Source organism: Marmota monax, unplaced genomic scaffold (genome assembly GCF_021218885.2).
Source record: "Marmota monax isolate L192 unplaced genomic scaffold, Marmota_monax_Labrador192_F-V1.1 WCK01_AAM20220418_F8-fsc00031, whole genome shotgun sequence".
In the NCBI taxonomy this organism is placed as follows: domain Eukaryota; kingdom Metazoa; phylum Chordata; class Mammalia; order Rodentia; family Sciuridae; genus Marmota; species Marmota monax.
In genome coordinates this window covers 3,770,480-3,842,568 of record NW_026695197.1, presented here as the reverse complement: position 1 = coordinate 3,842,568, position 72,089 = coordinate 3,770,480, and the positions used below count along the sequence as shown (strand labels likewise).

Genomic DNA, 72,089 nt, shown 5'->3' with positions numbered 1-72,089 from the left:
GAAATTTTGCCCCCTCGCAACACCCTCTAAAAGTGTTCATAGCCCCCTATTTTCTTCTCCCCTAAGAAGAGTCCATTGAAGCTTCAACTATCTGGCCCTTCTTTGAGTTCCATGGTTTTGAAGGCTCCCATACCCATGTACACATAGTAAATTTTTATGCTTTTTCTCCTGTTGATCTGTCTATTGCCAGCTTATTTCTGCAGACTTTTGGGGGAGGGAGTAGAATTCTCTTAGCCCCTACATCACTAAGACCTGAACCCCAATCCTGATAATACCATTCTTTAGTCAGTTGCAGCACCCAGGGACACAATGATCTGCCCCTTTAGATGGGTATATGGAAAAGAAAGCTCTAGCAGGCCCTGAATATGTGCAACACTCAGATGGAAGAAGCTCAGACCTGGAGGCAGAGAGCCAGAGAGGCAAGCTGAGACCACTCAGCCATGGTCTCTTACCCCAGTTGCCATATTGCGTCAATTTTGTCTTTACATTCTTTCTATAATATATGAACAATGGAATAGATTTTCCCGGTCAGTTTATCTCTTTTAACCTAGTGCTGGAATGTTTTGGTTTCTTTACTTTCTAAAATGTTTCAAATATGATACTGAAATTTAATGTAAAGACATACATATTTATGAATTCATATTTAGTCTTTTAGTCCTCCAGTGTGACTATGAAATTACTAAGTTCTATGTTCTTTCTGTGATAACTTCAACTGATAATGCAGCAATGATGCATAAACCTATGTTTTTTTTATTAGTTGTTCAAAACATTACAAAGCTCTTGACATATCATATTTCATACATTTGATTCAAGTGGGTTATGAACTCCCATTTTTACCCCGTATACAGATTGCAGAATCACATCAGTTACACATCCATGTTTTTACATACTGCCATACTAGTGTCTGTTGTATTCTACTGCCCTTCCTATCCTCTACTATCCCCCCTCCCCTCCCCTCCCCTAAACCTATGTCATCTTGAGTTGAGAATTACTGTCTTTTATTTAAAATTCTCAACTGGTCATAGTATATATCTGTCCATTTACTCTTTTTTTATTTAATTACTTATTGTCCTTTAATCTTATCCTTTTTTGTTTTTCATTTAAGAATTTAATGATGTTTTTTAATGTCATGTTCTGAGTTAAATCTCAATGATTCAATATTTACACAAACAAAAAAGAACGCTTTTATTATTGTATATTTTAGCATAATGGCATTTACATTTCACATGTACAAATAACAATAAATCTTACAGATTTATTTCATGTGTGCAATTAGGGGGAGTTTTTTTTTTCCCTCTGGTAATTTTTGATAGATTCTTTTGAATTTTCCAATGATAGACTCATAAAACCACAAAAAGGAAACTATTTATTTCTTCATTTCCTTTACTTGCAATCATTTTCCCCTTCTCAACTATTATCAGAATTTTCTACTGATAGCAGGGATTTCTTTCTTATCATTAGACTATCTCTACTGCTAAATTAAGCAATTTTTCATTTCTACAAATCTTAATATATGCTATTTTAAGATTAACTAGAAGAAACAATATATGATTAAGAAAATTAAATGCTTAATAAAGCAGCAGTCTTTTATTCCTTTGAATGAATCAGAAAAATATCACTAAAGAATAACTACATGGGCCAAGCATGGTGGTGCACACCTGTAATCCCAGTGGCTTGGGAGGCTGAGGCAGGAAGGTTGCAAGTTCAAAGCCAGCCTCAGCAACTAAGTGAGGCCCTAAGCAACTCAATAAGACCCTGTCTCCAAATAAAATATTTTAAAAAGGACTGGAGGTGTGGCTCAGTGGTTCAATCCTTGGTACAAAAAAAAAAAATAGAAAGAAAGAACTATTTGGGTTGCATCTCAGGAGTCAACAATTTGGGGAACTCATTAATTGCTTTCTCTTTGCCAGAAATTTTCAATAATAATGGAGCCTAAGAGGGAAGTGGAGTCAGGACACATGGGGATGAGTGGAGCAGCACTGATTGTGTCAAACAGAAAAGCATATGGCAGAAGGTCACCCTCCCATTTCTCACCCCAGTGCCTTGAGTTTTTCAAATAGAAAATCAATGAGGCTAGCTAGCGCTCCTTGGTCAGCAGATTAAGGGGTGGAATCTGACTTGTAGCATACTGCTTGAAAAACACCATCTTATCTTTTTAACTTTTTAAAAATTCATTATTTTACAAATCATTCCCATATTTCCAATATCAGTTATCAGATGATCCAGGATGATTTTCCAAGGGCCATGTTTCCGTCTCCCTCTATGGCGACAGGGCTGCGCATTTGAGTTAAATTAGACAATCACAGCCAGAAGAAATTGGCACATACCCTAAGCCAAAACAAACAAAATCTTTCTCTACAGTGCTTCAAAATGGAGCTGTGCAGAAAGAACCATGTTCGGTCTGTGGCAGAGCTGTCGGGACATTCAGTCTGGTCCCACCAGCAGCCACATCCCCCCTTCAGAGAGGGAACTGATTTGGTAGAAGAAAGGTGAAATGGCACAGCAGAGGACAAAGGGGAAGTCTTGGTGGCAGGCATGGTTCTGATTCCTGCCATTCCTGGGGCCAGCTTGAACCCCAGCCTTTCCAAAGTTCATATTTGCAAGCCAATAAAGTCTCCATTTGCTTAAGCAAACTTGCAAATTCTTCCTTGTAATCCAGAGTCCAGAATTTTATAACCAAGAGTCAAGTTTTACCTCAACAGTTTCCGTATTCACCTTCTCATTTAGACGTCTGGCTTCCATTAGGAAATCTATGACTAATCAACAGTGATTGCTCTGTCCTTAAAGTCAGCTACTGTTTCTTTCTTGTTTATCATAAACCCCACCAAGTACTGTGGTTAAATGTATAGATTCTGGAATTGGAAGGCCTGTCAAATTCTAGCTCAAACTTATTAGCTGTGAGAGAAAATATACCCAGAGAAAGTATCCACTTTAAATGGATAAAGATAAAAGGTCTCTCTCTCTCTCTCTCTCTCTCTCTCTCTCTCTCTCTCTCTCTCTCTCTCTCATTGCTTCATGACTATCACTAGTCAGGGGATTACAGAGCATTCCCACAAGAAACCATTCCTATTCAGGGCCATCATTTCTTTCTAAACTTTGGGTTAAAAAGAGTAGATTCATTGGTTTTCTATTTGAAAAACTCAAGGCACTGGCATGGGAAATGGGAGGGTGACCTTCTGTCTTCTGCTTTTCTGTTGGATACAATCAATGCTGACCATTAGCATGCTCCACTTGTCCCCACATGTCCTGACCCCACTTCTCTCTTAGGCTCCATTATTATTGAAATTTTCTGGTAAAGAGAAAGCAGATTTTTTTCTTTAAACTTATTTCTTTAATTTAATATACCCACACACACATATATGTGTATTTTTATATTTTAGAAAAATATATAATGCACAAAAATATATAGAATGTACACAAATGTAATATTTTACGATAATACATGTGTTTTATAAAAATACATACACACATATGTATGCATTTGTATTTTATATTTTTCTTAATTTATATATATTATAAACAAAATTAGATAATAGATAGATAGATAAAAAATTTTTTTCTCTCTCTCCCTTTTTTTTTCCAGTACTAGGGGTTGAACCCAGGGGCACTTCACCACTGAGCTACATCCCCCATCCTTCTTCTTTTTCTTTTTTGTTTTGAGCAGGGTCTCACTAAATTGCTAAGGCTAGTCTCAAACTTGCAGTACTTCTGCCTTAGTCTTCCCAGCAGCTAGGAGGAAGAGTCATCATTTCTGAGCATTGCCTTCCTTCCCTGTTCCTTCTTAAATTGTCGTAATAAAATTATACACAAAGCTAAAACACAAAGAAAAAATATCACAGAGGTGGCATCAACCAAAAGAAGGCACAAATTGGAAGTCTTGGTTCCAGTGAAATGATGTTCAGAGGTAGGGATTTGGGGAAGTGATTGGATCATTAGACTCTGATCTCATTCACGGATTGATTAATTGATAAGTTAATAATTGAATGAACTATTCAATTATGGGAGGTGGTAGAAACTGTAGGAGGTTAAGAATAGATTGAGGAAATAGCTCAATGGGGGTGTGCATTGGAAGGGTGTATGTTGTCTCTGCCTCTCCTCCTTCTCTTTCTCTGCTTCCCAGCCACCATGAGATGAGCAACTCTGCTCCACCATGCCTTTCCACCAAGATGTGAACTATTCAATTATGGGAGGTGGTAGAAACTGTAGGAGGTTAAGAATAGATTGAGGAAATAGCTCAATGGGGGTGTGCATTGGAAGGGTGTATGTTGTCTCTGCCTCTCCTCCTTCTCTTTCTCTGCTTCCCAGCCACCATGAGATGAGCAACTCTGCTCCACCATGCCTTTCCACCAAGATGTTCTGCCTCACCACAGGCCCAGAAACAATGGCACTAGCAAACAATGAATTGATACCTCTGAAACTGTGAGCTAAAATACATCTTTACTCATTTAAGCTGTTTTTCTCAGCTATTTTGTCACAGTGACAAAAAGCTGGCTAATACAGAGGGAGATTGAAAGTAAAAAATGGATAATATCTTGGAACTATTACAGATAAATGTATTCCAAGGAGATAAATGTATCCCATCTCCTTATGATATTAAGTATTTTTAAAATATTTACCCTAATACTGGCTTAGGAGCTTTCAGAAGAGATAAGGATGATTAATTCAAGATATTCTGCCAAAACTGTGGAAATCGAGAACTCCCCAATGGGTCGAGTGGGGCTGGCCAAGGTTTCTCAGTGAGGAAGTGTTATGGGTTGCAGACAGCACAGGGGCTGCCTGTCAGTGGAGGCATCATTGAGATGCACTGTCAGGCTGGTTCCTGGCAGTGCCAGGTATTTAGTACAGGTGAGTTTCCAGGGCTCCATCTAAAACAAAATGTTTTGCAACACTAACTGCTCTGGGGCTTATCAAATCACTGTCATTAAGTTTTATGATAATTGAGTCACTTCCAAGAAGGGGAAATGTTAGACCTAAGGAAAGGTCACTTTTAGAGGACCTGGGATGATTTTTATTTTCTTTGTTATAGAATCATCAGAAAATCTAAAAAGAAAAAAAATTATTATAACTCTTTGAGTAAAACCCAAATGATTATTTTCAAATATGAAAAAAGTAATTTAAAAACCCAGCTAACTAACTCAACCTATTACTAACTTATACACACTTGAGGTTGATATACAAAAGATGCATAAATAAGATTCCTTTAAAATAAATTTCCCTTGTAGATAAGATGTCCTAATCATAGTACTTGGAAAATATGTGAAAAACCTAGTCATTTAAAAATTAGAAAGGGGTTGGGGTTGTAGCTCAGTGGTAAAGCACCTGCCTATCCTATGTGAGGCACTGGGTTCTATTCTCAGCACCACGAATAAATAAATAAAATAAAGGTCCATCATCAAATAAATAAATATTTTTTAAAAAATTATCCAGGAGGCTGGGGATGCAGTTCAGTGGCAGAGTGATTGCCTAGCATGTATGAGACCCGAGCTCCATCTCCAAGGAAAATACTTTCCATCTCCCTGGTTTTCTGCCTATGCAGGCATGCCTTTCCTAAGCCTCCTGGTGCTCCATGTGACTCACGTGTGGTTGCACAAGGATCAGGAAGGCCTTCAATATATCCTTTTGGAAACAGCACTAGCCATCAGCTCTGGGACAGGAGGCTTACTGGATTTTAGAACCTGGAAGCTGGCCTCAGGTCTTAGGGAGATCAAAGGCAATTAGACGCAAAGGTGAGGAAAGACCTTAGGATAGAGGAATAGTGATGGGATTGGCTGGTCACATAAGTCCTCTGTAAAGCAAACTGCTCAGGTTGAGGAACTCCTCTGTAGGCCAGTCAAGTTACCACTCAGATGTTTACCTCATTCTTTTCTGTTTGTTTTTGGAATACAGGTGTGATTTGATTTGACTCTATTGGATAATTTACCACCTTCAAGATCTCTATGGGGGTTCTATACAAGCTGTACTTAAAGGGTAGACTAGCTGGGCACAGTGGCACACACCTGTAATCCCAGCTACTCTGGAGGCTGAGAAAGGAGGGTCTCAAATCTGAGGCCAACCTCAGCAATTTACGGAGACCCTGTCTCAAAATGAAAAAGGCTGGGGATGGAGCTCAGTGGTTGAGTGTCCCTGGGTTCAATCTCCAATAAATACCACAAAAGAAAAAAAGTAGACAAGTTGTGCCATTTCCTACCCCTGAGATGCACCCAAGGCATCAAATGCATGGACCCAGAGCTAGACTTGAGTACAGTGCCCTCTCCCCCTGAAAAAGCCAGGTGCCCTTCTGCTCAGTGAGTGATCTGAGATCCCTGAAGTTAAAGAACTATCTATCTTGAGTGGTCTGTTTTCACCTCACAGGCTAGTTTGAAATAAAATCTCATGGGTGTTTAAATGACCAGTGATTAATTACATCTTTCCAAAACGAGTTTTCCCTGCCATCTGAGAGCTCTGAAGAAAAAACTTCCTGTACTCAGTAACTCAAATGGCAGCAAGTCCCTATTCCTCCTGTGTAATACATCTCCACACCGCAGTCCACGTTACCAACGCTGGTGGATTTGGCACTCAGACTTCAGCAGTGAGATGTGATTTCATATTAAAATTCTTAATGCCAAAGGATAACCATTCTTCCTAAGCTGTCCTATTGTTATTTATTTTTATTGTTATTTTTGTTTTATTGTTATTTATTTTTATTGGTTCTTTTTAGTTACACACACCAGCAGACTCCATTATGATATAATTATACAAACATGGAGTATATCTTATTCTAATTATTCTATTCTACATCTTAGTAAAATGATTATATTCACATATAAAAAGTTGGACTTTTTTATTTGTTCATCCTAGAAATCAAAAATATAAAAATTTTTAAAACTTATCTTAATTTGAGAGCCTCTTATTATGAAGCAATTATAATCTTCCCAAAACCTGGTAGTGTTAATCCCCCAAGAACTTCACTATGGAAGACCAGCAGGGCTTGTGGCACGAATGATCAGGATTCTACATAGAAAATGAAGAGATCAAACTTCCAAGGGCTGAATTCCCCTTAACCAGGATTCTTCTTGTAAACCATCCAAACCGAATAAGGAAAGGTACGTAGGCAATTGCTTTTCTAATCAGATCTTATTCTTAAAACTACTTTTAACTATTCCTCCCCCAGCTCACTGAGAATAATCTCTTTTCATCTAATATTCCTCTCCTGTTTTCCTACCCTTCCTTTCTGCCATTCCCTTTGTGTTTTCTCTTCTGTCAGGTAGCAGTTCTTACATAATGCTTATGATGAATCTGCCAGTCACTTTGCATCTGTCATGCAATTTAAACACTATTATGAGGTAAGTGTATTTACTACTCATTATAGAGATGAGGAGATTAAGGCATAGAGAGATGAAGTAATGGGTCCAAACACACAACTGGTGAGTGTGTGGCTGGCACTTGAACTCAGGCCCCATAGCTCCAGAGTCTTTACTCTCAATTGCCAACACGTGGGCAACAATTTTGCTTCTGTTGCTCAAATGACTTACTACAGCTTCCTTTGATTAGAGTGGCCACACTTGCAGGTTTCCCTGGGAGAAGCAAAACCTGCTGTCCATAGTCATTTTTTTTTTAGTTGTTGATGAACATTTATTTTATTCATTTATTTATATGCAGTGCTGAGAATTGAACCCAGTGCCTCACACATGCTAGGCAAGCGCTCTACTACTGAGCCACAACCCCAGCCCCTGTCCATAGTCATTTTTGATAGCTCTCTTTTCACTCTCAAAATTGTCCCTGTTAGGTAAAATTATATCACATTTTGAAAGCTACCTGCTATTTATAGCTACCATTTGTTGAGTGCCTACTGTTCACCAAAAAATTATACTTATTATCTTATCATACTTAAGAATTCCATGAGGTCATGATTGTTGTCCCCAGTTTTATAGTGAAGAAAACTGAGATGTTAGGAAACTTGTCCAAAATTGTATAATAGTAATTACTGAACAAAGATTCAAGGCCAGCCAGGTCTGTCTGATGAAAAAGCTCAAGGTCTCAGCTGCTGCCCTATGTTTGACCCTTACAAATGACAAGCAGATAGAAAATCATGTGAAATGTCACTAAATGTCCAAATGTACCATTACTGCCTGCATAGAGTTCAGCTATAGCAGCTCTTCTCATAGGGTGGTCCAGACCCTTCGACCTTTGAGATCCATTCACAGGGTCATTAGATTACAAATATTTTCATAGTAATACTAAGATGTTACTTGTCTCTTTCACTGTGTTGACATTTGAATTTATATTTTTTATAGCCCAAGAGGAGATACCACTTCACACCAACCAAGATGGTTATAATTTTTTTAAAAATGGAAAATAATGAGATTTGGCAAGGAGATGGAGAAATGGGAAGCCTCATACATTGCTAGTGGGAGTGCAAAATGGTGTGATTGCTGCTAAAAACAGCTGAAACATAGAGAAGCTAAATACAAAATTATTATATGATCCAGCAGTTCTGCATCTAGGTATATTAGGAACAATAATATATACAAAAATTTGACAATATATTTATTTATCAATTCCCTATAAACACAAACACTCCCCCAAAATATGAAATAGATACTTTAACCAGCCCTATAACTATTAAGGAAATTGAATTCACAATTTTAAAACTCCCCAAAGAGAAATTCCAGACCCAAAGGGTTTGACTGTGTATTCTATTAAACATTTAAACAATTACACCAATTCTACATAGTCTTTTCAAGAAAATAAAAGAGGAGGGACATTTCCCAATTCATTTTATGAAAATAATAGTACCCGTATTCCAAAGAAAGATGTTGATGTTACCAAAATAAAAATAAACAAAAAACTATAGACCAACATCCCTGAGGAATACACACGTGTGCTCGCACACACACACAAAAACAAGTAGTGTGTAGCAACATATAAAAAGGATCATATACCATGTCCAGGTATGGTTTATTCCAGGGACAAAGGCTTCCTCAATATTCAGAATCAATCAATAGAATCCACAATATTAACAGACTAAAAAGGAAAAAATCATATAACCAGACAGATCAATACAGATGAAGCATTTGACAAAATTTTATATCCACCATGAAAAAAAAAACTTCCAGAAAAATAAAAATAGGGGGTTGCTTCTTCAACTTGTTGAAGAGAACATAGGAAAAAAACCTACAGAGAACATTATATCTAATGATGAAAGACTGAATGCTTTCTTCTTAAGATGGAACTAGCAAAAGTGTTCACTTTCATCCTCTATCCAATACAGTACAAGAAGGTCTAGCCAACCCAATAAGTCAAGAAAAAGAAATAAAAGGCATACTGATTAGAAAAGAAAAAAATCGAGCCCCCTATTTGCCGATGGCATGATGGTATAGCAAGGCTGCAGCACTCATGAATTAGTGATTTCTATATACTAGTGACGAACACAGGGATATTAAAGTTAAAAATACAACACCGTTCTCCCCAAAATGAGATACATAGGTGTGACTCTAATAAAGTATTTACAAACTTGCATGCTGGAACTTACACAATGTTGATGATAGATGAAACAAAAAATCCTAAGAACAGAGAGACATACTATGTTCATAGATCAGAAGATTCAATATAAAAATAATGTTAATTCTCCTCAAGTTGATGAACAGATTTAACTAATTTCTTTTGGAAATCCCAACAATAATTTTTTGTAGATACAGATAAGATTATTCTAAAATTTATCTGTAAAGGTAAAAAAGAACTAGTATAACTAAAACCAGTCTGAAAAAGAAAGAAAAAGTGAGAGGAATCAGTTTACCAGATTTCAAAACCTACTATATAACTATAATATATAGAATTACTCCTCACACTTCAGATAGAGCCCTAATATCCAGAGTATACAAAGAACTCAAAAAATTAGACAATAAGAGAACAAACAACCCAATCAACAAATGGGCCAAGGACCTGAACAGACACTTCTCAGAGGAGGACATACAATCAATCAACAAGTACATGAAAAAATGCTCACCATCTCTAGCTGTCAGAGAAATGCAAATCAAAACCACCCTAAGATACCATTTCACTCCAGTTAGATTGGCAGCCATTATGAAGTCAAACAACAACAAGTGCTGGCGAGGATGTGGGGAAAAGGGTACACTTGTACATTGCTGGTGGGACTGCAGATTGGTGCTGCCAATTTGGAAAGCAGTATGGAGATTTCTTGGAAAGCTGGGAATGGAGCCACCATTTGACCCAGCTATTCCCCTTCTCGGTCTATTCCCTAAAGACCTAAAAAGAGCATGCTACAGGGACACTGCTACATCGATGTTCATAGCAGCACAATTCACAATAGCAAGACTGTGGAACCAACCTAGATGCCCTTCAATAGATGAATGGATAAAAAAAATGTGGCATTTATACACAATGGAGTATTACTCTGCATTAAAAAATGACAAAACCATAGAATTTACAGGGAAATGGATGGCATTAGAGCAGATTATGCTAAGTGAAGCTAGCCAATCCCTAAAAAACAAATGCCAAATGTCTTCTTTGATATAAGGAGAGTAACTAAGAACAGAGTAGGGTCGAAGAGCATGAGAAAAAGATTAACATTAAACAGGATGAGAGGTGGGAGGGAAAGGGAGAGAGAAGGGAAATTGCATGGAAATGGAAGGAGACCCTCAGAGTTATACAAAAGTACATACAAGAGGAAGTGAGGGGAAAGGGAAAAATAATACAAGGGGGACAAATGAATGTCAGTAGAGGGGGCAGAGAGAGAAGAGGGGAGGGGAGGGGGGATAGTAGAGGATAGGAAAGGCAGCAGAACACAACAGACACTAGTATGGCAATATGTAAATCAATGGATGTGTAACTGATGTGATTCTGCAATCTGTATATGGGGTAAAAATGGGAGCTCATAACCCACTTGAATCAAAGTGTGAAATATGATATATCAAGAACTATGTAATGTTTTGAACAGCCAACAATAAAAAATTAAAAAAAAAAATAGAATTTAAAAAAAAAGCAATAAATGGGATTAGCTGGAGTTGATTATCAATCATGAAGAGGAAGCCATTTAATATTTAATTATTTTAAAAGTAGATCATTCTTCTACCTGGAATGACTAAAAATCATAATAATAACAATTCCCTTTATTCATTCTATTCTGAATAAAAGTCTGTTGAAATGTTAGACAAAAAAAAAGACTATATGGTATTGACAGAGGAAGGCTGTATAATAATCAAGACCATATAGTAATCAAGTCTACCTATATGATATTGGCAGGGGAACAGACACCCAAATCAATAAAACAGAAGGAAACTCAGAAATAGGTCCAAGAAAATATGTTCAATAAAAGTACAAAACAATATCTATGGAGGAAAGAACCTTTTCAACAAATAGTGCTGGTACAATTGTTCATTCATGAACCGAAAACATAAACCTCCACCTGAACCCCACAAAAACAAACTCAAAATAGATCACTGATTTAAATGTAAAACTGAAAAATTATAAATGGTTTTTAAAAATAGAAAATCTTCAGAATCTAGGACAGGACAAATAATTCTTAAACTTGCCAACACAAATGTAAGACATTAATAGGAAAAATTGATAAACCTGTTAAGAAAATGCAAAGCTACAAAATAGAAAAATATGTTTCTAAACCACCTACGTGACAGAAGGATAATATCTAGAATATATAAAGGACTTTCAAAGCCTGACAGTAGAAGAATGAAAAGTCTAATTGAAGCATAAGCAAAAGACATGAAGAGATATTTCACCTCAGGGGACATTCAGATGGCAAAAAAGCATATGAAAAAATGTTAGATAACAGGCTAGAGCTGTGGCTTAGTGGGAGAGTGCTTGGCCAGCATGCATGTGGCCCTGCATGCAACACACACACACACACACACACACACACACACGGATGTTAGTCCTCATTAACAATTAGTATTGCAAATTGAAGTCACAATGAGAAATCACTATACACATGAGAAGGGCTTAAAAAAATAGTGACAGTAAGTCAAAGAAGACATTCAGGAAAGTCTACATACCCTATGATTTCAACAATATGATAATATAGAAAAGGCAAAACTATGAAGACACTAAAAAAAAAAAAAAAAGACAGTGTTTGCCAGGGAGTAGTGGGGAGGGAAGGATAAACAGGCAGAGTACACTATAATAGCAGATAAATGTCATTTTGCATTTCTCAAAACCCATAGAACGTACAACACCAAAAGTATATCTAATGTGGACTTTAGTTGATATTGATGTGTCAACGAAGGTTTGATTGTAACACATGTACCACTCTGGTGTAGGTTGTTGACAGTAGAGAGGCTATGTGTAGGTAGGACAGGGGTATGTGAGAAGTCTCTGCACATTCTGTTCAAATTTGTTGTGAATCTAAAACTTCCTAACAAAATTAAATATAGTTTTTTAAAATGACAACACTAAAAGTTGGCGAGGATGCAGAGAAACTCATACATTGCTGGTGAGAATACTGTGTAACCACTTTGCAAATCAATTTGTCAATTTCTTTAAAAATGAAAGGTACAACTACCCTAGGACCCAGCCATTTTTCTCCTGGCACATATTCCAGAGAAGTGAAGACATATTCACAGAAAAATCTGTACATACATTGATAGAAGTTTTGTTTGTAATAACCAAAAATTGGAAACAACCCAGATGTCTTTCAACAAATGAACAATGAAGCAAACTGTGGCCTGTGAGGGTATGGGTGGTAGACACCCATACCATGGATGACTGTTCTCCAATAAAAAGGAACAGACTACAGATACACACAATATCCTTGGACATGTTTACAAAGAATTATGCTGAGGGAGGGAAGCTATTCCCAAAAGTTTCTACACTATATGAATCTATGAATAGAACATTCTTTACATGACAAAATAATGGAATTAGAGAACATATTAGTGTTTTTTTCAGAAGATAAAAAGGAGGTGAGAACAAAGAGGAAGTAAAAATGGCTACATAAAGACAACTTTATATAGGTATAGGAACTTTATATAGGATATAGATATATATTTGTAACTTCACTATATCAATGTCACTGTCCTGATTGTGCTACTGTACTTCCTATACATCCTAGTTTTTTGTTTGTTTTTGGCACTAGGAATTGAACTTACGGGCACTCGGCCACTGAGCCACATCACCAGCCCTATTTAGTATTTTATTTAGAGACAGGGTCTCACTGAGTTGCTTAGCACCTTGCCATTGCTGAGGCTGGCTTTGAACTCGAGATCCTCCTGCCTCAACTGAGCTATTGGGATTATAGGCATGCACCACCACACCTCGCTCCTATACATAACTAGTTTTGCAGGATGTTACCAGTGGGGGAAACTGAGTAAAGCACACAAGAGATCTCTCTGTATTGTTTCTTACAACTGCATGTGAATCTACAATTATCTCAGAATAAAATTTGAATAAAAACAAAAACTAAGTGAAGTGAGCCTTTCGGTACAAGGAATATTGCATTTGCTACCAATGATAAAATTTAAGATGTCAAGCAAAAATTAGAATTTTGGAAATTTTGTTTCTGCCACCATAGCAGAACAACTTCCCAAGACTTAATGAAAGTTTTAAATGGATCACTAGTGCCATTAATTAATTTCTTTTAGTTTGTTTTTTGAGGTACTGGGAGTTGAGTCCAGAAGTACTCTACCACTGATCGGCATCCCTAGCTTTTTGTTATTTTTGAACCGGGTCTCACCAAGTTGCAGCGGCTAGCCTTGAACTTCCTATCCTTCTGCCTCAGTCTCCTGAATAGCTGAGATTACAGGTGTGCTAATTTGTTGTTATTGTTGTTTTTCCGGTACTGGGCATTGAACCCAGGTGTGCTTTACCACTGAGTTACATTCCCAGCCCTTTTTATTCTTTGAGACAGAGTCTCACTAATTTGCTCAATTGTTGAGTCTGGTCTTGAACTTGAAATCCGCCTGCCCCAGCCTCCCAATCTGATGATCCCCTATTATCCACTAGGCATGCACAACCACGCCTGGCTGTGCTAATGGTTTTTTTTTATTATTATTATTAATTAATTAATTAATTAGTTCTGATTTGTTACACATGACAACAGAATGCATTTCAGTTCATAGTACACAAATGGAGCACAATTTTTCATTTCTCTGGTTGTACATAAAGTAGAGTCACACCATCCATGTCTTCATACATGTACCTAGGGTAATGATGTCCATCTCATTCCACCTTCTTTCCTATCCCTATACCCCCTTCCTTCTTCTCCCTCCCGTTTGCCCTAGCCAAAGTTTGTCCTAATGTTTTGATACTGTAAAATGAAATATATCAGTAATTGTAAGAGCTGCATAACTCCATGAACCAATATTTTCTAAATGATCAATCTAGAATACTAAAAAAATGATGCAAAATTGAAAACTCATTGAAAAATGCAAGATAAGCCAGTAGATTTTACTGGGTGGCATACAAAAGTATATCCATTTGACCATAGATTACAACTGCAACTAACTTTTGAGAAATTATCATTTTTAAGAAATTACAATTTCTAAACCAGGCACAGTGGCATACACCTATAATCCCAGCACTTTGGAGGCTGAGACAGGAGGACTGAGAGTTCAGAGCCAGCCTCAGCAATTTAGGCGCTAAGCAACTCAGTGAGACCCTGTCTGTAAATAAAATACAAAATAGGGCTGGGGATGTGGCTCAGTGGTGGGTGCCCCTGAGTTTAGTTCCCAGTACAAAAAAAAAATTACCATTGTCAGCTATCAACAAAGTATTAAAAACAATATCTGTTTTTACCTGAAATGCTATCCAGATATACTTTCTTCTTCCAACTACTTATCTTTGCAAATTTAGATTTCTTCCTATCCTTCAACCAACATAATACATCACAACAGATTAGGTACAGAAGCATGAGAAATCAGTTAAACTAGACATTAGATATTTGCAAATAAAGAATGTAAACCAACACCCATATTTTTGCTAAACTGTCTTTTATTTTTTAAAATATTTATTTAGTTGTGATGGACATGATATTATTATTATTATTTAATTCTGTGTGGTGCTAGGGAACAAACCCAGCCCCTCACAAGTGCGAGGCAAGCGCTCTACCACTGAGCTAGAATCCCAGCCCTAAACTTTCTTTTATTTTGTCAAATATAGTCATTGTTCAGGAAAAAAAAAAATTATGTTAACATGTAATGGGCTTATTCTTTTTAATGACTAATAAATACATGGTTTTAGATTTTCCCACTTTGAATTTCTAGTAAGGCAAATATTGGTCAATGGAAAGCTGGCAAGCAAAAGGTCTTTGGGGTCCTCAGTGAAAATGGTCCTTTCACCCAAAACTTTGAGAACTGCCGCATGAAGAATTGAAAGTTTCTTGTTCACTATACCGGTCTGTTCAAACAGGTGCTCAGCCAAGTGCAGGTACCCAAAGGATTATGTAAGAAAACAAGAAATTAACCAGTATTGGAGACAGGCACATATATCAGGGGACAAGACAGCATTGAAACTGCTGAGATTCCATATGGAGGATCATTCTCATGGAAATTCCTGCCGGTTTCTGGAGAATCCGTTGTGAGACCACTGCACTCTACCCCCAGATAGAAGGATCAGTAACTTGGAAGCTGTCTCTAATTGTTGCTTTTCCTTTTATTGATAATATTATACTTTCAGAGGAGTCGGAATGGCTTCCTATGAGAGAGAGAGAGAGAGAGAGAGAGAGAGAGAGAGAGAGAGAGACTGACTTTGCCAATTCAACTTTTACCTAAATAATGATTTGGAGTACACTCAGCTATTTGCAGAGAAGAACCATTTGTAGAAGAATATAAAGGTTATAATGTCTCTTAGGTGAAATCCATGATGAAGAATCCTTTTTAATTTCATCTGCTGGCTGTATTGTTGAATTGATCTTCAAAAAGTATGGTGTTGCTAAAAGGGGAAAAAAAAGAATCGATGACTTAATTTCTAAATTTAAAATCTGTCAGTTAAATGAATCACAATGAAATGGTCTGATTTTTAAATGAAGTCCCCATCAGCAGTCTCCTGGCATCCCTCCCAGCTAAGCAAGCAGCTCCCACTTGAGTCTCCAGGGAGATGCCCGCCTCTCTGGCTCTTATTATTCAGATGCTAAGACATTAGGGTAAGTGCACAAGTGGCCTCAGAAGGGTCATTGTGATTCAACCTAGTTAAAACAGTTTATAGTTCTGGAGACTCCATCACCAGTGAATGAACTGGAGAAATGGGGAGACTAAGGGAAAGGCAACTTGGTTCCTTGTCCTTGGGAATGTGTTTAAACGATCCAGAGACGAAGCAGTTGTGTTTTAATGTTATGGTGGTTGCATGTGTGTGTTTCCAGTCACTATACCTACCATGTCCCTGATGCCCTGATAGTTTCACCCCTCTTACTGACTTAGCCTCCTTTTTTCCTCTTTTTTTTCCTGTGTTAAATCATTTTTTATTTAATTCCTTCCAATTTTTACTAGCTAAGTCAGAGCCCTTATAACTTTACATTGGCCACTATCTAGGGGAATACTTTGCAGTCTTATCTACCTAACCAATGGGTGCTCCTGTCTAGCCCCTCTCCTACCTCCCCTACACAGCCTGACTCACCCCTACTGGTCCAGGGGACCAGTCTACAAGCATAGCTTTGGTCAGCCCGGCCTACCCGTCCTGTGTCCCTTTCATTTCAGGTCATTAAAAAAAAAAAAAAAATCTGGAAATAGCTGTTGGAAATAAAACAACCTGAATACATTTTAAGTACTTTCCTAATAAGTTTATGAAGTAACTGATCTATTGCTCTATGCTTAGCTTTAAACATCTTCCTGACACTGAAGAAATAAGACCATAGCAAATGAGAATAAAATGATTTGCTTTCTGTTCAACATCTTCATCCACCTTTGGACTGACTTTGCAAAATAAAAATTAGCATCTTTTTTTTTCTTTCTCTCTTTCTTTCTTTTTCTTTTTTTTTTTTTTACTTGTAGATGGACACAATATCTTTATTTATTTATCTTTATGTGGTGCTGAGGATCAAACCCAGTGTCTCACATGTGCAAGGCAGGTGCTCTACCTCTGAGCTACAGCCCCAGCCCCAACCCCAACCCTCAAAATTAGCATCTTGACACAGGGTTTTTCACTTAAAAAAAAATCCTAAACTTAAAATATAGCATGTTGTACAATAACTTTTTTTTTTTTTGGTACCGGGGATGGAACCCAGGGGCGCTTAACGGCTGAGCCATATCCCCAACCCTTTTTTATATTTTATTTTGAGACAGGGTCTCACTAAATTGCTTAGGGCCTCACTAGGTTGTTGAGGCTGGGTTTGAACTGATAATCCTCCTGCCACAGCCTTCTGAGCTGCTAGGATTACAGGCGTGAACCACTGTACTCTACCTGTCCGAATAATTGGTTTTTCTTAAGAAAACATACACTTTGCTAATTACAGTATTTTTATTTTCAGGGAGATTCTAATAGGAAGTGTTTTTCTTCATTTGTTTCACTACAATTTTCAGAGACTCTAATTTGAGTGCAATCGAATTGAAAGAATTTTAAAACTTCCCTCTTAGGTAATATTCAGATTTGATGCTGTTTTCTTCAAGCTCTTCTGTAAGAATATGCAAGTGCCTGTGGCTATCAGTCGCTCTACTGCCAGCGTATCTACTGGGTGCTAGAGCACATTGCTCTTGCCTGCCCCTTCCAAACAAAAGTTTTCCTGCAAAAATTGCCCTCCCCACAAGGCTGCTGTATTGCTCAATTTCATGTCCCCACCTTGGAGGCAGCCCCAGTGCAATGGCTGCTGTGGTGAAGTACGAAGTCCTGGCCCCTTGCCTCAAGTCAGGCCTAGGCTAAGAAGCCCTCCCGGCTCCAGAGCTCCCTGGAGCCTGGGTCAAAGCCCAGCCATGCCTACATCACACCCCGTGCTTACCCCTGTTGTGCCAGCCGCCTTCACATCATCACACCTGTTCCCAGGAGTGTTCCCAATAAATCCCCTGCACCCAACCATCCATCTCAGGTTCTGCTGCCCAAGGGATGCTCCTGAGACAATAGTTTTGAGAACCTGTTGCCAATTTTAGAGCTTTCCTGGGGAAAAATGTCAAACCCTCTGCTTGAAGATCTTGTCTTCATGATTACTTATAGAGCATTAGCTAGAATCGTCTCATTGGAAAAGCTTCCCCAAACACAGCTGCACCCTTCCTGTAGGCCTTAATTTATCCCCCACTACTTTGGAATCAAAACACTTATAAGCCTTGTTTCTCCTCTTCCAGAAAGGTGGAAATATGCAGGAGAAATCAGTGTGTCTTTCAGAGGGTCACAGACCCCCCCACACCCTAGGAAAATAAATGCATAACCATATTTAATTTTGAGCATAATGAACTATCCCAAGAAGAAGGGCCATGATATCAGAGCTGTTGATTTATATTGAAAGTAATCAGAATTTATAGTCTCAAATCCATTGTTCTCAGTATAGGAAACCAAAAGAAGTTTTAAAAAAAAAAAGTACATAAAAAATGCCCTAATTCTCAGCTGGATGCAGTGGCACAGGCTTATAATCCTAGTGGCTTGGGAGGCTGAGGCTCGAAGATCTCAAGTTCAAAGCCAGCCTCAGCAAAAGCAAGGTGCTAAGCAACTCAGTGAGACCCTGTCTCTAAATAAAATACAAAATAGGGCTGGGGATGTGGCTCAGTGGTGGAGTGCCCCTGAGTTCAATCCCTGGTACCCTCTCCTCCAAAAACAAGTCCTAATTCTCCATATGATTTCATCAATAGATTTTGAATAACTCAATAGCCAACTCAACTTACATTTTCCAGAGTGATATTCGCAATATTTGAATTTGGCCTTTGGCGATATCTCCTCCGGGTACAGTAGACACTGATGAGGGTGACTATCAGCATCAGGACAAACACAGCAGCGGTGGAAGAAACAGCAATGACAATGGTGTCGCGGGTTGAACCTCTCTTCTCACACCTTTCTCCCATGTACCACCAGTCTTCCCCAGAAGGACACCTATACATGGTGAAATGACTTGGAGTTATGCATTGATATTTGACTGTGGAAATCCTCCCTATTAAATATGTTGATCACCTTTAGTCTATTCGATCACCAATAAGTCACTGACATATGAGCTACTTCTCCCACTCTGGACTTAGACCCGCACCAGGAGACCAGACAGGAACAATGAAAAGGAAAAATGGAATCATTCCTAATTCAATAGAAAAACAGCAGCTGAGATGTAGCAAAGGGAAGGAGCACAACCAATAAAGAAAGTTTGCCTCTCCAACTTCTAGTTTTACACCTTGGTCAAGGTCTTCTCAGAACTTTAGTATCCTCATCTAGAAAATGGGGATAAACATACTTAAAAGGACCAGACTGTCAAAAGGAGTTGACAAGCGAGGACTTAACAAGTAACTTGTAAAGAGTCCTTTTCTTTTTCTTTTTTTTTAAGGCAATTTGAACGTAATGTGTCATATTTTTTTCACTTTAAAAGATTTTTAAATTTTTTCCCCATGATACTGGAGCTGGAACCCACAGCCTTGAGCATGCTAAGCATTCATTCTTTTTTAAAAAAACATTTTTCTTGATTCTTTTTAGTTATATATATTGATAGGATTCATTTTGACATAATCATAAAAGCATGGAATAGAATTTGTTGGGTTTTTTTTTTTTTTCATTAAAAGTTTTATTGTCCTTATAGGTATCTGAAGTCCCAAATGGAATGCAAAAACACTGAATATTCTGTGAGTGGTTTTGAGAGGAGAATTGACAAATTTAATTCATATGAACTATCAGCATTTAATCCTACGTTCTAACAATAAGAACGGGGCTCTCTCCCAAGTGCCCCCTTACCAGCACTCGGCCTTGCCATCCTGGACGGAGCACATGCCACCATTTTCACATACGACTACTGAGCAGAGGTCATTGGGATCAGAGGTTGGGTTACTCTGATCCGGTGTTTGAGTGAGGTCAGATCGGTCTAAGAGGGGCAACAGGAGAGAGAAACCGTGATCAGCATGTGCCTGAGTAATCATTTGGCCCTTAAGTCTCAAAATAGATGTTCAGGCTTCAGCCTTGTGAGGAATTTAGATAATATGATGCATGGTCCACCAAAATTCAGAGGCCGTGAAATAAGGAATCAACAGAGGCAGGGCTCTCGGAGCTGAGCTCTGAGGCACTCAAACCCTTGTCACCAACCCACTAAAGACAGGTGAGAAAACCAAAGCTCAGAAATGGAAAGTGGTTAAGGACCTTGCCCGAGGTCAGGGTCTCCTGCTTGGTAGAGTAAGAGGCAGAGACTTCAAGCAAGGTACGGTGCCCTGGTAGCCTGTGCCATGTTCTTTACACTGTAATTTGTTCTCTCACTGTAATGGGACTTCTTTTTCTCTGTACCCTAAAATGTCTTCTCTTTATTAGTGTTTTTTTCCTCAATAGTTTTTTCCAAAAAATATAATCTAGATTTATTCTAGTAAAAAACGGTGGTTTGAATTTCATGGTTCTAGTTTGTACCACCTCTCGTTGCAATGCGGTCTGATTTACTGAGACACAAGTGAATCTTTAAGAGTAGATGAGTTAAAATCGTACTACATCAAACATGGAAACCACCTGCATTGCTGGAAAATGTATTTATTGATTGCCATGGATAAAAAAATTTAACAGACAATTAACTAACATGATTACTGCCAGGATATATGTGTGTACATATGTTTTCATGTATGCGTGTGCATGTGTGTATCAGATAATAGCTTGGTTTGTTTACAGATGAATTTCATGTACTTGTCTATTTTTATTTTATAAATTATAGAGTATAATCCTAGGGAATATTATCTGTATCCTAACTTATTTCTAAAGAAATCATCCAGTCTAAAGCTTTCTACTATTGTTCCATGTGATAGTAATTAAATTCTATACCCTAGAACTTTTGTTGTTTCAAATTTAATAATTTTCATGTTGTTAATGATTTGTACCCCCCCCCAAAAAAACCCTCATTTGTACCCATTTCCTCCTACATCCTATAATATGCCTAAAAATGAAACCAGAAGAACATCAGAAATAGCCAATGGCCATAACACACACAAAAAAATTAACTTAAATAAAACTACTTTTACTGACATACCATTCGTTGTCATTAGGATATAAACATCATTTCCTTTTATGAACTCTCTGCTGTGCAGCCTGCTATGGCTTATGAAGACACTGCTCCCATAGCCTTTGTTCATCATATACTCAGTTCCATTAGGGTAAACGGTCTGTGTTCCCACTTTAGAAGGCCTGTCCCAAAAATACTTTGTATCATCTGAAAAAGCAATTTATATTAATGGATTGTATTTAGCATCAGCATGGCTTTTGGTGGTAGGAAAGAACAGGCAATGTGAAACACAAATTAGGATGGGCCCCAAATAATACAATGATGCTGTTGACCTGTGATATATTCCCTGGCAAGCCACTGGAGCTTATTCATTCACTGGAGCTTATTCATGTCCTAAAGGAAATAAGATTGTCTGGCAGGAAGGGCCCTGCTTAGAGTGGACAGGACCCAAAGTCCCCTAGATGAGGATAACACACCTTTGCTTACTAACTGGTACAGAAACCCTTCTGACACTTAGAACCATGCCCCAGTGGCCTTCTGAGTTACAGATCATCCTTTTAAATTAAGTTAAAGCAATAGGTTGCTGAGAGAGTTTTCAATATTAGCATAGAATAAATTATCTCATTAATCAAATTATTCACCTGAAAGAGCAAAGTCCTTCCAACATACAAGACAGCAAGAAGCACTGCTCCTGGGAAAAGGTGAGGATCCATCAAAAGTGAGCCATTTCTTTTTGGGGTGTGTGGAGGGTACTGGGGATTGAACTCAGGGCCACTGGATCACTGAGCCACATCCCTAGCCCTATTTGTATTTTATTTAGAGACAAGGTCTCACTGAGTTGCTTAGCGCCTTGCTTTTGCTGAGGATGGTTTTGAACTGGCGATCCTCCTGCTTCAGTCTCCCAGCCACTAGGATTACAGGTGTGTGCCACCCACGCCTGGCAAAACTGAGCCATTTTCAATGTCATTCAGGGAGAAAAATTTAAGGAAAGAGTGAAAAAAAATTCTAAACGTTTATAAAATTCAAAATTTGGCAATAATAGGTAGCTTGCCATAATTCTATTTTTTCCTTTGTCAGGTTTCCAGAAACAAAAGAGTATTACAATTAGAAGAGTGATCATGGCTTTCTGGGCCCTGTTTCCTTTTGAGACTGGAAAAAATGAAGAATGATTTCACTATTAGCAAATCCTCCAGAACTCTTCAATAAGAGATCACAATTCTTTCCATACCCTTCCTACCAATACTCCAGTACAACCTCCCCCCACCCCACCCCCAAGATCTTCCTCCTGATCAAAACTACCCAAATTCCAAGAGCTGAATTGTTTTTGACAACCCCAGTGGCATGATCAAGGCATTATGGGTTAGAGAAACTCAACATCTGAGAATTGTGCGTACCAGGATGTTCCAACAGCCTTCCGTACTTGATCTGTATTTATCCTCATAACAATTTATGGGAGAATTACTGCCCTACTTTCACAGCTGAGGACACTGAGACTCCAAAACATTATTCGCTCACAGTCACATAACTAATGCAAAGCAAACCTTGGATTTGAACCCAGGCACATCATACTAAAAACAACATTGCTTGAACAACATGGAAGTCAAGGATGATCATCAATTCCCAGGGACCCAGCTAATATCTTCCCTGTTTGTCAAAGTCCTTGCTGATATTCTTAGTAGTCTCCTGCTTCAGAGACTCTGTCCTCAATAAAGACTTGCCTGTAAGCATCCCCTATTCTTAAGATTTGGAGCTCAAATTCCAAAAGTAACCAATTGTGCAATCCAATTTGTCATTCCCAAATCATCTGTCCCTCCTGGAGCAATAATTGTGTATTAGTAATAAATAAAATGAGCCACGAACCAAGCAGAAATGGGTCTGTAGTTACACTCAGCTGGTTGGACATACGCCGTCGAATGTCAGAATTTTGATCCAAGAGTGTCATCGTGATTTGTTGCCAAGGACATGGCCACTTTAAATAATCATCATTGCCTCCAGAGACCAAGTGGAGATATATCTGTGCATCTGTCGAAGGTTTTAGACTGAATTGAATCTGAAAAGCATAACCTTTAGGAGAATAAAATGGAGGGCTTAATAGAATTCCATTTTCTTTGTCAATGGTCTCTTCGAAATTCCTTATGTGCCACACATGTTCAGGGCACTGTGTTTCCGAAAGATTGATGTCATCAATAGACAGACCACCTGATGATGCACCAGAGCCCCTGAGTCCTTCAAACACCACTCTAAATTTGTTGACCATTTTCAGTGGTATGTAGTAAAGTTTCCAGATCCCAATGGGTATTTCTGCCAAAAAAAAAAAAAAGCCATTATTTCAAAGAAGACAAAGGACTATGCATCACAGGCAAATGAACATTAGAGCTCTAATCTTCCTAGATCATCCAAGAGGTATTGCTTCCTACAGATCAGAGGTATGATCTCACTTTTCCAGCCCAGGATTTCAAGGTATTTCTGTGGAAGTCACACTGTTCTCTAGAATATCTGAATGCATATATAGTTGTTTCTCAGGGAGGTCACCCTTTGCCAGAGGTAGGTAAGCAAGCAGTAGTGTGTGACTCATGAGTTCTCCATGCCCAACTTATGAATTACCTGCCATTCTCTGGTAGCTAACAGTCAAGCAAGCTCTATACTCAACACCTGTGCCCATGACTTTGTGATATTCAGCCAATGCTGCCTTTAATATTTTTATAGTTTGATTGGTATACCTTCTTTACATGCACAATCACCTTTTCAGCAGTATTTAAAACAGAGATCTACCAAACCCTGGAAGGTCCACATCCTACTAGGTACTCCTCAGATCACTTACTAGTGACTTAAATTTGAATTCATACATGTATTGAAAATATTTTTCTGATATTTGGTATATCACTTCTTGTCTCCCTGTCTGCAATTCCTTCTCAACTCTCATCTTGTACCCCTAGCTAGTTTCTTAAGATCCCTTTGTGTTTGCTTATCAGCGAGTCACTCACAGTTGCTAAGGAGAAGGAATTCCCTTCAAACCTGGACAGTGATGCATATATATATTAGTATGTAGATTCATATACATATATAATATATATTTGTAATGCATATATGAGACTTCTATACATGGTTTTCATATCTACAATTATATATTGTATTTAATTTCATACATGATGTGTGTGCATACTGTGTACGTATTCTTAGTGAGATTAAGAACCACACTGCTCATAGGTGTTCACAAAGAAAAATAGCCTCTGTATTTCAGATTGTTTCTATTGTTAAGCAGAGGGGAGGAAATGGCATAACACAGCATCATGTGGGTCTATTTCATAATAGGTTTTGCTCAGTACATCAAACCAAGAGGTCAACCTGCAGAGCACACGGTCATCTGTTTGCCAGTCCACGTTCTGCCCTTCCCTTGCCTTCCCCAGGGAACCATCCTGGCCATCTGCTTTAACAGGTGGTCAACTCAGGGCTGGGTTGAAGGATGAGCACCCGCCTCTGTACTCAGGAAGTTGCATTTAGTCCAAGTCATAACACTCAGCATCCTTTGGTGGCATTTATTTTTTAAGCTGGAAATTAAAGGAGTCCCTTTTCTAGTCAAATGGCACATGGGGTATGAGGTAATATAGGAAACTAAACAGCCTAAGTCCCAGTGTATGAACAAGGCCATTCTGAGATCAAACACAAGGTCCCCAGCAATGTTCAGGGACAGGTCCAGGGGCCCCTGAGGCCAGCTCCTCCCTCATCCATTCCATAGTTCAGTTACAATGAGCTGGCAACCCTTCCCATTGTGCTTAAGCTAGTTCTCATTGCAGGGTTATTACTTGCCAAGGACTGAACTGCACAATTCCAGAGACCAAGTTATATTTATTTTTTTCTTTTTTCCTTTTAATTTTTTTTATTACTTTCTAAGGACTGAACTGCACAATTCCAGAAACCAAGTTATATTTCTTTTTTTCTTTTTCCTTTTAATTTTCTTTAATTCTAATTTATTATATATGACAGAGAATGCATTACAATTCATACTACACATATAGAACACAATTTTTCGTATCTCTGGTTGTATACAAAGTAAATTCACACCATTTGTGTCTTCATACATGTATTTTGGATAATGATGTCCATCTCATTCCATCATCATTTCTAACCCCATGTCCCCTCCTTTCCCCTCCAACCCCTTTGTCCTATCTAGAGTTCATCTAATTCTCTCTTGTTCCCCTTCCCTACCCCACTATGAATCAGCCTCCTTACATCAGAGAAAACATTCATCATTTGGTTTTTTGGGATTGGCTAACTTCACTTAGCATTATATTCTCAAACTCCATCCATTTACCTGAAAATGCCATGATTTTATTCTCTTTTATTGCTGAGTAATATTCCATTGTATATATATATATATATATAGCATAGGTAGGTTTTTTTTTTTTTAGTTTTAGTGTTTGGTGGACACAATATCTTTATTTTACATTTATGTGGTGTTGAGGATGGAACCCTGTGCCCGGTGCATGCTAGACAAGCACTCAACCACTGGAACCACAATCCCAGCCCATATACCACAGTTTTTTATCCATTCATCTACTAAAGGGCATCTAGGTTGGTTCCACCATTTAGCTATTGTGAATTGTGCTGCTATAAACATGGATGTGGCCCAGTTTTATTTTTTGAGTGTCACACAGTACAGCAAAAGCCCAGTGGCACATCTCTGTAATCCTAGCAACTCAGGATGCTGAAACAAGAGGATCATAGGTTCAAAATCAGCCTCAGCAACTTAGCAAGGCCTAAGCAACTTAATGAGAGCCTGCCTTAAAGTAAAATATAAAAAAGTGCTAGGGATGTGGCTCAGTGGTTAAGCACCCATGGGTTCAATCCCCACTATCAAAATTGGTTTGTTTTTTTTTTTTTTTTTTTGAGAGAGACAGAGAGAGAATTTTAATATTTATTTTTTAGTTTTTTGGCAGATACAACATCTTTGTTTGTATGTGGTGCTGAGGATCGAACCCAGGCTGCACGCATGCCAGGCGAGCGCGCTACCGCTTGAGCCACATCCCCAGCCCTCAAAATTGTTTTTAAAACTAAAAAATAAAACACAGCAAAGGACCCTCCCTTTGGCTTCCTTAAGAAACAAAGATCAAGTTGTATTCACAAAGTAGTGAGTCAGAGAAATTAAGTGCTCCTGGGTTCAATCCCTGGTACCAAAAAAAAAAAAAATAAAAGATTAAGTAGTGAGTCAGTAACCTCTGCTATATTAAGTTGCTGCATTAAATAAACAAAGAACTCTGAACCCCCAAAATAAAAATATTAATATTTACCTTTTATTTGTTTCACAAGGATCCGATGACCACTTACATCATCTACAGCATAATTCCTGACATATATGTTCAGGTAGTCATTTGTACTTCCACTGTTATGCAAATAAAATTCCAAGCATTGAAATTCTCTTTTAGGGTACAGCATCCTAGTTTCCATCACTGCTGTGTCCCCCTCACTTACAGAGCTACTGTTAAAATGCATGAAGAAACCAGAACCTAGTATGAGGACAAAAGAATTGAGAAAAAAAAAACAGATGCTGGCTAGAGGAATGTGTGTTTGTTAATAGTGATGTTAGTTAGGTTAGGCCCAATTAGTACCAGGAGGTAAATCCCCAGGGAGAAACTTCAGGAGCCTAAGCTATATCTCTAGTACTGACTGACAGAACACAACCCCAATCTATTACTTATAAAAATATTAATTACAATAGTAGCAGTTTGCTTGTGGGCACTGATCTTCACTTATCTTCATTTGCTATGAGCTGTAAAGATAAAGCAAGCTTATGTATAAAATACTAATTTAAAAAAAAATCCAATATAAGCCTTCAGGCTATACCTAAGAAGCAGGATCAAAAGACAGATATTCTGCAAGGAGCATCTTTCAAACATTCCCATCCCTGGCCAAGCTATAAGTGGGAGTAGTTACCATCAGTAAGACAGCATGGAGAGTTGTTCCCCCTCTGGGAATGTGCAAAAGGGGAATAGAAATTCAGCCCAATGTAGAAGCTTGATTCCTCAGAAAACTTGGAATGGAACCACCATTTGACCCAGTTATCCCACTCCTTGGCATATACCCCAAGGACTTAAAATCAGCATACTACAGCGATACAGGCACATCAATGTTTACAGCAGCTCAATTCACAATAGCTAAGCTATGGAACCAACCTAGGTGACCTTCAACAGAAGAATGGATAAAGAAAATGTGATATATATACACAATGGACTATTACTCAGCCTTAAAGAGGAATGAAATTATGACATTTGCTGGTAAACAGATGGAACTGGAAACGATCATGCTAAATGAAATAAGCCAATCCCAAACAAACAAAAGCCAAATGTTTTCTCTGATTAGTGGATGTTGAGTCACAGTAGGTGGGAGCAGGGAGAAGGGAAGGTTCACTGGCTTGTGGGGCGGGGGGGAGTGAGGGGAAGTGTGGAAGGATGGGAATGGGAAAGACAGTAGAATGAATCAGACATAACTTTCCTATGTTCATATATGAATACATGACCATCATGTGCAACCACAAAAATGGGAAGTTATACTCCATGTATGTATGATCTGTCAAAATACATTCTACTGTGATGTATAACTAAAAAGAACAAATAAAAAAAATTTTTTAAAGTAGGGCTTGAAATCCAGGTAGGTAGAAAGCCACAGTATCTGTATGTCCCCAGGCTAACTCAAGGTGCAGCTGTAAGTGCTTTAGGAGAAGTGAGCCTACTATGTGGGCAGGAGAGAGAGGCAGCCCAGAAACTAGAAAGAAAAATGTTCTCAGAGTATAAAAGCAAAGATATCACCCATGTCCTTATAATGCACAAAGCTCATTCCTTTGTAGCAACCAAATGGATTATCATTGATAATTCTGACAGAAATGAAAGATAAAATCCCAGTGTTTCATAGTAAAAGGAAAACGGGGGGGCCACTGAACATAATATCTAGAAGTCCCTCAGTCCTGTTACCTTTACACTTTCCCATGTTGGAATAATCAGTCTTTGGACCCCCAGAAACATTTGAAACTCGCTTCCAGTCAGTCTTATCTTCTGAACTTTGTATCATTCCACATATGTTTTCCAGTTCAAAATTGCATGAGTCCATAAAACTCAAGGAAGAGGCTGCAAAAAAAAAAAAAATTATTAACAAAGCATCATAATCTAAGTAATAAAAAAAAACTGAGCTTATCACAGAAGTCTGAGGAAGGTTTAGAAGGTCATCATTGAGGGGAACACCTAGCTGATCTGAGCTGGAGACCCCTCCTCTGTGGATCAGCATACATAGGCTGCACTGTCTTTTTTTTTTTTTTTAAGATTTCTTTTTAAGGGGCTGGGGTTGTGGCTCAGTAGGAGAGCATTTGCCTCGCATGTGTGAGGCACTGGGTTCAATCCTCAGAACCACATAAAAATAAAGGTACTGTGTCCATCTACAACTAAAAAATAAATAAATAAAAAAGATTTCTTTTTAAGATGGACATAATATTTATTTATTTATTTTATTTACTTTTATGTGGCGTTGAGGATCGAACCCAGTGCTTCACGCATGTGAGGCAAGTGATCTACTGCTAAGCTGTAACCCCAGCCCTGTATTGCCTTTTATTTTCTTCTAATTATCTATTTGTAGAAACTGAGTCTACACTCCCCTTGTTATTCAAGTCATTAAGCCACAACCCAGATTATTTGATCCTATTTATATTACAAATGTGTGTACCCCATTTTAGCTGAAAAGAGGTTTGAATATCAAATTGGGTCCATGTCTGAATTAGGAACAGCTTCAAAACCCTGCCTGAGGTGTATTCCTAAAAGGACTCAAGCTGTTTTTAAGAACTCGAAGGCAGAGCTGGGGTTGTCGCTCAGCGGTAGAGTGCTTGCCTAGCACAGGCAAGGCCCTGAGTTTGATCCTCAGCACCACATAAAAATAAATAAGCAAAATAAAGGTATTGTATCCAATTACAAATTAAAAAAAAAAAAAGAACTCAAAGACAGACCTTGAGAGAAGAAAAATGCTACAACTGAGTGAGAAACTGGGATCTGGGTGCTACTTTGTTTTTCTGAAAGTCAAACATAAATATTCTCAGAAACCCCCAATGGCACAGACCATCATTTTCTTCCACATAGCAGAGGGAAATACAGCACATTTCAAAGAACTTGTCACATACAGCAGTTATACAGTCGATTCAACTTTTGGAGATCATAGTCACTGAAATCCATTCGTTGGCCAATCAGATCCTCAAAGTCTGCCATCTTTGTTATAATTGTAGGGTCTTGTCCACTTTTGAATGCAATTTTACTGTAGTGCATTACAGAAAAGTAATCGTAGGGAACATTCAGGAAATCTGATTCTTTGTCATTATGAATATTAAAATTGTGCTCTCGACCTAAGTGGTACATAAAAAAATCTTTGATTACTTGATGTTCATAAAACCAATGTATCTTCTCTACACACTGTTCACTTAGAGAAGGAGAATAAAATATAGCAAACTTTTATGCAAAGGATCTATTGTACCTTGAGTGTTTAACATCTTCCTATCTTAGAATATAATATTCACACTTGGAATTGTGATTCCAGCAATCACACTAAATATATCTAAGATTCCATGTCCCAAGTTGGAATATGCGGGCCTGATCCAAGGCTCTAAAAAGTGGTAACGAAACAGTCAGGATTATGGGCCAGCCAGGGCGGAAGTTTAAGTTTCATCTCCACAGCAAATGGAGATAAAATTAAGAGGACTTTGGGAAGGGTGGTTCAAATGGGACCTGGGAATAATATAGACAAGAATCATTAGAAAAAGGATTGACATGGTCAGAGACGTTTTCCAGGATTGCTGGAATATTTGTAGATACGTATAAATCATGGTGACAACAGTTAATAATAATTTATTTTATATTTCTAAATTGCTAAGAGTAGTTTTAAAATGTCTTATAAAAACACCAAGTGAGATGATAGACATGCTAATTAGCCTGTTTTAATCGTTCCTCATTGAGTACATATATCAAAATGACATTTTGTAGCTCATAGGTGTATTCAGTTACAATTTATCAATTAAAAATATTCATTTGGGAGGTGCCGGGGAGTGACATTTGTCAAGTTATATTGTCATATTGCACACATGTATGAATATGCTATCAACATATCCCATCATTATGTACAACTCTAATGCACCGATAAAAAAATAAGGAAAGGAAAAAAATATTCATTTTTGGCCAGACACAGTGGCAGATGCTTGTAATAGCAGCTATTCAGGAGGCTGAGGCAGGAGGATAACTAATTCAAGACCAGCCTAGGCAACTTAGGGAGACCCTATCTCAAAAATAAAAAAATAAAATAAAAATGGCTGAGGCTGTAGTACAGTGGTACAGCCTGCTGGATTCAACCCCTAGTACTGAAAGTAAATATTTTTTTTTAACTAAAATGAATATATTTAAAGAAGATACCACGCAACTCAGCATCACAGTCAAGGGCAATTGATCAGAACTTGAAATCAGGTGATTTTGTGGATATAATGAGGTGTGCCTGATTTCCAAAGATATATAGATGTCTTATCAAATATGGGCAGAAGTTCCTATCCAAAATAAAACTGTGAGAATACTCAAGAGTGAGGCCATAGATTAAAACACTTCGCTTGCTCTAGAAATCTCTTAGTTTGCAGCCAGGCAATCATATAACTAACTGCACTTTTAATTTCTTTTCACCTGAACTAGTTTGACTTCAGACTCCTTCCCATTGGACACGTGTAAGAATATGTGGGACTGTATCCCATAGAACATGTCTTGAGAAACACTAGTTTCTATGTTATATACAGCTCTAAATCACAGTTCTGTGATTCCTGTATGGTAGCACCCAATGACTTTTAAGGTACTTCAGATTACACTGAGTTAGAGGATAAATCAAGTAAGGCAGCAAGATGTCAGTTTTTCAATTATTAACCATTGGCATTAACATTTTTAGTCTAAAAATGTAAAGAGAGAGAGAGAGAGAGAGAAGAAATGTACCTGGTTTAATTCTGTTCCACATTATCTGGATATAGTCATCCCGATCAGAACGAGACTGCTCATGCCAGAATCCCAGCGCGTGCAAGAGCTCATGCTGCACGGTTCCTATCCTGTCACAATTGTTCCCAATGGAAAGTTGCTGCTTCCCCTCACGCCTGTTTCCTATCGAGGACCAGCAGCTTAGGAGAGTTTACAGGAGAGGGGGAAGTGTTACAGAGATGCACACTGAGGTCTCGAGGAGAATGCCCACCCCCTGGCCCTTCCCTAGATTGAGACACTGTGCATTTCTCTCACAATCCTGGTGAGGCATGAAAAACCTTGCAGGCCAGAGATCTTTAGAGAACTTGCCCTAATGCTACATATTAACATAGGAGCAAGTGATTCCCCAGGCAGCTTGGTCCTGATATTCCTGGAAGTTTCAGTCTATGAGATCATCCTAGGTATTCCTGTGCCCATTTACAAGGGCTTTCCCAGGCACAGCAACCACTCAGAATGCTGAGCTCCAAGCAAAGATGCTCCCACGTTCTTAGGTAAGAATAATTTTTAGGTTAAAATTAAGTTAAATACACACAGGCACACAAAAGTGTTTTTATTTAAGAGAGAATAAAGAGTATTCAATTACAAATGGGTGGAAATCCACAAGGTTGTGGAATAGATGACATTCAGTCACATTCATTTTAACATTGAAAGTCTGGTTGAATGTGTGAAAACATTATTTTTATGCCAGGGAAACTAGACCTAGCTGTCTTGCTCTGCAACCAACAGAAAAAGAAGCCATGGCCCTACCCTAATGGTCAGGGCCTTGGGCAGTTACTGTGAGGTGATTCCCTAGGTACAACAGTCTCTTCAAAACCCCTAGTAACCCTCCACTTACCCGGTGCCCTTGAAAAATGCTATATAGTTATCTTCCCCAGACCAAGGCTTGAAGTCAAGGCATGTTTTCAGGCGATAGCGATCAAATGCCTGGAGGATAACCGCTTTAGCATTCACACCTGAAGGAAAACCAAGGGAGAGGTTTAGAAGAAAGGGACCAGGGTATGAGAGGAAGGGGGAGGGGGAGTGCTGGGGAGTGACACTGGCCAAATTAGATTATTAAATCGTGTGCATGTACAAAGATGTAACAACAGATCCTATCACTAGGTACAACTCTAATGCACCCATAAAAAATGTAGAAAGAAAACAAATAAACAAGTAAAAAGAAAAATACACATATTAAAATAATCACCTTTGAATAATTCACCATGGATATAGGCTATGTACTCTATGGACTATCATGAGTTAGTTCCTTCAAGAATTTCCAACATTTTGTTTTTATAAAATTTAGTATACAGTACCAATTAAGTACTCTATTCAAGTATTTGATTATTCTTCAGAATCCTTACTTTGCCTTATATTTTTCTGGAGTCCATTAGCAGTGCATTACTAAACAATAGGAAGGGTGTTTCTTTATCTCGGAGGATATACAACATAGATCAAAATCAACAGAGTCAACCAGCTGTCCCTCTCCTCAGTCTATACTCAAAGGACTTAAAAACAGCATACTACAGGGACACAGCAACATCCATGTTTACAGCAGCACAATTCACAATAGCTAAACTGTGGAACCAACCTAGATGCCCTTCAATAGATGAATGGATAAAGAAACTGTGGTATATATACATAGTAGAATATTACTCAGCAGTAAAAGAGAATAAAATCATGGCATTTGCAGGTAAATGGATGGAGTTAGAGAAGATAATGCTAAGTGAAGTTAGCCAATCCCCAAACACCAAATGCCAGATGTTTTCTTTGATATAAGGAGGCTGATTCGTAGTGGAATAGGGAGAGGGAGCCTGGGAGAAATAGACGAACTCTAGATTGGGCAGAGGGAGGGGGCATGGAGTAATTAATAATGGTGGAATGTGATGATCATTACTATCCAAAGTACATGTATGAAGACACAAATCAGTGTGAATATACTTTATATACAACCAGAGATATGAAAAATGGTACTCTATACATGTAATATGAATTGCAATGCATTCTGCTGTCATATATAACAAAGTAGAATAAAAAATAAAATTGGGGCTGGGGATGTAGCTCAAGCGGTAACGCACTCGCCTGGCATGCACGGAGCACTGGGTTTGATCCTCAGCACCACATAAAAATAAAATAAAGATGTTGTGTCCACCGAAAACTAAAAATAAATATTAAAAAATTATCTCTCTCTCTCTCTCTCTCTCTCTCAAAAAAAAAAAAAAGCAACAGTCAAGCCAGGCGCTGTGGCGCATGATTGTAATCCCAGCTGCTCGAAAGGCTGAGGCAGGAGGATTTTGAGTTCAAAGCCAACCTCAGCAAAAGCAAGGCGCTAAGCAACTCAGCGAGACCCTGTCTCTAAATAAAATATAAAATAGGGCTGAGGATGTGGCTCAGTGACCAAGTGCCCCTGAATTCAATCCCCACTACCCGCCTCTTCCACAAAAAAATGAACAGTCAATGTTACTTGCTTTATCTAAGGAACTACCATTTATATTTAAAGGCCCCAGCAGAGTTTTTAATCCAAGGACCTTGAGAAGGGAAGGTCCATAAAATAGCAATGCAAAGTAAATGTATCTTTTCCTCTATCTATACCTGCAAACTATATTCTCTAAGGAGAGCTTTCGAGAGGTTTGCAACCAAGTCCATGACCAAAATGGAGTTAAGAACTATTAGGAGATAAAAATAGTGCTCATGGGTTAGAGAGATCTGAAGCTCAAAGAAGGCAGACACATTAAAACAACAAAATATAGAGGGAAAAAAAACTTTGAGGGTGACCTGAAAGGAGGGTCTGACACAAATGGAGTCAGGCACTGCTTAAATGAAGAATGGTGGCCTGCCTGGAAGTAGTAGTGGAGAATAGGAAATGCTAGGACCCCAGGGCCAGACATAACAAGTTCTCATGCGTCTTCACCTAACTTCTGACCTATAACCTTTGTTAATTTAATTACTCTTAAGAGCTTTGCTGTTATCATCAGTTTAGTGAAGAAATAAAATCAACTTTGCAATGTTACTGTGAGCATAAGAAGAGAAAGAAAGATGAAGTTCCAAATAAAGGAAGTTCCTTCCTACATAACTTTTGTATACCCTGTCAAGGAGGATGACCTGCAACACCTCTGTCCAAGCTGAATTAAATACAAGTATATGACTGTCATTGGTAAGGCCTCAAAATCCATAAATCATAACAGGCCCTCAGAGATGAACCATTTACAATACCACGTAAGTAATGCATGTTTACTGTGAAAACATTGGAAAAGGCATTAAAAACTAAAAGAAGGGAATTTAAAATCCTATCACTGAGAAATAATCACCCTTACCATACTTTTTGCTTATGGTACATACAGAGCACACATGTATTTTTATAAAAAAATGAAAATTACAGTCTATATAATATTATATGAACTATTGTTTACTAAATAATATACCACTAAATCTTTATCGTTATCTTAATGACTGCATTAATAGCTACAAAAGGTATAGTAATTTCTTGTCAAATATTTAAATCATTTCAAAATATTCTGTACTATAGCTGGGTAGGGTGGCATACTCCTGTAATCCCAGCAGCTCAGGAGGCTGAGGCAGGAGGATCAAGAGTTCAAAGCTATATTCTCTAAGGAGAGCAATTTAGTGAGGTCCTAAGCAACTCAGCAAGACCCTGTCTCTAAATAATACACACACACACACACATATATATATATATATATATATATATATAGAGAGAGAGAGAGAGAGAGAGAGAGAGAAAGGGCTGGGGATATGTCTCAGTGGTTAAGCACCCCTGGGTTCAATTCCTGGTACCAAAAAATAAATAAATAAATAAATAAAATGTTCTGAACTAAAAATATCACATTTGTATCACTATTTCAAATCAAACTTTTTCTTAAAATAAGCCTGGATTAAACCAACCACAACATCACCATTTTAGAATAGAAAGTAAGCAGGACTTGCTAATCTAAGCCTTTCATCAAAATTGATGAGAATTTCCACCCATGTTGGACTGTTTTGAAAATGCAATATGTGAGTATACATGAGAGTAGTATTAGCAGGAAAGACCTCTACCATGATAAGATGTTCGTTTGCCATATGCCTGTCCTACCACAAGCCTTTATTGATTGCATCATGGATGTAGAAAAGCTCCACCAGGATCATGTCATAAAAGTCCCTTGGCTCCCAAAAAAGGAGGGAAAGGAAAGATACTGGGAAATGAAGTTGGCCAAATTATGTTTTGTGCATGTATGAATATGGCATAATGTATCACACTATTATATTTAATCATAATGTACCAATTTAAAAAAAACAACCACCACCTTGGCTCCCAAGGAAAAGGGTAAGTCCCTGAAAATCCTAGGGTTTCAGCCAGCAATTATGCAGGATTATCATCCCCTCTTTGGTCTCTTCAGGTTCAGACCCCCTTCCACTTCATTTTCACACTCACTTAATTCACATCTAGCCTCCACCCCATAAGATTTTTCTCCAAAACTGAGCACTCAAGCAAGGAATTGTAACTTACTCACTAGAAGCTAGAAATGGATGCTCCAAGTGTTACCCCTTTCAGAGGGGCCACATCTACCAGCCAGACCACAGCTGAAGTTTCATCTACAGCCCTACGATACAATTTCTTAGGTAGGCCTACGAGAGCCTGAGAAAGAAGACTTTCCAGAAGTCATTTTTGCTTCATGTGAGAGTGGCCTTTCTCAATAATTTCCTTAGTTTGAGTTACTTGGAAATGTTTCACATTTCTGAAATGTGAGGAAACACTTCTCTTATTCTGAATGCAGAAAATAAATTTGATTCTACCATATTACATGGAGATAAAGTACTTTCTAAATAAGAATCAAAATCACATAATTGAAAATAAAAATTGACCTACAAAAATTTGAAGTTTCATTCTGTTAAAAAGATTATGTAACATGAAAAAAATGCAATAATACAAAATGAAAAAAGCAGAACAAAAACCTTAAAACATCATGATTAGAACTATGTAAAATGTGCACATTTTGGATCTAGGCTGAATTTTCAACCTATTACATCCAATTCAGATAATATGTTTATTTATTTATTTTTAAAATATTTAACTGCCTATAATATGCCCTCAGATTCATAAGATGAAAAATAGCTCCTACCTGCAAGACATTTTTCATATTGTTTATAATGTTACTTAAAAATAGATATTTAGGCATGATTGGAATACATGCAAAAATAGACTAAGTGATATAATCAGCTTAAAGTGCACTTGTCTTTCATTAATTTGAATATATTACAAACATATTTTTAAAGATATATATAAAAATTAAATATAAAAGTTCTTCAAATTTTTTTTTAAAAAAATCCTTTAAGTGTTTCAGATTTTTCCCAACTCCAAAAGTCAAGGAACATCTTTCTTTCCTCATATTCCATGAGTTCTGAGAGCTTCTAACACTGTTAATTATTCCTGCCTTGGCTTTCTCTAGCCCACTATGTTTTTTATACACATTTAAGGCCAGTCCTCCTTTCTCAATAACTTTGATCAGATCTTGCTCCTGTAACAATTCCAAAGTTGTTCTCCCAGGTTGAGTTCCATCTTTGGCTCTCCTTTCACTCAACACAATCTTTCTGGATCGCTCAGTATAATCCAGTTATCTGTGAAGTGTCAGTTATTGACAAGACACTGTGAGAGACACTCATTCACACCCATGGCTTCAACTATCTCTTACATCCTAATGATTCCCAAATATTTCTGTATCTTTAATGATCAGACCACACATCAACACTTTATTTGATATCACTACCACAAGTTAGAGATGCAATTTAAATTCTGTATGCTGACAAATAACTTCCAGAAAACTAACCTACCCTCTTTAAGATATATTCTCTAGTCTTGGAATGAAGGGAAGGGAGGGGGAATGGGCGTGGGAAAGGCAGTAGAATGAATTGGATGTGACTCTCCTATGTTCATCTATGAATACATGACCAGTGTAACTCCACATCATGTACAGCCACAAGAATGGGATTCTAATTAGAATCAGTTATACTCCCTGTATGGATAATATGTCAAAATACACTCTACTGTCAAGTATATCTAAAAAGAATAAGTAAATAGATATTTTTAAAAGAATTTTTTAAAAGATATATTCCCCATTCTTGTTAAAGGCACTACCCAGTTGACTAAGATCCAATCTTTACTAACCATCTTCTTGACTCTCGTAGTCAATCACCAAAGCTGACAGTAGCCTCCTAAGTCTCTTCTAGATTTATCCACTCTTTTCTATCTCCTGGAGATAGTCTTGGTTCAGAATCTCTTCATTTCTTCCCTGAATTTCTTTGATAGTCTTCTAAATGATCTCCTACTGTCTTTTTGCCCCACTAATAACATCTTTATACTGTAAGCACAGTAATTATTATAAAATGAAAGGATGACTCTCTTACCTTCACAATAAAAAAAATTTTTTTTTGCTCTACCTTACCATCAGTATACACACCAAGGTGTCTTATACCAAGATTCAAGTTCTTCCTAATCTGCGTCACGACTATCTATTTGCTGTCATTAGTTTAAGAATCTCAATTTGAATTCCAAGTAGGAGTTTTCTCCCATCTCCATCAATTTCTTCCAGAATTTTTGGAATTAATACAGAAGAAAGATCTAATCCCTTTGCACATAGTGGGCCACCTGCCTAAAGTACCCTTCTCTTGTTATCAGAGGCCCTACTAGCCCAGATGGGGTCAATTGGAAAGGGACTCCTCATCTGGACAGATGCGGTGCTGCAAGTGCTGGATGGCCAGGTGGGTGAACAACCTGTTCACTCAAAGAAACAAATGTCTCCTGGTGAACAGAACACAAACCTGGCTCCATCCCACCTCTCCCTCTTCCAAGCACAAATGTATGGGGTACGATCTGCAGGACCTTCACCACAGCCCTGCTACATACTGTCATCTTCTCCTGACTGCAGATGCCTTTATGTCTAGGTTGAGTGAAATTTCCTCCAATGTGCCCTCAGAGCTCTTTGAACATATCACTAACCATAATGCTTTTTCTATTTTAATTAAATTTTGATTTATCTGAATCTCAACTGAAATGTGTTTAAGGAAACATCATTTTTTTTCTCCCCAACGTTTTCTCAAAGAGCAATATCTAAACTGATCCTGGTCAATAACATCACAGTCACCAGTCCACAGGTAAAATGAGGACAATGTGTGGGTTTTTTTTTTTTTTTTTATCACAACTGGATACAAAAAGCTGTCCATAGCTGGTCACCGGGTATGCACACCTGTAATCCCAGCAGCTCGGAAAGATGGGGCAAGAGTATCGCAAGTTCAAAGCTGGCCTCAGCAGCTTGGTGAGGCCCTAAGCAACTTAGCAAGACCCTGTCTCTAAATAAAATATAAAAAGGGTTGGAGATGTGGCTCAGTGGTTAAGCAGCCATGGATTGTTCTATCCCAGGTACCCTAAATAAATAAATACATAAAAGCTGTCCTTAGTTTTGCATTAGGTTTTTCTGACTTTTTAGTGACCTAACACTGAACTAATAATGTTATTTGTTTTATGGAAACACAACGATAAAAGATAGTGTGTTCTTGTTAATCCCTGTCTTGGCAAAATAAAATGTTGGTAAAACAATGTCGTCGTTAAAGTTTTGTTTGGTTGGTTATTTATGCTTTTTACTCATATTTAAAACTTGAACATATGAGAAACTAATGCCTTAAAATACAGAGTATGTTCCTAATCTTTATGCCCCTAGTATCCAATAACATTTAAGCTCTGCATAAATGTTGGTTGAATTGATCCCAATATTAATCAAAACACATCAAATTTCAGGCTGAATCACATGGGATTTTTTCAGTGTTCATTTGCTTCCTTTTTAAAGTAAATGTACACAGCTCACAGACAAACAAAGACACAAAACCTTGAATGCCACACGAGCCTACCCTTATATAGGTTGTCATCGTGTTCTGTGAGGAACATGGATTAGCTATGGACACTCTGAGGTGCATACTAACCCAAGCTATCCTCTAGAACATATGGAATGACGTGAGGCCATCTGTATGTATCTCCAATAATAGAATTTCTGTCCTGTGCCTGTCAGAAATAGATGTGAAAGGGTTAGTTAAATGAATTAGGGGAAAAAATGATCAATAATTAATCTAGAAATAAATGAAGTTTAAAGCTCTCCCAGCTAGCCCAAACAAATTGTGTGTGTACCCCTACTTTTATCATAATATAATGAAGTTCGTAGGAAAAAAATAACTAATTCCTATCATTTTGTTCATAAAGTTGACAGAGAAATATCACTGCCCAGCATGGTGGTGCAAGCCTGTGATCACAGCGACTGGGGAGGCTGAGGTAGAAGGATCATAAGTTTGAGGCCAGCCTTAGCAACTTAGTGAGACACTAACACAAAATAAATAAATAAATAAAAAGGGCTAGGGATGTAGGTCAGTGGTAAAGTGCTCCTGGATTAAATCCCCAGGTCCCAGTGAAAGGAGGAAGGAAGGAAGGAAAAGGAAGGAAGGAAGGAAGGAAGGAAGGAAGGAAGGAAGGAAGGAAGGAAGGAAGGGAGAAAAGAAAGTTTTTAAAAAGAAATATATAAGAATGAAGTGAGAACAAAACCTCAAAAACCTGAATTTAACAAAATCAGAAAAAGTCACATGTCAGCTGAGCCAAAGTCTTCAAAATTTTGTAATGATTTTAAATTTTATAATATAAAACAAAAATATTTTCTTCATGTATCCATCCAGCCAATACATCAAATATTATTCTAGAGAAAAGGAATCCCTTTGTAAGAAGTACACCAAGGTCTCCAACTTCATGGAGCTTATACCCAGAGGGGAAGACAGTATTCTAGAGCTGAGCAGGTGACACAGATGTGTAACCCATAGCTGCAGGTGAGCAGTCTTTCTGGGGTGCAGGAGGTGATGGAGTGGGTCTGAAGGAAGAGCAGAATTCTCCTGAAAAATTCTATGGGATAATTTCTAGGTCAAAGGGTACAAGTATTCTAAATCATGATGGCTCTTGTCAAGTTCTCTGTCTTTTTGTTAGGGTTGTGCATTCTCCTATATAAAAATATTTGATAAAACCAGTCATAAATAAGCATCTCTTTTTCTATCATCACCAAATGGATAGTAAGGTAAAAAAAATCTCTATGAATCTGGTGGACAATAAATTATATCATTTTTTTAAATTTTGGGGTTTTTTTAATTGTTGATGGACCTAATTTTATGTATTTATATGTGATGCTGAGAATCAAACCTATTGCCTCACATATGCCAGGCAAGCGCTCTAGAACTGAGCTACAACCTCAGCCTGATAAATTCTATCTTGTCTTTAAAAAATAGTGCTTGTAGTTCATACAGATATAGGTAGCATGGATTCAAAACTGGAAATATTTTTTAAAACAAGAGTGGGGGACAAGAGGTATTAAATTCTCTGAGCAGAAACATGCACACATTTCAAAATAAAATGTTTATGCATTAAAAAAAAGTACTATTGGGCAGGGGTTGTAGCTCAGCTGTACAGGGCTTGCATAGGTTCAGTCCTCAGCACCACATAAAAATAAATAAATAGAATAAAGATTTTTTTAAAAACTACTATTAAAATAAGATGTTTATATCTTCATAAAAAAATAGTGCTTGTAATAGGGAACTTTGAAGTCCCTATAAATCTGGATAAAATCTACACGTGCGTCATGATGGCTAGATAAGAATCAGCAGTGCTCTGTGTGAACAGGTTTGGGACAACTTTTACTTGGGAACATTATTTTTAGCTGAGAGGTCATCAAACCTATTTCTTATGGCAAAAAGCCCGACTCATTGAAGAGGTTTACAAATATACTTAATTTGCTTCAACTAGACTGAATCAATGGAGTTCTACATCAAAATGAAAATCTCCCACATTGCTCCAAAAATGAAAAGCAGTCAGACCAATAAGATCAAGCCATCCATGGTAGACTGATGGTGGCTTTAACCACACAGAAATCTGAGGAATGGAAGATGAAGACACTGTTATGAGTCCCTTCAAGGACATGCATTCATTGAGTAATGTGTCTCCAAGGTTCTGTGCCCTTAGGCAGGAATGAGCAAAACCCATGCTGCCCTTCATCCTCAGACACTGTGTATAGAGTTTTCTGCAATCAATAGAAGAATCTTCCTTGTTCTTTGGCAACTCACCCCATCAAGTTTGATGTCTCCCTCAAAAAGATCCAGATGCAAATCTAAGAGAAGAGTGAAGAAGAAAAATTCATGTTAGTAAATTGGGTTCAAACTCTCTACATAATAGATGATGTTAGGGCTGGGGTTGTGGCTCAGTGGTAGAGTGCTCGCCTAGTGTGTGCAAGGTGCTGGGTTCGATCCTCAGCACCACATAAAAATAAATAAATGAAATAAAGGTATTGTGTCCAACTACAACTAAAAAAATAAAAGAAAAGATGCGGTTAAAAAAAAACAGAGATGTACAAACCTTCATTGATATTGAAAATGTCCTGCTCAGTTCCACCATCTATATCTTTGACCAAAATAACAAAGAAAGAGTAAGTTGAACATTGTGTTTAGGGTAGGAGAAAATATTTATCAATTATATAATCAAAAGTAAACAAGTTTATTTTGACTCAGATAAGTGACTACTAGATTCTGATTCAACGTCAATTGATTATTCCAGTTGATTGATTCAGTGTCTTAATCAATTAGTTAATTGATTATGGCCTCCCATCAGCCAGACAGGGAACTAAAGAAAGGGCTTTTGATATTTACTCTGTCCTGTCCAATGACTCAGGAATAAGAAATTGGTCATTCTATGTATTATTAACCTTCAAAGACCAGATTGAATGACTACATTAAATAGGAAACAAATGTTTAGAATACAGCCTGTATTATCAGGTTCATCTGATTTAACTCAAAATAACAAAAACAAAGGCAAGCATTTATGGAGTGGATGTCTGTCACTGTATTTGGCCTTCCCTGAGCCACCATCTCTTTTTCTGCTGAACATACGGACCCTGGAAGGAGGACAATATATACAAACATTCCCTTGCTAATTCAAGAGGCCAGTGTTCAATCAAATTTCACTGCAATTACACATCAGTGCTACATAAGCGATTATGCATTAGGCTTAGGAGTAAACACATCCTAGGTTATTCAGTCATTTCACTATCCACATTACCTTCTTTTACTGTAATCTAGAGGAAAACTCAAAATAGACTCACCAAAGTTTTCTGGAACTGGCTGGGAAACAAACATAAATATATAAAAAAAGATATTATTGGGATGCCACGATATATATGGTCTTCTTGTTTCCAATTTATAACCAGACGTTCACTGTTGTTCTTTCTTCATTATCATTATGTATTCGTTTCTGGCATGTAACTGAGATAGCTAAGTTGGAAATCTAAGATGTTTTTGTTTTGTTTTGTTTTGTTTTTGCAAAACTTCTTGCTTCCAATAGAAACTGAAACTGCTTGTTAAAAGAATTTGAAGGTAAAAGAAACAAGGAAATCAACTTCAAAAGCTGAAAAGAAAGCAGAACATACAACTCTGGCCCTCAAATCACTGTTTACCTTAAACATGATCTTCTAAAGGATTCATGGAGCAATACTTGAAAAGCCTAAAAATGCATTCCCAATATTGAAATATTGTCATTTATAACAAGGCTTTTATTTTTTTTCCTTTTTTTCCCTTTAATTTTTATTGTTGGTTGTTCAAAACATTACATAGTTCTTGACATATCATATTTCACACTTTGATTCAAGTGGGTTATGAACTCCCATTTTTACCCCGAATACAGATTGCAGCATCACATCAGTTACACATCCACTGTTTTACATATTGCTATACTAGTGTCTGTTGTATTCTGCTGCCTTTCCTATCCTCTACTATCCCCCATCCCCTCCCCTCCCATCTTCTCTGTCTACCCCATCTACTGTAATTCATTTCTCCCCCTTGTTTCCCCCCCCCCTTTCCCCTCACTTCCTCTTGTATGTAATTTTGTATAACCCTGAGGGTCTCCTTCCATTTCCATGCAATTTCCCTTCTCTTTCCTTTTCCCTCCCACCTCTCACCCCTGTTTAATGTTAATCTTCTTCTCATGCTCTTCCTCCCAACTCTGTTCTTAGTTACTCTCCTTATATCAAAGAAAACATTTGGCATTTGTTTTTTAGGGATTGGCTAGCTTCACTTAGCATAATCTGTTCTAATGCCATCCATTTCCCTGCAAATTCTATGATTTTGTCATTTTTAATGCAGAGTAATACTCCATTGTGTATAAATGCCACATTTTTTTTTATCCATTCGTCTATTGAAGGGCATCTAGGTTGGTTCCACAGTCTTGCTATTCCTCAATAGGACACCCATAGCACAAGAGTTAATAACTAGAATCAACAAATGGGACTTACTCAAACTAAAAAGTTTTTTTCTCAGCAAAAGAAACAATAAGAGAGGTAAATAGGGAGCCTACATCCTGGGAACAAATCTTTACTCTTCACACTTCAGATAGAGCCCTAATATCCAGAGTATACAAAGAACTCAAAAAATTAAACAATAAGAAAACAAATAACCCAATCAACAAATGGGCCAAGGACCTGAACAGACACTTCTCAGAGGAGGACATACAATCAATCAACAAGTACATGAAAAAATGCTCACCATCACTAGCAGTCAGAGAAATGCAAATCAAAACCACCCTAAGATACCATCTCACTCCAGTAAGATTGGCAGCCATTATGAAGTCAAACAACAACAAGTGCTGGCGAGGATGTTGGGAAAGAGGTACTCTTGTACATTGCTGGTGGAACTGTAAATTGGTACGGCCAATTTGGAAAGCAGTATGGAGATTTCTTGGAAAGTTGGGAATGGAACCACCATTTGACCCAGCTTTTTCCCTTCTCGGTCTATTCCCTAAAGACCTAAAAAGAGCATGCTACAGGGACACTGCTACATCGATGTTCATAGCAGCACAATTCACAATAGCAAGACTGTGGAACCAACCTATAACAAAGCTTTTAAAGGAAATTTTCCTCAAGACTTCATGTCTCTCCTAAGATTCTGCCTTCAACAATAATACAAATACCTGACGAAAAAATAAATGGGCATACTTTTTGATATGAAAAGTCTTTTTTTCCCCCTGAAAATGGGAAATGACCACTGGAACTCAGACTACATGCCCAGTGGAAAAAAACTGAATCAACCTAGAAAATTTTTAGTTGGTGTGATCTAGTATAAAAGGTGAAGAAACTGGTACACAGTAGACGTGGATTGTCTTACTGGCTTTATCAACTAACAGTAATTTAGTTTACCTTCCTGGTACTAGACTCTCTGTAAAATATGGTCGATACCTGCTTTGCATGAGTATTGCAAGAGTTATGTGAAACTTGCATTATAAAATGTGATAAATTGTCACCCAAGTGTAAGGACAATTATATTCAGACACAGCTTTTATGTCTAAATAGAGTCATAAGGATGCTAACATGATGGAGAACGACCTGATTAGGTTACCACATTTTTTACATCAGCAAGTTACTTGAGTGTCTCATACTATGACCACACGCGGTAGAGTACTTACCTACCTAGTAAGTTCATGAGGCCTTGAGTTTTATCCCCCAAAATTTTATAACCTAAATAAAAATCTTAGAGGAAAAAAAAAAATATGACCACACGCAGCCATACACCCAGAAGAATGCCGGTGAGCCTACAGAATAAAATTAAAGTACTTATTCCTAATTACAGCTTTAACCTGTATTAAATGTATCTCTTATTTGCAGTTCTAGTTCTTACTCATTGACTGCCAGCTCAACATAATAACTGTTATTTTAAATCACAGCCAAAGGTTTTCCCCCACCCGTTTGAAAGTTCATTTAAACCTTGGGCTGGCCTCTGTTTCTATAGGAAAATTAGTCTAAATTGATAAAGATGCAGGAGAGAAATGCCATGCTATAAAACTTCATAAGTGTTCACAGACCAGGCATGGTGGCACACTCCCGTAATCCCAGTAGCTTGGGAGGCTGAGGTGGGAGGATCATAAGTTTGAGGCCAGCTTTATAGCAACTTACTGAGACCCTGATCCAAAATTTAAAAATTGAAATGGCTGGATTTAGCTCAGTGATAAAGTAAGTGCTCCTGGGTTAAATCCCCAGGTCCCAGTTCCAAAAAAATAAAGAAAAGAAAAAAGATATAATAATACAAACAAATGATTGTTGGAAACTGAACTCTAAATACTGGTAAATTTTTAGAGATTAAAAATATGTAAGAAGGAAGTGGTAGTAAAACCTCAAAAATCTAAATTTCACGTCACAAAAAGTCACATGTGAGCTGGGCCAAAGTTTCAAAAAATTTGTAAAGGTTTTAAAATTTATAATAGAAACAAAAAAAAATTCATTCATGAATCCATCCGGTCAACACATCAAATGTTATTTAAAAGGAGGAATCCCTTGGTAAGAAGTGTAGCAAGGTCTCAATCTTCATGGAGCTTACATCTAGAGGAGAAGACAGTACGGGAGAGCTGGGTGTGGTGGCACACACATGTAACCCCAGATGCAGGTGAGAGCAGTCTTTCTGGTGTGCAGGAGGTGATGGAGTGGGTTTAAAGGAAGAGCGAAATTTTCCTGAAAAAGTCTAGTGGATAATTTCTAAGTCAAAGGGTACGAGTATTCTAAATCATGATGGCTCTTGTCAAGTTGTCTGTCTTTTTTTTATTTTAGGGTTGTGCATTCTCCTATATGACAACATTTGATAAAACCAGTTATAAACAAGCAAGTCTTTTTCTATCATCACCAAGCAGATAGTAGGTTCCAAAATCACTTCAATCTGATGGACAATAAATTATATCTTGTCTTTAAAAAAATAGTCCTTGTAATCCATACAGATATAATTAGCATGGATTCAAAACTGGAAATCACAAAAAAAAAAAGAATGGGGAAAAGGAGGTATTAAATTCTCCGAGCAGAAAACTTGCACACATTTCAAAATAAATGTTATGCATTAAAAAAGTACATTGGCAGGGGTAGCCAGTACAGGCTGCATAGTCAGTCCTCAGCACCAAAAATAAAAATGATAAGATTTTTAAAACTCTATGAAAAAGAGTTATATCTTCATAAAAAATAGTGCTTATAATAGGGAACTTTGAAGTCCCTATAAATCTGGATAAAATCTACACATGCGTCATGATGGCTAGATAAGAATCAGCAGTGCTCTGTGTGAATAGGTTTGGGACAACTTTTACTTGGGAACATTATTTTTAGCTGAGAGGTCATCAAACCTATTTCTTATGGCAAAAAGCCCGACTCATTGAAGAGGTTTACAAATATACTTAATTTGCTTCAACTAGACTGAATCAATGGAGTTCTACATCAAAATGAAAATCTCCCACATTGCTCCAAAAATGAAAAGCAGTCAGACCAAAAAGACCAAGACATCTATGGTAGAGTGATGGTGGCTTTAACCACACAGAAATCTGAGGAATGGAAGATGAAGACACTGTTATGAGTCCCTTCAAGGACAATGCATTCATTGAGTAATGTGTCTCCAAGGTTCTGTGCCCTTAGGCAGGAATGAGCAAAACCCATGCTGCCCTTCATCCTCAGACACTGTGTATAGAGTTTTCTGCAATCAATAGAAGAATCTTCCTTGTTCTTTGGCAACTCACCCCATCAAGTTTGATGTCTCCCTCAAAAAGATCCAGATGCAAATCTAAGAGAAGAGTGAAGAAGAAAAATTCATGTTAGTAAATTGGGTTCAAACTCTCTACATAATAGATGATGTTAGGGCTGGGGTTGTGGCTCAGTGGTAGAGTGCTCGCCTAGTGTGTGCAAGGTGCTGGGTTCGATCCTCAGCACCACATAAAAATAAATAAATGAAATAAAGGTATTGTGTCCAACTACAACTAAAAAAATAAAAGAAAAGATGCGGTTAAAAAAAAACAGAGATGTACAAACCTTCATTGATATTGAAAATGTCCTGCTCAGTTCCACCATCTATATCTTTGACCAAAATAACAAAGAAAGAGTAAGTTGAACATTGTGTTTAGGGTAGGAGAAAATATTTATCAATTATATAATCAAAAGTAAACAAGTTTATTTTGACTCAGATAAGTGACTACTAGATTCTGATTTAACATCAATTGATTGATTCAGTGTCTTAATCAATTAGTTAATTGATTATGGCCTCCCATCAGCCAGACAGGGAACTAAAGAAAGGGCTTTTGATATTTACTCTGTCCTGTCCAATGACTCAGGAATAAGAAATTGGTCATTCTATGTATTATTAACCTTCAAAGACCAGATTGAATGACTACATTAAATAGGAAACAAATGTTTAAAATACAGCCTGTATTATCAGGTTCATCTGATTTAACTCAAAATAACAAAAACAAAGGCAAGCATTTATGGAGTGGATGTCTGTCACTGTATTTGGCCTTCCCTGGGCCACCATCTCTTTTTCTGCTGAACATATGGACCCTGGAAGGAGGACAATATAACATTCCCTTGCTAATTCAAGAGGCCAGTGTTGAATCAAATTTCACTGCAATTACACATCAGTGCTACATAAGCGATTATGCATTAGGCTTAGGAGTAAACACATCCTAGGTTATTCAGTCATTTCACTATCCACATTACCTTCTTTTACTGTAATCTAGAGGAAAACTCAAAATAGACTCACCAAAGTTTTCTGGAACTGGCTGGGAAACAAACATAAATATATAAAAAAAGATATTATTGGGATGCCACGATATATATGGTCTTCTTGTTTCCAATTTATAACCAGACGTTCACTGTTGTTCTTTCTTCATTATCATTATGTATTCGTTTCTGGCATGTAACTGAGATAGCTAAGTTGGAAATCTAAGATTTTTTTTTTTTTTTTGCAAATAGACTTCTTGCTTTCAATAGAAACTGAAACTGCTTGTTAAATGAATTTAAAGGTAAAAGAAACAAAGAACCAACTTCAAAAGCTGAAAAGAAAGCAGAACATACAACTCTGGCCCTCAAATCACTGTTTACCTTAAACATGATCTTCTAAAGGATTCATGCAGCAATACTTGAAAAGCCTAAAAATGCATTCCCAATATTGAAATATTGTCATTTATAACAAGGCTTTTAAAGGAAATTTTCCTCAAGACTTCATGTCTCTCCTAAGATTCTGCCTTCAACAATAATACAAATACCTGAGGAAAAAATAAATGGGCATTTTTTTTGATATGAAAAGCCTTTTTTTCCCTGAAAATAGGTTTTCCACAAATGACCACTAGAATTCAGACTACATGCCCAGTGGAAAAAAAACTGAGTCAACCTAGAAAATTTTTAGTTGGTGTGATCTAGTATAAAAGGTGAAGAAACTAGTACACGGTAGATGTGGATTGTCTTACTGGCTTTATCAGCTAACAGTAATTTAGTTTACCTTCCTGGTACTATACTCTCTGTAAAATATGGTCGATATCTGCTTTACATGAGTATTACAAGAGTTACGTGAAACATGCATCGTAAAATGTAATAAATTGTCACCCAAGTGTAAGGTCCAATTTTATTCAGATACAGCCTTTATGTCTAAACAGAATCATACGAATGCTAACATGTTGGAGAATGACCTGATTAGGTTACCATCATTTTTTACATCAGCAAGTGCCTTGAGTGTCTCCTACTATGACCACACGCAGCCATACACCCAGAAGAATGCCGGTGAGCCTACAGAATAAAGTTAAAGTACTTGTTCCTAACTACAGCTTTAACCTGTATTAAATGTATCTCTTATTTGCAGTTCTAGCTCTTACTCATTGACTGCCAGCTCAACATAATAACTGTTATTTTAAACCACAGCCAAAGGTTTTCCCCCACCCATTTGAAAGTTCATTTAAACCTTGGGCTGGCCTGTGTTTCTATAGGAAAATTAGTCTAAATTGATAAAGATGTAGGAGAGAAATGCCATGCTATAAAACTTTATAAGTGTTCACAGGCCAGGCATGGTGGCACACTCCCGTAATCCCAGGAGGTTGGGAGGCTGAGGCAGGAAGATCACAAATTCAGAGTCAGTCTCAGCATCTTAGTGAGACCCTGTCTCAAAAATAAAAATTAAAACAGAAAGTTTTGACTATGCCTATGACATTTTTCATACTTCATTCCTGTGTCAAGTTACTCTAGCATCAATCCATATTTCTTCAACAGTAAAAATAGAATGATTTTCAAAATTCATATTTTCCATCTTATCAAAAGAAAACTTGTTACATGACATTGAAACTGAAAAAAAAATAATAATTTTATGTCAATGTCTCTGATTCTCTGTCTGGTAAAACTGCTTCCCTAAATCCTTCTAGCCCCTGCCTACAAGTAAAAATAAAAATTAAAAAATTCAATTGAGATTAACATTTGAAACATATAATAAACATAAAAAGGACAAATTTTCCTTAATGATTGATGTCAAATGCCCCCCAATTTTTCTAATTTTTTTCTATACATTGTTTTCTTACCCAGCCAGCAACCATGAGAAGGTTGCCCAGGAACAAAAACCAAGACAGAGACCATGAATCCATGTTGTAGCTTCCAGTTGAAAGTTGCAAACTATGACGTTCAGAGTAGAGTTGACTTTTTCAAAAGCAAACATCATAACTTATAGCCTTTGATCTCAATGATCCATCTTGCAGGTTAGTTTGCTGCGGTAGTAACCTCTAATCAAGGAGGTAAAGTCCAGTATCTCTAGCACACCTCTGTGGAGGCTCCCCCCACCCCCACCAACATTTAATAGCTAAGTGCCTGGATAAGGCCTATTAATAAAACACATTCTCTAACATATATGTTCTGATTCCTAAGACTACTGCTTGAAAACAAGAAAATATCAAATTTTCAAATTTTGCTTTTTCAAATAATAAACATATATGAAACTTCTTTCTGTCTGTGTAGCCCTGTGTTGCTTTAACGTACACAGTTATGTCTGATATTCTTTATCATTCTTTTCTTTCTTAAAAATCTATTGGGCTGAGGATGTAACTCAATGGCAGAGCACTTTGCCTGGAAAGTGTAAAACCCTGGATTAGGTCCCCAGCATCAGAAAAAAAAATTGTGGATTGCCTATAATTTATTGCATTATTAAAACTATTAATGTGTCTAGAAAATAGGCATAGTTGATATTCATATATAAAGTAGAAAATAGTGACATATCTCACTTCTGAACATTCTTATCAAGTAAATATACATGAGAATTAGGGTTAAAAGGGTAGGAATGGTCACTGATTTTCTAATAAAATGATGTTTCCAATCCGCTTCATTTTTTTTCTTCTTATCTTGGAATAACTCCTCTTTAGAAACAACATTCTGACTCAAACTCCACGGTTTCACTTACTGACAGAATCATAATTTTGAAATACTAAATTTTTTCAGTTTTTCCTTCCCCTCTCTTGCTTGGTCTTTGCCCTATTTGGGGCTACTAGAAAGGACATGGAAAAACATGTAGTATAGGCAAAGGATTTGAGAAGATGCTTCTTTTGTTTTTCTTTTAATTATTTTATTTGTTCTCTTTAGATATACATGACAATAGGATGTATTTTGACATATTATACATACATGAAGTATAACCTATTCTACTTAGGATCCCATTCTGTGGTTGTGCATGATGTGGAGTTACAATGGTTGTGTATTCACACATGAACATCGAAAGTTAGGGCTGATTCATTCTATTGTCTTTCCTATTTCCATCTCCCCTCCCTTCCCTTCATTTCCCTTTGTCTAATCCAACAAACTTCAATCTTCCCCCACCTTAATGTGTGTTAGCATTCACATATCAGAGAGAACATTCAGTCTGTGGTTTGGGGGGATTGGCTTATTTTACTTAGCATGAATGATTCCAGTTCCATCCATTTACCAACAAATGCCATAATTTCATGGAAGATGCTTCTTGTATACAAGCAAACTATTCCCACCCTGAGAGGGTAGGTGGAGAGTTAAAAAGAAAAGTTTAAGATGGTAGGTATTGGTCAATCCCTCCAGCCTGGCAGGGTGGCGCACGCCTGTGATCCCAACAGATCGGGAAGCTGAGACAGGATGATCACAAGTTCAAAACCAGCCTCAGCGATTAAGTGAGGCTCTAAGCAATTTAGCAAGACCCTGTCTCTAAGGAAAATATTTTTTTTAAATGGCTAAGAATGTGGCTTAATGGTTAAGTGTCACTGGGTTCAATCTCGACTACCAAAAAAAAAAAATCTAGATCTATCCCTCACTATTGAGTCTCTGAGACTTCCCCAGTAGTTGGTATAATCCAAAGGCAAATAGGTCTATTTCCTGGGTAGAGTCCCAGGGAAACAATATAACAGAAGAAAGGATGTCTTATGAAAAGGAAGATAGGTCCTGTGAGGGCAAGCCTGGCACCGCAGTACAGGGAAGGTCACCAGCCCTGAAGGACTATGTGAGTGGGAATAAGGCTGTCCTCACGGCAGACTACACAGGATGATAGCCAAGGGCCAGACAGAGGGACTATTCCAAAGGATGTCTGTGAATTTATGGCACCTGGAATCAGATGAGACCCTCCCAAAGCCTTGGGTCAATTAAGCTTAGACACAATCCAAAGGCTACAAAATTTTATGTGAATGGCTACGATTAAATCTCTATCACCTACATGGATGGGCACCTCAACTGATAATTACTGCTACAGAAAAAAATATTTATGCATATCTGTTTTGGTGAACTGATGTTTGGAACTGAAAGATGTGACTACACTGTGTGTATTGGGACAGGCAGCTCTTATCACCTGAAGTTAGGGAAAGCGGAAGCAGGATGAGCAGCACCAACAGTTTCTAGGATCTCAAAAGCTATTTTAAGCCCTGATGATAGCATATTAGCAGCGCCTGATGCAGAGTCTCATGGGAAGTCACTGAGGCATTGCTGACGCCAACTCCAAAAAATGTATTTTGCCTATAATAAATGTGGTGTTGTCTTTTACATTTCCTTCTTTTCTGGGTTGTCGATGCAATTCTACTGCAGAAGATACTCTTGACAGTTCTAGCAAACCTCCATCTTCCATCACTTGTATTCTGCCCCTTGGAGGCTTCTACAAGCTTCACAATGACCTTTGGAGTCTAATCCCAGGAAACTGTCTCTGACTCTGTGAGTCTCCCAGGCAACAACATCAACAGGAAACCCAGGGCTTGAGACATTAGGACTTATACATTGCACAGAAATCCACTGGAATCACCAGGAAAGCATGTTTCTTTTAGAAAACTGATTCTCAAAATCCCCAAAGAATATAGTACACTCTAGACCTGAGGGTGATACATGATGACCATAGAAAAATTTCTTTTCTTTTTTTTTTGTTCTGTATTTTTTTTATTGGTTGTTCAAAACATTACAAAACTCTTGACATATCATATTTCATACATTAGATTCAAGTGAGTTATGAACTCCCATTTTTACCCCAAATACAGATTGCAGAATCACATCAGTTACACATCCACGTTTTTACATAATGCCATATTAGTGACTGTTGTATTCTACTACCTTTCCTATCCTCTACTATCCCCCCTCCCCTCCCCTCCCATCTTCTCTCTCTACCCCATCTACTGTAATTCATTTCTCTCCTTGTTTTTTTTTCCCATTCCCCTCATAACCTCTTATATGTAATTTTGTATAACAATGAGGGTCTCCTTCCATTTCCATGCAATTTCCCTTTTCTCTACCTTTCCTTCCCACCTCATGTCTCTGTTTAATGTTAATCTTTTCCTCCTGCTCTTCCTCCCTGCTCTGTTCTTAGTTGCTCTAATTATATCAAAGAAGACATTTGGCATTTGTTTTTTTAGTGATTGGCTAGCTTCACTTAGCATAATCTGCTCTAGTGCCATCCATTTCCCTGAAAATTCCACGATTTTGTCATTTTTTAGTGCTGCGTAATACTCCATTGTGTATAAATGCCACATTTTTTTTATCCATTCATCTATTGAAGGGCATCTGGGTTGGTTCCACAGTCTAGCTATTGTGAATTGTGCTGCTATGAACATCGATGTGGCAGTATCCCTGTAGTACACTCTTTTAAGGGTTGACCATAGAAAAATTTCTAACAAGAAATAGCATAGCAAGTACAATGAAAGATCCCAAAGACTTAATGTTTTTCTTCTCTCAAAGCCCACATTATTGGGGCAGAGGATGGGGGGCTCTACTAGGGATTGAACCCAGAGCCTTACGTAACTGAATAGAATACTTAAGGTTATAGTTGAGAAATAAGAGTTGGCATTTTCTGATTTTCTTTTTCATTTTCTTTTCTTCTTTTTTAGGGGGACAGGATTGAACCCAGAAGTGCTTTACCACTAAGCCACATCCCCAGCTCTTTTTATTTTCTGTTTTGAGATAGGGTCTTCAAGTTGGTGAGGCTGGCCTCAAACTTGATCCTCTTCAGCCTCCCAACTTTCTGGCATTACAGGCCAGTGCCATCATGCCTGGCTACAAAGTCTGTTTTCTTTACCTGATTCTCTCTCCCTAAAAAAAAAAAAAAAAAAAAAAAAGTGTAAGTTAGGTCATGAGTTTCTCAATACTAGCTCTTCATGGAATCTGATAAATGCTTCTATAAAATATTGAGAAGGTACGTATATTTGAACTTAAATGAAACTAAATAGACCTAGAAAAAAAGGTAAAGGATAAATGTGGAGTGATTGTAGAAATCCCTGGGAACACAAATTACCAACCAACTAAAGAACAAAAGAGCTCAAAGACACCTGCCCAAGACCTCTGCATTGTTTGGTGCTGTACAGACTAAACACATTTTTTTCACAGAGGTCTTGTGAATTCCTCCCCTCAAATTAAATTGCTCACCCCATGTTTCAAAATTGTTATGTTACTTATTAATCAGGGTTTTCCAGATCAACAGAACCATAGGATGTGTATATAGTGACTGTAAGTGACTGTAAAGGCTGGCAAGACCACACTGTGCAAAGGGTGGCCAGCAGACTGGAGACCCAGGTAGGAAATGAAGTTGCCGATAGAGGCTCAAGGGTATTGGCTGTCAGAGAATCCTCCTCCCCCTCTGTCTTTTTTTCTCTTGAGGCCCACCCACATTATAGAAGATAACCTGCTTTACTAAAAGTCTACTGAATTGAATATTAATCTTATCTATAATAAAACACCTTCACAATAATATTTAAATTGGTGTTTGACCAAATATCTGGATACTATCGACTGGCTATAGCCTAGCCAAGTTGACACAAGATTAACCATCACAGTTCCTTCCTTAACTTGATCACCTGTTCACAGGGTACCTATCGGTCAGACTGTAGGTCATATTTTCATCTCATAAAACTATTGACTTCATTGCCAGTCACAACCCAGGCTGAAGGCAAAGATACTATCCACTGTTGTCATGATAATTGAGACCAACAACACAGTCCCATCTTCAACGACCAAAAGTAACACTTCACATTTTAAGAAATCAATTTGAGCCAGGCACAGTGGCGCATGCCTGTAACCCCAGTGGCTCAGGAGGCTGAGACAGGAGGATCATGAGTTCAAAGCCAGTCTCAGCAAAAAACAAGGCACTAAGCAACTCAGTAAGATCCTATCTCTAAATAAAATACAAAAAATTAGGGCTGGGGAGGTCGCTTAGTGGTCTAGTGCCCCTGAGTTAAATTCCTGGTACCTGACACCCACCCACCCCCCCAAAAAAAGAAAGAAATTTGACTGAGGCAGTGAGGAAAAGTTCTACCCCTACTTAGGAATATCCTACTCCAACCGCCTGGACCCCATTTAAAAATCTTCTGCTGGGAACCCACACACAAAGGAACAGTGGGGAGAAACCCCTGTAATGTGACTAGGTAAACAGCTTCCTCCTACTACAATAAGAACACCAGGTGACTTATAAAATTTGACAAGCCTAATCTAGTTCAGCCAGCTTCATGCTGTTACGAATTTAGCCCAAGCTGAAATGGTCTAATAGTGGGCATTAGCTGACTTTGTGACGGAAAGAGTGACATCAGAGGCCACTCCTAATTTAACAGGGTGACTGTGAAAGGAATTCAACTACCTCAAACTCAGTTCCAATTAACTGCAAACACCCACAAGGAGAGATGAATCATTTCCATTTTGATTGCCTTTATGTATGGCAATCATAAAATCTGGCATTTATTACCAGATTTATTTTTTTATTTGTTTGTTTGTTTGTTTGCTTTTCCCAAGTAAATAGGAACCAAAGCCATTGAGTTGGCACGTGGTATTTGTTAATGTTTGCTGAGAAAAATGAGAATAAGCTATTGAAGATCAATGTCCTTCTATGAATTGTCTTCATAGCCTCCCTCATCTCTGCTAGGCACATAAGTCCAACAGCCAACAAAATCACATATTATTGTCCTATATACTTTTGTCCTGTACGAACTAGTACTTCCCACTGTGAAATAATGCAAGGCTTTGTTATGATATATTATTATGGACTTCCTTTATACACATTTGCTGAGAGCTGTGTATGAATTATGGGTTTATTTGAGCCAACATAAAGCAAGGAAGCTGCTTTTCTGGGAACTCGGGGGTGAAATTCCCTGGTTCAAGAAAGCCTGGATTGTGCTGGCACCCTGCCTTAGCTCACAGGTTTAGGCTCAAACACAGCCACCTGGAGATGGGCGTAACCTGCCAAGCACCAAACAACCTGTTTACTGCAAGATCCCTGCCACACTTAAACCTCATCCCTGCCTTTGATGTACTTCCCCTTAAATGTCTTTTTCATTTCAGTTGTTTAGTTCCAGTTCCTATCAGGGCTGGAAGGCCCATCCAGCACCTCACTTTTAAATCTATTCTCTGGCTTTGTCTTTATTTCTTACTGATTATTTCAGACTTTTTCCTGCAAATGGCTCACACCTCCTAGCAGGAATCTATTCTTCTGGGGTGCTGGCTACTCTGGCACACATTCCTGCTTGATAATTTTGTTGGGCTGAATCACTCTTATGTGCAAAGTCAAAAAAAAAAAAAAGAAAAGAAAAGAAAAGAATGCTTCCTGAGGGTGGAAGTACAGTGCAACAATAGCATAGTTTTAAAAGCCACTCGTGGGACCTCCAGTTTCCACTCCAGCATGTAAGAAGTTGCCACTCCTCCTAACAAATGAAAAGTTGAACAAACTGCAAAGTTGCCAACTTCTCTTAGATCTCTAAAAGAGGCAAGATTACAGGGCAAATTGCTGTTCCTCAAATTGGAGGGACCACAGGTGAACAGAGAGTCACAACAGAGCAAAGACCACTGTAAGGAATCAGTAGTGGGGGGCAGAAAGTTTGAAATGTTGTCAATAAATTGCTGGAGGGCCAGTGTGGACAAGTCTGAGCCATCAAAAACTCCAGGGGAGGACCAGGGAGTAGAACTCTCAGAGGTAGAGCACTTGCCTAGTATAGGAGAGCTCCTGGGTTCCGGTGCCCCACCCCTGAAAAATCTGCCAGGGAAACCAGTCCCAAAGTAGTGGTGAGAAGCATGAGGAATTTTACCTCCATGAACTCTTCTAGGTTCTCATAGTGAATATTGGAGAAAAGTCCCCTCATGATTACTGCAGGGGCAGAGAAAAGAAACCATTTTGAAAACCCCCAAAGCACTATGTTCTTCTTAACAAGGTCAGCCCTCAGAAGAAAGTGCTTCACCAGAACCTAATCTGCTGGAGAAACTTCCCTAACTCCCCTGAGAGAAGGAAAACACCCAACTCCAGCTGCCTCTAGCCTTCCACGTGAGGGAGAGAAAATACCCAACTCCACTTCATTCTGGCCATCCTGTCCCAACTAAGTGATTGGAGGTGAGAAGTCTGAAAGCACATGGGAAGTTCAAGTCTAGAGATACAGGATTGCCAAAATGCTGAAACCTAATCTCAGGACTGCATGGGGCTTCCCTTCCCCAACACTTTACCACCAGTACACACATTTTACCCAGTGCATGGTGTTCAGCTATCCAGAAAAAAAAAAAAAAAAAAAAGACAAGTGTACTCAAATGCCAAAAACAGTTGAAGAGCTAGAGCTAGCATCAGAATCAGGATCCAATGTGGCAGGAGTGTTGGGATTATTAGACCAGGGGTTTAAAACAACTATATTTAATATGTTAAGGGCTCTAATGGATAAAGTAGTCAGCATGCAAGAACAGGTGGGTACTGTAAGCAGAGAGATGGAAATTCTAAGAAAATCAAAAGTCGATGCTAATGATAAAAAACAAAAACACTGTAACAGAAATAAAGAATGCCTTTGATGAGGGCTGGATTGTAGCTCAGTGGTAGAGCACTCGTTTAGCTTATGAAGGCATGTGTTCAATCCAATCCTCAGCACCACATAAAAATAAATAAAAGTATCATGCCCATCTATAACTAAAAAATAAAGAAAGAATGCCTTTGATGGCCTTGTTAGTAAGCTGGATACTGCTGAAGAAATCAGAAAGAATCTTTGAGCTTAAGAAGACCTCAATGGAAACCTCCAAAACTAAAAAGCAAAAAAAAAAAAAGACTGGGACAGAATATTCAGTAATGGTAGAACAATTCCAAAAGGTGTTGTTTCCACATAATGAGAATTCTAAATGAAGAAAAAAAAAGAGAAACAGAAGAAATATCTGAACGATGACTCAATTTCCCCAAAATTACTGTCATACGCCAAACCAGAGATCCAGAAAGCTCATTGAATTCCAAGTAGGATACACTCCAAAAATCTATATCCAGGTACATCATTTTCAAACTATAGAAAATAAAAGATGAAGAAAAAAAATCCTGAAAGATGCCAGAGGGGAAAACACCTTACCCATAAAGAAAAAAGACAGGAATTGCATCAGAATTCTCCTCAGAAATCATGCAAGTATGAAGACAGTGGAGAAATATTTAAAGTGTTTAGAGATAAAAACTACCAACCAAGAATTCTATATCCTACATTATCTTTCAAAAAGTGAAGGAGAAGCAAAGATTTTCTTGGACAAATCAAAATTGATGGACAATTTCTGTCAGTAGGCCTACCTTGCAAGAAATATTATAAGAAGTCCTTTAGGGCAAAAGAAAATGATTTAAGTCAGAAACTTGGATTGACATAATGAAAGACATAGCACCAAAGAAGGAATATTTTAATTGAGTTAATAGACAACAGTTTGTTCAAAATAATAATAGCAATTATTATTTGTTATTTTCATATTTATGTATATTTGCATATTAGCTTAGTGATGACATCAATGACATAAAGATAGGAGGGAGGAATTGGGATTCTTTTGTTTGGGCTGAAGGTTTTGCTTAGTGGTAGAGTGCTTTCCTCGCATGTGGTAGGCCCCAGGTTCAGGTTCAATCCCCAGCACTGTCAAAAACAAAAGTGGGATTATTTTATTATAAGGAACTCATGCTATCCAAGAAGCAGTATTATTTAAAAGTGGACTTAGATTAGTTTTAAACATATATTACAAAACTCCAGAGCAACCACTTAAAAGAAGCAAAAGGCAGCATAACTGATATACTATCAAGCAGCACTGGTCAGGGGGTTGGGGGTAAGGCTTCTAATGTAGGGTGCCTCTGGAGCTAAATGGGGGATATTTGGAGAGCACAATTCAGTCATGGCTCTGACTTTGAACAGAAGATTAAAAATCGACTGTGAGCCGGGTCCAGTAGCACACTCCTGTAATCCCGGCAGCTCAGGAGGATAAGGCAGGAAGACTGAATTCAAAGCCAGCCTCAGCAACAGGGAGATGCTAAGCAACTCCTACCTCTAAATAAAATACAAAAGAGGGCTGGGGATGTGGCTCATTGTTTGAGTGTCCTGATTTCAATCCCTGGTACCCCACCCCCTTCCCCTGACCAAAAAAAAAAAAAAAAAAAAACCCAACTGTGAACATCTCAGATATTCTACCAGTGAAGGGCACTTACTTTCCATAGAAGAAAGCAGTAGAATGGAGGACAGTGGTCCTGGGGCTGAAAGATCTGTAGATTCAGCTTCAGAATCAATCTCTAAGACTCCAGAGTCATTTTGTGTTTGTAATCCTCTCGCCATAATGATTCATGATGGTAGAGGCATCCCTCAGCCTCCATGGATCATAACTTGGGGTCCACAAGCTATGGATAAAAGTCACAGATTCTGTCAACAGGATAAAAAAAAATCACACCTTACTTTTACTCGCCTGTCATTAAAATGTAAACTTATTCTTCATTGTGAAAATAGGCAACAAGCCACAGTAGTGGTGTAAGTACTTTGTCCTCCATACAAATAACAAATATGGGGGGGAAATATTGGGGAGACATAATGGCCAAATCATATTGTTATATTGTGAGCATGTACAAATATGTAACAACAAATCCCATCAATATGTACAACAATACTGCACTGATTAAAAAATGTGAGAGGAAAAAAAGAAATAACAGATATTTTCATAGCAGGTCCCATAGGTGCTGATATCTCAAAGTATTACTTATACTCTTTGCTACTTTGAAATTATGGTAGTTATTAGGCCTACAGCAAGAGCTTGTCATTTAATCCATTAATAAAGAAATACATTTAATCCATTAATAAAGAAAATTACTACATCAAAACTCTGTCCTTTTTGCCAACAGTATTTCAACTTAATTGGTTTCCTCTGTATTTTATTTTGTGCATTTAAAACATTATTCTGGGAAGAAATCAGAATAATGAGCTTCATTAGACTAACAAAGAAGTCTATGGCTCAGAACTGTTGGGGTGAGAACAGCCTCTTTGCATTGTGCTCTTCTTCTCTAGTTGGACATTGCAGTGAATTCTCATGAAGGGATAGGCTGTGTTTTCATGACAGTTCCAGGAAGCAGCCCAAACCATCAAGTTAGAGGACTGTAAGCAAGCTGTTTTATCCATTAGGCACCATAGAAACAGGGCCCAAGGCCAATGAGCATGAACAATTGCTGTCTACAAAAATGCTTGAGACAGACCTAGGGGGAAAAAATCATTTGCTTTAGACTGAAAATAAAGCTACAGATGTGAAATCAATAAATGTCTAATTAAACATTCTACCAAATATCATATGTCAAATCCATCTGTCATTAGATTTAATATTCTTAAATATTTTTTTCACTTGAAAAAAAAATTATAGATCAGATTTTTCTCACTCTGCAAAAAATCTCCAGTAAACATAATCATGAAGAAAGGCAATAAAATGTTAAAATGACTCATAGCCAAATATTTTTAAAAGCAGAATTGTAAAAATATGCCCAATCTTTTATGGGGGGACCATATGTATGTAATGTGGAATGTCTCTGCATTTTGGTATTTTTGAAAGGGTATGATGGGGTGGGGCGCCCAAGTCTTCAAAGGTCTCATAAGCACGCTGACCAAAGTTGGAACTTACTCTCTGGGCTCCCACAAGCAGCACAGCCTTGGAGTTTATTTAGGCTTTGGAATGATTTCCCATATTGACGTCCCTCTCTTTTCTCTCATGGCCTTCCCAATCCTCCTGCCATCTTTTCTCAGCCTCCTCTTTCAGATTCATTCCCTTTTCCATGGCATTTCACCCTAGAAAGGTAAAGGTGTCCGGTTTGACTATTCTTTCAGGGTGTTTGATATTGGCCATTTCAACTTCCTCCTTGGAAGGTTGGCTGGGATTTCTCAGCCCAGATCTCTGAACCTCTAACAGAGGATACCTGGTCCACTGCAAGTTGGGATTCTTTTCTGTCCTCTCTGTTGGCTTTCTTTTCTCCTGGTTTCCTGAAAAACCTCCAGACAAACCTACCTTGGTCACCTTGAGTAGGGACAAGTTATACCCAAGAAAGAAATTGCCATCCCTTTCTTTCTTCCATTTCTTGTTCCCTATTGCTAGATTCCTGCTCTCCTCTTTCTGACTTTATAATAATAACAAATAATACTCTTTAAAATCATTTATAATTGTACTACAATTTCAATTAAATTTTCTTTTTTGGAGGAGAAACTTGGGGAAAATGATCCTGGAGCTCACCAGGGAACATAAAATCTGAAAATAGTCAAGAAAATTTTTTAAAATAATTGACACAAGAGTGGGGTGTCAGTGGTACATAGGAAGAGAGTGGCAAGACCCTTCTCTGACATTAGATGTTAAAAGTCATTTGAGCAGGGCACAGTGGTACACACCTGTAATCCCAGCAACTCAGGAGGCTGAGGCAGGAAGATCACAAGTTCAAAGCCAGTCTCAGCAATTTAGCAAGACCCTAAGCCTGCAAGACCCTGTCTCAAAGAATAAAAAGGGCTGGGGATGTGGCTCAGTGGTTAAGCATCCCTGGATTTGATCTCCGGTACCCACAATTTGAAATTTATAATAAAAACTGTAACAGCACAGGGATAGATTAATAAAACAATATAAATCCCCAAGCCAGACCCAAATATAAGAAATCTACTAAATGCTCAAGATGATATTTTAAACCAGTGGATAAATAATGAATTAGCAAGATGTCTAATAACTAGATGTATACTTTTAAAAAATGTTAAAAGAACAGAACAGTAAAACATCAGCTGGAATTAGCTAGACAGAGGTGGGGGAAGGGGCTTAGTTATTTTAGATAGAGAGCCACCAGAGCAAAGGAACTAAAGAAAAGAGTATGGAGCATGCACAGATAAAGCCGGAGTCCCAGAGGAGAATCAGAGCCCAGGGGAGACTAGTGGGAGACGGAGTGGGAGAGCAGCCAACAGCCAGCCGCGTGGGGCAGAGGACGCCTTGCTAGGCAGGCTTGGACTTGATCCCGAAGTGGACGGGAAGCCATTAAAGATTTTAAGCAGGAAATTGTCATGATCAGCTTTTTACTTTAGATAGATTACTCTGCTGTCTGTTTAAAGGATGAATTCAAAAAGGTTAAGATTAGAATCAAAGAGACCTTTTAAGATTTAGTTGCATAAAGAGAAAATTCCAGAAATACTTAAGAATAGAATCCGGTCATAAAAGTTTAAGGGAGAAATACAGTAGTCACGTATTACCCATGGGCGATCATTCCAATAACCCCAGTGGATACCTAAAACAACACATGTACTGAACCCTACATATACTCTCTCTCTCTCTCTCTCTCTCTATATATATATATATATATATATATATATATATATATATATATTTAACATACACATATTTAACACCATTTCCATCTGAACAAAGCACTTATCATGAGCTCTGGCCATAATTTTTGCAGTTTGAGGTAGGACAGCAAGGCTAGCATAATTTTTTTTCTTCCTTTTTCAAGATTTCACAGGTAAATTTGTTCTTATTATAAATCTTAGCAACCTCAGCAGACATATTTTTTCCTTTTCATATTAGGTCAAGCACTTTACGGCTTCTCTTTGGCAGATCTGAACTGTCAGCATAATTACTCTTGCACATTGGAGTAAAATAAGGGTTATTTGAACAAAGACAAGCAATACCATGACAGTTGATTTAATAACTAAGACAGCTAAGTGACTAACAGGCAGGTAGCAAATACAATGTGGATACTCTAGACAAAGGGATGATCCACACCAGGGACAGGATTGGGCAGGACAGCACGAGATATCTTCATACTACTCAGAACAATGTATCATTTAACCCATGGATTTTTTTATTTTTTGAATTTTTCATTTAATATTTTCAGACCAGTTTGACAATGGGTCAACTAAAACTTTTTTTTTTTTGGTCAACTGAAACTTTATAAAATAAAACAGGACTACTGTAGATGGAAAAGAAATGTTCTGTCACCAGTATGATCGTGACGTTTGAGGATTTAAGTGGTGAGAGAAAGGGAAAAAATAAGACAGATTCTTAAAGGAGCAGCAGGTATACCAAAAACTTCACTGAAAGAGAAAGCCTTGGGTTTATTGGCAGCAAAGCTGGAGCCAGAGGAGATGGAGAGGAGGACACAAGAGGGAAAGCCTGGGAGGAGTGGGGAAGCAAAAGATCACATCTCTATAAATAGAGAAGGAGGAGACTGCTAACTCATAGAGCAGGCAGTACCCTGCCTCATACGGTCCTCACGCTCAGCTCTCGTGTTCTTGTCTTCATCAGTTTCAAACTCTTTCTGAAGAGATCCTACACCTGGCAGAAAGGACAAGTCCATGTATTGCTCTAAAGGACTCCTAACCCCTGTAATCCTAGTGACTGGGGAGGCTGAGGCAGGAGGATTGTGAATTCCAAGCCAGCCTCAGCAAAAGTGAGACGCTAAGCAACTTGGTGAGACCCTGTCTCTAAACAAAATACAAAATAGGGCTGGGGATGTGGCTCAGTGGCCCAGTGCTCCTGAGTTCAATCCCCGGTACTCCCCCAGCCCCCCCCAAAAAAACAAGGCTCCTAACCTTTCATTCAACATTTCCTGTACCCACTTCCTGTATCCACTGTTCTCAGTGCTGGGGCAGGACAGAGAATGAAACAGATTAGGTCCCTGTCTTCCTGGGAGAGAAAATAATTATCTAATAAATAACCATAGAAATGCAATGTCAGGAAGTGACAAGTACCATGAAGAAACCGGAATAAACTGAGACACAAAAGAAGGATGTTATTCTTTATCAGTAGTCAAGGGAGGAACCTCTATGCAGATGACATTTTTCTAAAACCAGAAGAGACTAGGGAATGGTGAATTAAAGTCTCAGGGTTAGACTTTAAACACAATTATTTAGGAAATGAATAAATAAAAGTACACTAGTCTAGGAACATCACCCACCAGCCCCTGGTTACCACCATATACTGTCTGTTTCTAAGTGATCAACTTTTTACTTTCCATATGTAAGTTAGAACATGTGGAATTTGATTTTCTGTGGTTTGTTTATATCACTTAACAATGTCCTCCAGTTCCATCCACATTCCTACCAATGACAGAATTTCATTCTTTTTTATGACTGAATAACTTTCCCCTGTGTAAGTATACTAGATTTTCTTTTCCCATTCATACACTGGTGGACACTGAGGTTGATTTCATATCTTGGGTATGGTGAAGAATGCCACAATAAACATGGGAATGCAAATGTCTTTTTGATATACTGATTTAATTTCGGTTTTTTGAATTTTTTTTTACTTGTTCTAATTAGTTGTACATGACAACAGAATGCATTTCAACTCATTGTACACAAATGGAGCACAATTTCTCATTTTTCTGGCTGTACATGATGCAGAGTGCAATCATACATGTACATAGGGTAATAACGTCCATCTCATTCCACCATCCTTCCCACCCCCGCACCCCCTTCTCTCTCCTCACTCCCCTCTGCCCAATCTAAAATACCTCCATTCTTCCCTAGTCCCAACCCCCCATTATGGGTAAGCATCCACATATCAGACAAAAAATTTGGCCTTTGGTTCTTGGGAATTGGCTTATTTTGCTTAACATGATATTCTCCAACTCCATCCATTTACCTGCAAATGCCATAATTTCATTCTTCTTTAAGGCTGAGTATTAATTTCCTTTTGATATATACTCACTAGTGGGATTACAGGATTATATGATAGTTCTATTTCTTTTTTTCTATTTCTAGTGGTTTTTTTTGTTGTTGTTTGTTTGTTTGTTTTCTTTGAGGCACCTTTATGCTGTTGTTCATAATGACCTTCCTAATTTACATTCCCACCAATAGCATATGAGTTCTCCTTTCTCTGCATCCTTGCCAGTATTTGTTATTTTTTTTAAATCTTTGATTATAGCTATTTTAACAGCTCTGGGTTTATATCTCATTGTGTGTTGAGAGCCACAGCCGAGTCAGAATGGCCCCTGGCATTTTGCCAGAAGTAATGGTTGAGAGGCTAGCCATTAAGATGATGCTGGATTGATTCAATTGTATTTAGACCCCTGCTGTCCGCCTCAGGTGCCCACTACTTTGGAGTTCTCGCGGGGATTTCCTGGGGAGTTCGCGTTGGTTGGTGAAGTTCCGGTGGAGGGAGTTCTGGTTGGTGTGGTGCCAGAGAGGGGCCACGTGGGTGGCGTTCAGGAGAGTTCCCGGGGAGTGTGCATGGAGTTCTGTTGGAGTTCAGGCAATAAAGTTTCCTGTTTGAACATACAAGTGCTTTGTGGCGGCTCAGTGATTAGTGCCCAGCCAGACTGCGGCAACTGTGGTTTTAATTTATATTTCTCTAATGATTAATGAGGTTGGAAATTTTTTCATATACTTGTTGGCCATTTGCATGTCTTCTTTTGAAAGATGTCTATTCAGAAAACTTTGCTCATTTTTTAATCAGATTGTTTTCTTGCTATTGAGTTGTTTGAGCACCTTATATATACATTTTTTATGTTAATCACTATCAGGCTATAGTTTGCAAGTATTTTCTCCAAGAGCACATATTTTTAACAACAGGCTTCTCCTCTAAGCTTTCACTGCCAAAAAGGATGGCTGTCATAGAAACAAATTAATGACATTACATTGCTACAACAGAACATGGCCATTGTGCTTTGGGGACATAATATCCAGAGATATTCTCAGACCTTGTTGCATCCCACCAAATTAACAAACATGCCTTATTTTTTTATGTGCCCCTGCAGCTGACAAAATATCTATCATGTGATAGGCACACTATTTATTGAACTGAACCAAACCAGGTGACATCTGGACAAAGTTCTAATAGTTCTTGTTCATATTCCTCCTCTGCAGGAGCCAAACATTCTTCCTCCTGTGCTATGTTCATTCAATCAACCAGTAAACATATATGGAACAACTACTAAGTGCCAGGACCTGTTTTGAGAACCAAAGTTAAAACAGGCAGAAATTCCTTCCACAAAAGAGTTTACATTCCAAGATAGGGAACAGATAGCTAAAATATGTGTTATGTTAGAAGATGCTAAGAGCTATGAAGGAAAATAAATAGGTCTATTAAACAGAATTCAAAAACCAGGCTCAGTAGGAGATATTCATGGAGGTGTGCTGGAGTCAGCTACACTGACCCAAGAGAACTCATTATTAGCATCATTTCTCCACTCCCCATTCAGTTATGTCACATTAGTGGCCTAAAATTGATGATGGTGGGAACATTTATACCAGGAAATTGGCTGTTTTCTTCCCCCAGAAAGTTGATAATTAAGTGTTTATCAGCATAACATGGCCACACAAACACACATATACATTTGCACACATGTGTGTGCACATGGGCACACGCGTGAGCGTGCATGCGCGCGCACACACACACACACACACACACACAAAGGATTTATTGTAATGGATTTGCCCTTAGAAGTTGTGGGGCCAGTTAAACCGTCTGTATGAGGCTGTTGTTTCTGTTTGGTGCTGTTATCTGAAGTCAGCAAGGCAGGTAGTCAGAAAAATTAAGATGGATGTTATGTAAGAAAAGCAAGATGGAACCTGTGCAGGGGAGTGGGAGACCAAGAGGGTGGACTGGAACTCTCATTGATCTCTTACCAACATCAAGCCTCCAACTTCAGAATTGCAGAGGGTGGGTAGAGAGCCCCATGGGAGAAGCTGGCATCCTTCATCATGGAGCTAAACACAACCCTGACCTAGAAGCCTAAGAAAAAAAAAGGAGGGTCCAGCTAGAACTAGAGGAATTGTGGGTTCAGCCTCTGCCCTATACCAACCAGGTGAGCCACTATATGAACCAGCGGGTAGGCAACACCATACTTAGCTGACCAACACCTTGTGACCTATACGGGTCTCTTGGTGCACAAACAATATGGCAGATCCTCCACTTCTGCCTCCATTGCAAACCCACAATGGTTAAGAAATGGAATATAGAGACATTCTCAACAGGACTCCCAAGGAAGAACTTACTAATAGTGAGAGCTGAATAATCTGAGGGAAGCAAGGGAGCAAACTTTGGGGATTTTTATGGGCAGAGTTTCAGGCAGAGGAAATAGCAAATGAAAAGCTCTGGGTTGAGGACACAATTGACCTGTTCAGAGAAAAGCAAGGATAACTGTGTGGATGAGAGAGAAAATGAGGAAGACTACAACAAAAGCAGAGGTCAAACTGTTTGTGTGGTTGGGGTGGGGGTGGTAGCACATTGCCAGAACAGTGGCTTCTGAGTAGAATAAGGATCCATGAATGGATTTTAAACAGGGGCGTAACAAAGCGTAGCAAAATTGTTCTGACTGACATATTAGGAATACACTGGAAGATCAGCAAATGCAGATTTTGATGCTATTGAAAAAATTCACAGGAGAACTGTTGCTGGCTTGGACCAAGGGTGTATTAATGGGAGTGATGCAAGAAGATTGGATTTGGGGGAACTTTTGTAGGCAACGTTAATGGGATTTGGGCCTGATATAGGGCATGGAAAAAAAAGAGGAATCAAAGATGAGTCCAAGTTTTGGAGCTGAGCATGTAGAACAAAAGAGTTGATGTTAACTACAACTGGAAAAATTGAAAGATGACCAAACTTACATGGGGTGAGAGGAGATCAGGAGTTCAATTTAGACTAAATTTGGTTTATCACTTTGACACCATTAGAGATGACAGTTAGATCTATGATGTTTAGGAATTAGTGTAGGCCAGGGGTTAGTATAAGTACAGATTTGGGAGTAACAATGTGGAAAGAGTACTAATGTCATGAGATCAGGTGAGATCACTAAGGTGAAAATAGGCAAGAGAAGAGGTACCAGGACTGGTCCCGAAGGCCTTATCCACGAAAAGCTTAAAAATAAGAGGAATAAGCACAACTCAAAGATACAAGGAGGAACAAGCCAAAGAAACCAAGAGGACGTGAGTAGAGAGTAAAGTAAGAGAAGAACTAGGAACACAGAGCCACCAAAAGCAAGTAATGAAAAGAGAGAGGAGATGATCAAGTGGATCAGGTGCTGCAGGTAAGTCATGATAAGAGAACTGAGAGCTAATTGTTGGAGTTACAAAATGGAGGTCTTTGGCCACCTTGTTAAGGACAAATGTGGCAGACTAGAAGCAATACCAGAATGAGTTCAGATGAAAATAAAGTAGAGATATGAGAGCCAATGAGTATAAACTCCATTGAGCTGCAAAAGGAAGAAAAAAAATAAGTTATGAACTAGAAGGCAAAATGGTGAGAGAGTTTTGCTTGTGTTTGATTGGGACAAATAATAGTATGTCTGTATGTTGATAGAAATGATCTTGGTGAGAAAGGGGGACAATGTTGGATGCTGGGAATAGAACCCAAATGAACCGCACATGCGAAGCAAGCAGGCCCACTACTGAGCTACATCCCAGTCCTTTGGTTTTAGACAGGGTCTCATCAAGTTGCCCAGGCTGACCTTAAACTTGTGATCTTTCATCCATCCAAGTGACCTGGAATTATAAGTGGGTGCCACCAGACCCAGCTAAGAGAGAAAATTTTATGATGGACAAAGAGAGAGGACAAGTGCTGAAGCAAGACCCTTTAGCAGGAGAGAGAGGATGACATCTAGCCCAAAGGTGGAGGGATTGCACACTGAGAAAAGTGACTTTTTGTTCACAGTAGGCCAAGTCCTTGAGGTCAGGAGACTGAGCACCCAAGGCAAATAGGTAGAGGATGAGTAGAGAGGTTGAGAGTTCTCTTCCCACCTGTTCTGTTATCTCACTTCTATACAAATGGGCTAAAGGTATCAAAGGAGTAGATTTGTTGAGAGAACTGAATAAGTTAATACATGTAAACAACTAGGAGAGGTGTAACATTATGACACAAAGACTGGGTGATCTGACCTCTTCTCCTGGTTGTACTGACCTCCTATCCTGAAACTTCAGATCCAAAATCCAGTTCCTGCTGGACAGCTCTCAAAAACAACAGGTCTACAACTCAACTCATTTTGTTCCTCTCAGGGCAGATCTCATCCCAGCAAACTTCTCTGGGTTACTACCTCCTCCATCTACCTAGCATATCAATAGGAAGCCTTCGTTTTCTGGAGCCCCTCTCCCTCCCTCATACTCACACGAAGCTGTACCACGTTTGGCTCATCTTTCCTCTACAACATTTGGAAAGCCCTTCCCTCTGCTCTACCCATCCTCCCTACCACTCTAGCCTTTGAGACTCAGCATCTTTCCCTTCTGGACTTCGGCCTCCTCATTTACCTGCTCTGCCAGCTCGGCCTCCTCTTAAGCACATAAATGATCCTGTCCATATTGCAAAATTCTGTGCCACTTTTGGGGGTAAACCATTCACTGTTGTCCTAGAACATGCAAGATTAAGTTCAACCTATGCTTCAAGGCACTTGAGGTCTTCTCTGCTGCGTTTAGCTAGATCTCTGCCCCCTTCCAGCCTTGTACTCTATATGCCAATCATACCAAGCATTTACAGTTTCCCTGCACAACCTCTCTCCAAAACAACATCTCCTGGCTATTTAATACCTCCATCCTGATGCCAGGGGCCATCCATGAAATGTATGTGAATTAAAAATGACCTGGAAGCCATTTGGCAGGAAAGTCTGGTGTCTGGGAACTCCCAGCAACAATCCTGCTGGTTTGAAACTGCCCAAGACATGTGACTTCCTACCTAGTTCTGTCTTAAGTTCAGCCCAGCACTGGAGATGGGGTGACCCACTGGAACTACATCGCCTCTAGGAGATGGGGGTGGTTTGCCAAGATGCAAATCAACTTGTTTACCGCAAGACCCCTGCCATACCGAGAAGCAAGACTCCTCCTGCTGAAACCTTATCCCTGCCTTTGATGTCCTCCCTCTTAAATAAAGAACCAGGAGCCATTTGTAGTTGTTCAGTTCCAGCTCCTATGTGGACTGGAGGACCTATCAGAAGATCTGATTTCGGGGTCTGGCTCTTATTTCTTTACTAATTATTTCAGATTTTCTTTTTCTCAGATGGCTCACACCTTCTGAGCAGGAAACTACACTGGTGGGGTGCTGGCTGCCCCTGCTGTATGCTAAGGCCTTCAACTCTTGGCTTAGGCGATAGGGAACTCTCCTTGAATTTCAGCTTGAGCCAAGTGTCTTTACTTAAGGTTCTCACAGTATCATGTTCAACCATCCAGCATGTAACAAGTGCTTAACAATTTTGTTGACATTATATTAGATGAACTACATTCAATTAATTAAACTACATTAGATGACATATTAAAGTCCTTGCTTGTATTATACTACAGCAGGCGCTTTCTAGTAATAGTTTTACTAAGATATAATTTATATACCATGTAATTCACCCTTTTCAAGTGTGCCATGTACAATGATTTTTACTGTATTCAGAGTTGTGTAACCATCACCACAATCAATTTTAGAATATTTCATTATCCTCCAAATGGATGGAACTGGAGAACTATGGAACTATGCCATATGGCTGTCTCTCTGCAGTTCCAAACAACCTCCGGCCCTATGCAATCCAAATATACTGCCTGTCTCTGTGGATATGCCTCCTGTGGACTTTTCATTATCAAAGGAATCCCATAACTTATGGTCTTCTGCATCCCATTTATTTCAAATAACATAATGTTTTCAGGGTCTGCCCATGTTGTAACATATATCAGTACTTCATTTATTTTTATTGCCAGATAATATTCCATTGAAAAGATGTGCCACATTGTATTTATCTACTCTTCAGTTGATGGACAGTTGAGCTGTTTCCAATTTGGAGCTATTATACATAATGCTGCTATGAATATTTTTGTGCAAGTTTTTACATGGATATATGTTTTCATTTCTTTTGGGTATAATATACCTTGGAATAGAATTGCTGAGTCATATGATAACTCTACCATTAGCCTTTTGAGGAATTTATTGCACATTGCATATGGTAGCACATATAAAGGATTATTTAAGTGAATCTGTATTTTGTATTTGGAGTATGTCAGAGGAGTTTTTTCTTTGTGTGTGTTTGCTTGTTTGGTTTGTTTGTTCCTTTCTTCCAGTGCTGGGGTTCAAACCCAGGGCCTCATGCATGCTAGGCAAGCCCTCTGCCACTGAACTACATCCCCAGACCTACCCAAGTGAAACTGTGGATACCATTTGTCATTACAGAAGATTTATGCCTTAATTGGCTGGATATTCTGAGTGAATAAACTTTTGGTTCAAGCTAGCAGGCTCTTTGAAGGACCGTTGTGCATAGCAAACTACGGCCAGGCTGACCATACAGAGCCCCTTTCAAAAGCAAGACTGCCACTGGCACTTTAGGCAGCATTTGGAATGCCACTTCTAAATATAATCATCTTCTTTTTCATCCTCTCTCATTACTTACTCCCCAACTACATATCGATTAAAAAATAGTGTATCTAAAATATGTCTTTTCGTAGTACATATATACAATAGAATATTACTCAGCCATAAAAAAGAATGAAATTATGACATTTTTTGGTAAATGGATGGTACTGGAGACTGTCATAAAGTGAAATAAGCCAATCCCCACCCAAAAAAGGCTGACTGTTCTCTCTGATATGTGGATGATGACTCACAATAGGTAGGGGTGGAGAGGTGGAGAAGTGGGAGATTCACAGGATTGAACAAGGGGAATGGAGAGAAGGAGGGGAGGATGGGAATGGGAAAGACAATAGAATGAATTGGTCATAACTTTTCTATGTTAATATATGAATACATGACCAATGTAACTCCACATCACGTACAACCACAAGAATGGGAAAGTATATTCCATTTATGTATGATAGGTCAAAATACATTCTACTGTCATGTATAACTAAAAACATAAAACCAAAAAAATAAAAATTTCTATTCTTTATTAAAAAAAATATGACTTTGCAGTGCTGGAGATCAAACCCAGGGCTTCGCACATGCTATGCAAGCACATGACTTTCAAATTTATCTTGTCATCCAATTTTAAGTATACAATAAATCTATTGGCTATAATATATTTGAACATTTGTATGTGCATGGTAGCAACAGATTTTATTTTTATAGTGTTTGGGTGATAATTTTAAAACAAAATACTAAGACCCAGACCAATATATCCTGCTTTATTCCGAAGTGTATCCTCCACCAGGCCATTATCCTGATCGAAGATTCGGTGCCTCAGGGGTAAAGAACAGACTCTTTGAGATTGGCTTCCAAGATATCAGCCCCATCTGAATCTCCATCTTATCTCCCCCACCACACCCTCCATGAACTTCTTATCCTGTCCACTCATTTTACTCACCCTCTCCTGAACACACCTTCCTGACTCTCTCTCATGGTCCTCTGAACTAAGACTATTTCTCCATCCTGCTATTATCTAGCATGTTTCACCTTCCAAAGTCCAGGTCAATGCCAATCCCCTCTGTGAAGGCTTCCTCCCTCTTCTGAGGATCCAAAGCATTTATTTTTACCATATGTTGTTGGATATATATCCACGGACATATTATCTTTTTCTCCTAAGTTATAAGTTCTTTGAAGATGGAATGATAC

General features: G+C 38.3%; 1 protein-coding gene across 1 annotated transcript; it reads right to left on the bottom strand.

Moving 5' to 3' along the window:
- Positions 1-18,740: 18,740 nt before the first annotated feature.
- On the bottom strand, positions 18,741-62,937 carry Mep1b (meprin A subunit beta). The gene is made up of 13 exons (XM_046428323.1): positions 62,847-62,937; positions 41,465-41,509; positions 41,176-41,219; positions 39,010-39,088; positions 31,895-32,012; positions 31,021-31,199; positions 29,187-29,405; positions 27,997-28,149; positions 26,320-26,535; positions 22,892-23,332; positions 21,059-21,238; positions 19,795-19,921; positions 18,741-18,954 (listed from the first exon to the last, which is right to left on the bottom strand). Exons 1-13 carry the CDS (start codon positions 62,935-62,937, stop codon positions 18,741-18,743), a joined length of 2,106 nt encoding a protein of 701 aa, XP_046284279.1.
- Positions 62,938-72,089: the final 9,152 nt, after the last annotated feature.

Excerpts from the sequence above, each read along its gene's own strand:
- Mep1b (XM_046428323.1), bottom strand. The coding sequence starts at position 62,937 with ATGGACTTGTCCTTTCTGCCAGGTGTAGGATCTCTTCAGAAAGAGTTT. Across the intron at positions 41,510-62,846 it reads GAGAGCTGAGCGTGAGGACC|ATATAGATGGTGGAACTGAG; the intron begins GTATGAGGCAGG and ends TTTTGGTCAAAG. Across the intron at positions 32,013-39,009 it reads TGTTCTAGAGGATAGCTTGG|GTGTGAATGCTAAAGCGGTT; the intron begins GTTAGTATGCAC and ends GTTTTCCTTCAG.